General features: G+C 47.8%; 1 protein-coding gene and 1 non-coding gene across 4 annotated transcripts in view; one reads left to right on the top strand and one right to left on the bottom strand.

The window, feature by feature from the left end:
* Positions 1–5,278, top strand: part of PPP1R15B (protein phosphatase 1 regulatory subunit 15B) — an 8,238-nt gene extending 2,960 nt beyond the window's left edge. Inside the window, exon 2 of the mRNA XM_002693904.5 lies at positions 2,413–5,278. Coding sequence (XP_002693950.2) covers positions 2,413–2,634 — 222 coding nt within the window. The 3' untranslated portion in view covers positions 2,635–5,278. The remainder of the gene's footprint in view (positions 1–2,412) is intronic.
* Positions 5,279–14,984: 9,706 nt separating this feature from the next.
* Positions 14,985–29,741, bottom strand: LOC101907913 (uncharacterized). 3 transcript variants are annotated; one of them, XR_009490800.1, is made up of 4 exons: positions 28,958–29,741; positions 26,387–26,454; positions 26,116–26,280; positions 14,985–25,310 (listed from the first exon to the last, which is right to left on the bottom strand). It is a non-coding gene; the product is annotated as an uncharacterized protein (transcript). The 3 variants fall into 3 exon arrangements; XR_009490802.1 differs by lacking the exon at positions 28,958–29,741 and adding an exon at positions 28,142–28,360; XR_009490801.1 differs by lacking the exon at positions 28,958–29,741 and adding an exon at positions 28,170–28,359.
* Positions 29,742–56,084: the final 26,343 nt, after the last annotated feature.

Here is a 56,084-nt window from a genome sequence, read left to right as displayed (position 1 = left end):
GTTGTTTCCTATTTCCAGGCTAGTCTTAAAACTTCATGGAGCATTTATATTACTCTTTCAACACATTATAAAGGTAACTGTATTTGGGTAATCTTTTGAATTGCCTTTTTTTTTTTTTTCGGCTGACGTCATTAATTGAAGAGAAATCCCCACAAACAGACAGGGTATCTTTTATTATGGAGCAAAAGTGTCTTTAGTTACCTTTACTTTTATTTGGAAAGATAAAGTCATGGGTGAATTATTATTGACCTCAAATTCTGCTGCATCAGAGTTTCAAGTGGAAAGAACTATAATCCATTGGCTCCAAATGACCAGCTTAATCTTTGAAACTCTCCCTAGGGTAGAAAATGTCCCTAAATGGTGGTATTCTTATGTCTTAGCTGTAGAAGCAAAATAAGGCATATTAAAAATTAGGTTTTAGTTCACACTTTTGTTAATGCTGTCTTAAATGTTTTTCGCTATGTTTTTAAAAGGTCCCTGACAAAATGGCATGTTTAGTGAATAGATAAACAAAGTGAGGCAATGGAATGAGCACTTGGCATCTGGAGACTTGTGTTCCCTACTCCTAAGTGGTTAGGGCCAACAGATTTAGGAAGATAGCCAGAGCTGGGAAGTAACTTGACCTCTCATGGCTTTGACTGACTGACTTATAGTAATAATAATAATGGCTATTGTATGAATTATTGCACGATTTAAATGAGGTGAGTAAATAAAACTCATAGTTGCTTTGCCTTAAATGATAACTCTTGTTTAGGGATCTCAGCCCAGCCTCATGTCTCTTTTTAGCTTGCTCACTGAGTGAAAAGTGAGATGAGTCAAGTAGATGTTACTATTACTATGCACTAGAAGCAACATTTATAAAAGATTATGTCTGGAATATGGTAAAGTTATTTATAACCTTTGACTACATCCCATTCTTTAGGTATATGGGAATAATGGATAGTGCCCAATTCTTAGAGTGAGGCTTTCAGATCTGGGAATGCTTTTTTAAATGGCAAACATGGTGCAGATTGTAGAGCCGGGCTCAGAGTTGGAATCCTGATTGCACCCGTGGAAGCTGTGTGATTTAAATGAGTCAGTTTACCTTGGTTTCCTTATCTATACAATGAAGATGATGATGATACATACCTTATAGGGTATGTATTATTAAGTGAGATTAGTGAGATGAAAATTGTTAAGCACTTTGAAAAGAACCTGGCATATGGTAACCACTGTATAAATGTTATTTATCTTGGTGATAAAATGAATGAGTAATGCTAGAATGCAATATTTAGTAAGGTGTTACATGTCTACTAATTGTCCTCGGGGGTATTCCTTGGCCTGATGTAAAGGGAATGAAAGTAGCCAGCCACAGTGGAATTAGCTGATGTAAGTATTGAATGTACTTTAAAACAAGTTTTGACATTTGGTGTTTGATATCTTAAAAAGAAATTTCTATATTAGAAATTGAAAGATGGTAACGATAACCATGTATGCAAGACAACAAAAGAGACACAGATATATAGAACAGTCTTTTGGACTCCGTGGGAGAGGGAGAGGGTGGGATGATTTGGGAGAATGGCACTGAAACATGTATAATGTCATATATGATATGAATCACCAGTCCAGGTTTGATGCAGGATATAGGATGCTTGGGGCTGGTGCACTGGAATGACCCAGAGGGATTGGATGGGGAGGGAGGTGGGAGGGGGGTTCAGGATGGGGAACACATGTACACCCATGGCGGATTCATGTTGATGTATGGCAAAACCAATACAATATTGTAAAGTAAAAAAGGAAAAAAAAAAAAGAAATTGAGTAGGGATTAAAGGGAACTGTCACTCTTCCATGTGATCATATATATTGCAGTAGTCATAACTGCATGTATGTGTGGTGATAGCATAATGAATACAAAGAGGGTTTTTATCCTAACTACAAAGTCTCTTATAGTAACATAACCTTAAAGATATGTTTTGTTGCAGTTTGATTACTAAGTAACTTTTTCTTCTGTGTTCTGATTATAAAAGTAATTAATATAAGAATGCTGCTGCTGCTGCTAAGTCACTTCAGTTGTGTCTGACTCTGTGCGACCCCGTAGATGGCAGCCCACCAGGCTCCCCCGTCCCTGGGATAATCCAGGCAAGAATACCGGAGTGGGTTGCCATTTCCTTCTCCAATGCATGAAAGTGAAAAGTGAAAGTGAAGTCGCTCAGTCTACTACATGTTGATGATTTAAGAATTGAAAAACACTGAAAAGTTACTTTTTTTTTTGAAAAAGAAGTAGAAGTGAACTTTTGTGCTGTAATGAAAGCATTCAGGATTATATTTCTGAAATACTTAGGAAATATCTGTCATTTTGGAGGAGTGTACAAGTTTGTTTCTTTCTTTACTTCTGTTATATTTGAGATTAAAATTACTCTTTTATCTTTATAGGTAACCTTCCTTGAAGAAGTTACTGAGTATTACATAAGCGGTGATGAGGATCGAAAAGGACCATGGGAAGAATTTGCACGGGATGGATGCAGGTTCCAGAAACGAATTCAAGAAACAGAAGAAGCTATTGGATACTGCTTGACATTTGAGCACAGAGAAAAGATGTTTAATAGACTCCAGCAAACATGTTTCAAAGGACTTAATGTTTTCGAGCAATGTTAAGATGATTCGACAGCCTCTGGCCCTAGCATACACTACCTCTTACTTGAGAGGTTACTTTTAAAAACAAAAATTGGCAGCTGTCCTTCAACCTTGTCTTAGAGGATGTGCAGCTTGGATCCAGTGACCTAGTTTAATATTTTTTTGCAACATAGCCCACTCAGAAATGTCCAGGTTTGAAGCCAGGCCCTGAAAATGAAGGATGAGATGGTGTGATTTCTAATCCTCCCTTTTTTGTTTAGTTGGATCTGTTCTAGAATGTTGTTTGCTTGCTGAAGTGAAAAGGGGACCTTTTAAGGTGTAATTTTGCACTTTGGAAACTTGTTTCCTTGGGAAACTATTTATAGGGTTCAAAGCCCATTTCCCATTCTAATTTAAATTATGTGCACCTGTCTAAAAACTCTGGGCTCTCCCCTCCTTCCAACATTCTGAAATTACTGGGCTGTTAATGTTTTCTATACAGTAATTTGACCCTTCTACTTCAATGTTAAGAAAAATAATTTTGTATATACGACCAACTTAAAGTACATTATCGTGTGTCTTTTTTTTTCTTTTCCTAAAAATGACTGGTTGAAAATGTGTGGTTGGTTTTTATTTCCAGGTTAAGCTCTACCTAGGAAATGTTTCCAAGGACTGCCACAAAACCTATATGTGCAGTACTTTCTGCTGCTTTGGGAAAGCTGCATATTTCTGCCAAATTTTAACATCTGATATATTTAAGTTCTTTGTAAACTCTTTTTGGAGAGGATTCTGTATATGTTATTGTAGTTCCCACTTGAGTGGTTCTTTATGTCTTCAACAGGTAGAAATTGTTGTTAAAAGACTCCAGAAAGTAATAATTGTGTCATAGTTGCTTTTAAATTTAAAAGCTTAGAATTTTCCAGGAAGAAGAACAGGAGACATGTCAGAGCAATTTGGTTTTGTTGTATATGCTCTCAAAAGAAAACCAGTGTTAATAATATCATGCCTCAGCACCGTCACTTTTATAACTTGTCAGGGTGACACTGTAAACTTGGAAATGGGCAGTTCTGAATTTTCCAGTTTGAAATGTAAAATATAGACTTCAGTCAACATCCAAGTTTATTGTGTTCTTCTTTTTTAATAGAGAAGTAATGGCAAGGCCTATAATTTCAGGAAAGATCTATAGATTTGACAGATTGAAAGTTTTAATATCTTCATCCCAAAGCTTACATTTGAATTGAAGTTTCTGCAGTGACTGACTGTGTTTGGTTTAGTTAGCACTACATGATGTGCGTATGATAGGTTGAGGGAATATTAACCAACAACTTTCTGGTCTGTTTTTACTTCACACACCTCCTGTTACAAGTAATAGAAAGTACGAGCAGAATAGATGACCTCTTAGTTTTGAAATTTTTCATCAGAAGTGCTTGCAGGATTACTACCTCAGTTTATAATCTACCTGGTCGTTATTTTTTTTCCATTTGGTTTGCTCTGAGAGTACAACAGCATAAAAGTTGGTCAGACTTTTGCAGAGCTCTTTTTCAGTGTGTTTTGTGCCCCTCTATTTTAGGTAATCATAGGGAATGCATTTATAGAGTCTGGTGTAACACCATGGAAATGCTAAATTTCAAGCATCAGCTGTGTCAGTTGGAAAGAAAGTATTGCCTTGAAAAGAAAACTGAAAATGTATAGGCATTCTTTTAAAACCAGACTGAAGTATACTATTTTATTTCAGAGACTTAGGTTGTGTTTTGGGGTTTTAAGTCTTGCACCTCTGCATATATGAAAATAATGGGAAATCTTTACATTTACTAGGCTTCCCTGGTGGCTCAGATGGTAAAGAATCCACCTGCACTGCAGGAGACCTGGGTTTGATCCCTGGGTCAGGAAGATCTCCTGGAGCCAAGGGAATGGTAACCCACTCCAGTGTTCTTGCCTGGAGAATTCCATGGACAGAGGAGCCTGGCAGGCTACAGTCCCTGGGGTCACAAAGACTCAGACGTGACTGAACGACTGACACTTTACATTTACTGGATTTTGGAGAATTGTTCTCTTGAGATTCCAACCTCACTGCTAAATATGTAAAAGCTTGGTGAAGAATTCTTCCATTTACTACCCTCCTTTAAAAGAAGTGATCAGACAGTAATGAGAAGGACAAAAGGTGAAGAATTCTTCCATTTACTACCCTCCTTTAAAAGAAGTGATCAGACAGCGCTGAGAAGGACAAAAGGGACCATTTTAAAGTTGGACAAGGGAAAAACAATTCTTACCAGTTTTGTCCAGATCCTAATTGTTAGAACAAAGTTAAAACTTCAGTCTTAAAAAGAAAATCCTTGGAAGTTTTAATTGAACATTTTACACACTTAAAGTCTTGCAATGGTGCTTTATGTATCAATGTAGCATATGAAAGGCTTTGTGCAGAGAAGTAAACATTTCCTTTTTTAAGTGTTAAAATGTGATAACACCATCTCCTCATCTTTAACTTGAAATCAAAACTACCAGATTTTATTTTTTTATAATTTAGGGAAGGTGAAGTTAGGGGCCTAAAAGACTTATAAATTGGCTTCTTCAGATCCAATGACTTAAATGTAACCAGTTTTTGTTGGGACTTTATAAAATTATATTGTGTATATAACTTAACTAATCTGTAAATTATAATAAATATATTTGCAATTATTAAATGTTACTTGATGTTTTGGTCCAACTTTATATTGTGTTTTACATTGTTTTTGGAATTACTGAGCAGGAGTTTCAGAATTAAGTCAGGTGTTTTTGTAGAAGCATTATAAACGTAAAAGGTGCTGTACAGATTTATGTGGTTAAAAAGGTTATGTGACATGGTAATTGCTCTTCAGCTAACTGAAGAGGAGGAAATCGTTAAGGGGGTAAATATAATTGCAAACTACATTTCAGTATTAGATAAACGAGAAGTTGGTTCTTAGAGTATGAAGTGACCTTCTTAGAGACTGGGGATTTGATTGTAAAACTCACCCCAGCTCTGTACTAATGCTGCAAAGAAAATAGTAAAATAGTATTCACAGAAGCAGTAAATTAATATGCTGGGGTTAGCATAGTGTTTCTCCTAAGTAGCATGGAAGTCTGCTGCTTTATTTTGTGCATTATGATTAATGATAACTGGTATTGTCAATCAGCATGTTCTCCCATTTATAATATTGAATAAATGTGATGGTAACATCTGAAAAAACAAACTTCTTATCTTGAAGAAAAAAAAGACATTTGGACTATAGCAAGCTTATTAATGGAATTAATTATTAATTATAGCATTCTTAATTTAGGCATTTGAATCTTGCTAGGAGGTCGCACAGAGTCAGACACGACTGAAGCGGCTTAGCAGCAGCAGCAGCTAGTGAAAAATTATTAAAAGTGTATTTCTTAACTGGAAGGAAAGAAACAGTTGCAGATAAATCAGTGTTTAGTACAAACTGAATTGACAGCCTAGGTTATACTTTTATTACCATCTTAGGGTTAATTTAAGCATCTTTGGCTGTCTCCCCCCAGGAAGATGTATGAAAATAGTCATGTTCACATCAAGCCAGGTTTATTATGACTATCCTGGTATCCCTATAGAGGTGATGATGTTTGTTGTTTAACAGAAAGTTTAAAGCAAGTATTTAATTGCTGATCTCAGAAATTTTGAGTTATACACAGTTTTGGGAGTTTGTTAGTCTTATTTGGAGACTTCCTTTGGACCCTCCTTTATGTACCTTTTAAAAATGAAAATAATTATTTTTTTCCTCAGTTACAAAGGTATCTGACAGAGATGTACAAGGACATCCTGGTACATTCTAAAAAAGTACGTTGCCCACCATTTTTTTGGAGCTAAGAGACCTAATTTCTTTATGTGTATGAAGAAGTTTTGATACTCAACTGATTATGACACAAATATTGGCTATTTGGAATGTCCCTATATTGGGAATTATAATTCTTATGGACTTAGTTGAATGCTTTGGTCAATATGAAATACAAGTCTTTTTCTCCTTGGATTTACTCGAGACTAAGTTTTTACTGGTCAAAATGGCTCACTGGGTAAACAACCCACCTGCAACACAGGAGACAGGAGATGCAGGTTTGATCTCTGGGTTGGGAAGATCCCCTGGAGGGAGAAATGGCAGCCCACTCCAGTATTCTTGCATGGGAAATGCCACGGACAGAGGAGCCTGGCGGACTATAGTGCATGGGGTCAGGTCACAAAGAGCTGGACGTGGCTCAGCACGCAGCACGTGACTAAAACACAAAGGCAGCGTGACGCCGAGCTCTGCAAGCCTAGTGTAGTAAGTAGGGTGAGCGGATCTCACCCTGCTCGCTTTGAGGGTTCAGAAAAGACCTATAGTGCATTCAGTTAATACATGTTAGCTACAGGTTTGAGATCAGGGAAGTCAAAGAGAAATGATTTTATACGTGGAATTGAGAACGCATGGTGGAGTTTGGGATTATGTTATTACCGTATAACAATTTGAGCCACATCAGTGTTTTACTGTTGACAGACTCAAGCTCATTAGGGAAAGGTAGGGGAAATCAGACTTAAGGAAATTAGGTTACTTGACATAGAGAACGCATGGTGGAGTTTGGGGTTATGTTATTACCATATAACAATTTGAGCCACATCAGTGTTTTACCGTTGACAGACTCAAGCTCATTAGGGAAAGATAGGGGAAATCAGACTTATGGAAATTAGGTTACTTGACCCAGGAAGAGGGTACCCTAGAGATCTAATGGAAACAGGTCTAGAAAGCTGAACTATTAAGAGAAAACACTTCGGAATGCTTTTTCATGTTTTGTTCTTTTATTCCATTACCCCTCCCTTTGTCTCAGTATTATTCCTTTCTTCTAGGTTCCTTCTGCCCTTGTTTGCTGAACATTTTATTTTCACTGCTGTTTTCTAGATCCTACCTAGAAGAGGAATGAGGACCTTCACAGCAGCAGAACAGCACGATTGTCAGAGGTATGTTCATTAGCAATACTATCTATCAGGATGACACTGCAAATTTCCCCACCAAAATGTTAGGTTAATACATACACTGCATTAACTTTTAGAAATATCCCCCAAATGTTCAAGGTTAAAGACAGAGGTGGTAATAAAACTGGATTATACTGCTCTGAGGCAAGCTTTTTTTCTTAATGGGGTTCATGCATTGGCTTGGAAGGCAGAAACCAGAGAGGAGTCCCAAAAGAGTTTTTTAAAAAGTTGATCTGGATATATGTTGTGGAATGGTTTTTAAAAACAAATTTCATCATGCGAAGACTTGTTTCCTCTTTGGATCTCACATATCATCTCCAAGAGACCTCTGACAACCCTATCCTCCAATCCCTCCCTTCCCACTATCTTTAACCTTTTAAAATTGTATTCACTGCCCTAATCTTAACATTGTTACTTATTTCTTGTCTACGGTCACACCCTATAAACTCTGTAAGAGTCTTGCTCTGTGTCTTGTTCACTCTATGAGCACATCGCCTAGGACTGCACCTGCGTCATAGTCAACAGATGCTTGAATGAGTCGATAACTTTAAGTCAGTTCCCATACAGTCTTTATTGAGACTTCGTCACAGCCATGTCTGATTAGACTCCAGTGTGCCTCAGCCATAGATGATACAGAATCACAGAACTGAAAGGTCCTTAGGGAGAAGCTGTAGCACAGCTCTAAATTTTTTGAATGTAATTACAAATTTCAATTGTAATTGAAATTTGTGCTAGAGATACCTCATCAATTAATTTGAGTGTCATTAACAAGGTACATGTTAATTTAATTTACGAAGTTAATATGTGAGCAAATCAGCTGAGACCTTTCTTTTCCAGGATTAAAGAGTACTAAAGTATTGGGCGTGTGTGCTAAGTCACTTCAGTTGTATCTGACTGTAACGCTGTGGTCTATAGCCCACCAGGCTCCTCTGTCCATAGGATTCTCCAGGAAACAATACTGGAGTGGGTTGCTGCGCCCTGCTCCAGGGGATCTTCCCCACCCACCACGGATTGAATCTGCATGTCTTAAGTCTCCCTCATTGATAGGCAGGTTCTTTACCATTAGCACCACCTGTACTGAAGTATTAAAAGTATTTTCCCCACCACACCAGAGGTTTCATTTCTACTCCTCTTTTTTAGAAAACAGTTGGCTTTGAGTTTCTAGAGATGCTCAGTTGATTCCACCAGATGGCGTGACTTGCCATCTTAGAGTGCCTGACAGATTCCTATCACTGCTAATCTGATGGCTGTTGCTTGGAGGTCATTTCCTTAGTATATAAACAAGCTGGCAAACCGCACTGCCCTGCCCATGCTAGATCTGCCTGGCCAATGGTGACTTCACCTTTTTGTGGTAAGTACTCATCACTGATAGCTCCCTGATAGCTTCCCTGGTGGCTCAGCTGGTAAAGAATCCACCTGCAATGCAGGAGACCTGAGTTTGATCCCTGGGTTGGGAAGATCCCCTGGAGAAGGGAAAGGCTACCCACTCCGGTATTCTGGCCTGGAGAATTCCATGGACTGTAAAGTCTGTGGGGTCACAAAAAGTCGGACACGACTTTCACTTATCACTGGGGGCTGTTCCTTACAGGAGAACCAAAATTTATATTGAACACAAATGATTCTTCATGGTCTCCATGGAGGAATAATAAAATGAATATGGCAATTTAGGTGATTGTAAGTGAGATATAAGAGGCTGATGTACAGATATTTGCTGGGTTTTTGTGTTAGAGTTTTTCTCTTTAGGGTTTTATCTCACTTAACTGTTTGTTCAACATTCAGTTTTCTGTTGTATTCCTGTGCATCGGGGCAGTCACTGTCAATGAGAGGAGACAGCCACGGTGCTTGGGGCATGGGAACTCCCTGTGCCTGATTACAGAGCTGTATATGCAACTGGCGTGGAAGGAGGAAAAGAGCCTAGAGAACTGTTGGTCTGAGGCTTTGTGCTGGCGTTACCTGTTTCCCGCTCAGTAGCCAAGGCCAGGTGGGTATCCAGGACTGCTCTTTGGTGGGTTTGACATTGGCTCCAAGGGGCTGCTCCTATCTGCTTCTAGGTGTACGGAATGGAGGCCATTACACGTTTGCCTACAACTGGTAAAGCATCTGCCTACAATGCGGGAGACCCAGGTTCGATCCCTGGGTTGGGAAGATCCTCTGGAGAAGGAAATGGCAACCCACTCCGGTACTCTTGCCTGGAAAATCCCGTGGACGGAAGAGCGTTGTAGGCTACAGTCCATGGGGTCGCAAAGAGTTGGACACGACTGAGCAACTTCACTTTGACTTTCTCCTACGCCTGCAGTGACGGAGGCACTTTGAGCTTGCGGTGGTTTCCTTTCTTTTGGTTCTGCTTGGTTTGACTGTGTAGGGAGGCGAGGCATGTTTTTGTACCTTCAGGAATTTACATGGGAGTTCTTTGTTTTCTTTACTTCTGATTGCCACATTTTCTAGATATCCACCTCTGAACAGATCTCCCTTCCCCAGGACAATCTGCTGAAAGTCACAGCCTGATTGGCCTGGGGGATATAACCCAGTACTACCTGAGAGATGGCAATACTTTTAGAATAATATTGAATTACAGAAGAAAAGTCCTTCATTGGGATGAAAGTGAAAGTGTTAGTCACTCAGTGATGTCCGACTCTTTGTGACCTCATGGACTGTAGCCTGCTGGGCTCCTCTGTCCATGGAATTCTCCAGGCAAGAATACTGGAGTGGGTTGCCATTTTCTTCTCCAGGGAATCTTCCTGACCCAGGGATCAACCCCTGATCTCCTGCATTGCAGACAGATTCTTTACCATCTGAGCCACCAGGGAAGCCCCAATAGGGTGAAACAGGTGCATTTTCTTGCAATTAATTTCCCAGGTTCTTTCAGATAGGATGACAGTTACATTAGCCACTGTTCATTATTTTTCCTTTTTTCTCATGCAGTTGTTAAAAAAATTAAATTTAATTAAGCTTAAAAAAAAAATCAGTTCACCCATTTCTTCCACTCTCATGCTCTTCTCTGGCAATCACCAATCTGTTATCTGTATCTTTGAACTTGTTTTTATTTGTTCAGCTTTTGTTGTTGTTAGGATTTCACATATAAGAGACAGCATGCGATATTTGTCTTTACTTATTTCATTTAGCTCAATGCCCCCTAGGTCCCAGGTTGTCTCAAATGGCAAGATTTCATTCTCTCCAGGGTCTCTTCTTATCATTTAGCACAGAGCCCCTCAGGGTCCCTTGGGAATGTTTGCCTCTTGTGATCAGGTTTCATCTGCCCTCTACAGGCTTCCCCGATGACTCCATCTCTATATCCTCAGAGCTCATTGTCATGTTTTCACTGTTACAGTGCCCTGGACACCTTCTGATCACTGTTCATCACATTGAATTGTAATTATGTTTGAAATTCCATTTCTTCCTGTAGATTGTCACCTCTTTGGTGGAGGGGTCCCTCAGCACAGGGACCAGAACGTCTTGGGTGCACAATATACTTTTAACTCAAGTTACAGTTTCCAGTCTCCTTCTCCCAAAGGATAGGCTCCCTACCCCACACAAGAATTGAGTAATTTACTAATTCATGTATTTCAAAGAAGCAATTAAATATGTGAAAAAGTCTGTCTTCAGTATAAATGTAATTTTTATTTCTAGTAGTTGAGATATTTTGAGAAGCTAGGCGATGGCACCCCACTCCAGTACTCTTGCCTGGAAAATCCCATGGATGGAGGAGCCTGGTAGGCTGCAGTCCATGGGGTCTCGAAGAGTCCGACACGACAGAGCGACTTCACTTTCACTTTTCACCTTCACGCATTGGAGAAGGAAATGGCAACCCACTCCAGTGTTCTTGCCTGGAGAATCCCAGGGACGGGGAGCCTGGTGGGCTGCCGTCTATGGGTCACACAGAGTTGGACACGACTGAAGCAACTTAGCAGCAGCAGCAGCAGTATTACTAGTGATGACTTTACACCTAAGGTTTTAGATCAGTTGATATTCTGTCTTCATTACTGATCTTTCAAGTGATACCATGAGGTTTATTGAAATTTGATCAGTATTATGAAAGGCACTTCTTCATTAGGCAGGGTATAATTCATATCCAATTTTCCTAGTTAAGGACTTTTTTTCAATCAGCTTATTGAGGTATACTTTACATATAAATAAAAATGTCCAATTTTCAGTATAAAATTCAATGAGTTTTAAGATTTGTGTACAGTCATGTAAACAGTACCACAATAAAAATATAGAGCATTTCCATCACTCCAAAAAGTTGCCTTATACTCTTTTCTGTTCAGCCGCCTCTCCAACCTCCAGCTTTCGGCAGTCATTGCTGTGCTTTTTATCATTGTTTCACCTTTTCTAGAATTTTTAAGAATGGTGTCATATATACAGTATGTACCCTTTTGTGTTTGGCTTCTTTTACCAGTGCGATGCTTTGAGATTCATCTGTGCTGTTTAGTATGTCAGCAGTCCGTTCTTTTTTGTTGCTGAGCAGTATTCCCTTGTATGAGTATATCACCATTTACTTATTCATTCACTATTTGACAGATGGTTGGTTTGTTTAGTTTATGGCTATTGTGATTAAAGTTGCTATGAACATTTTCATATAAGTGTTTCTGTAGATGTACATTTTCATTCCTTTTGGATAGATTTAAGAATGATATGCTGGATAAAATGATAACTATATATATATATATATATATAAAATTTTATAAGAAAACTCCCAGTTTTCCAAAGTAGCTGTTCCACTTGGCAGCCAGTATGAGAGATCCAGTTGTTTCACACCCTTGCCAACACTTTACATTATAAATCTTTTTAAGTTTAGCTACTCTAGTGGGTTTGTAGTGACATCTTATTTTAGTGTAAATTTTTTTTCCTTGATGTTTAATGATATGGCAAAGCATATGTTCAAATCTTTTGTCCATTTTTTAAACCAAGTTGTGTGTGTGTATATAGAAAATATTTTCTCCTAGTCAGTAGCTTGCTTTTTCATTTTCTTAATGTTATTTGAAGAGCAAAATTTTTAATGTTGCTGAAGTCCAATTTATCGATTTTTATTCTATGGTCTGTGCTTTTTTTATTGCCCTACCTCATAACTCTTTCTCTAATGCAAAGTCATAAATATTTTTTCCTATTTCTTTTTCTGGACATTTTATGGTTTTAATTTTGACATTTAAGTCAGTGATCCATTTTTAGTTAACTTTTTGTGTGTTTGTTTGTTTTCAAATGGGCTTAATTAATTTGTTATTTGGCTGTTCCAGGTTTGCACTGTGGCACAGGCTCTTCACTGCGTGCTTCTCTAGCTGCGGCACAGGGGTTGGTTGCCCTGTGGCATGTGGGATCTTAGTTCCATGACCAGGGATTGAACCCAGGCCCCCGGCATTGGGAGCTCAGAGTCTCAGGGACTGGACCACTTCGGGAAGTCCCTGAGTTAATTTTTGTATATGATATGAAGTAAGGTCGTGAGATTGATATTTTTACACACAGATAATAAATTGTTGAAAAGTAACATTGGCATCTTTGTTAAAAATCAATTGACTATATTAGGATTTCCCTTGCAGTCCAGTGGTTAAGATGCCATGCTTCCAATGCAAGGGGCAAGGGTTCCATCCCTGGTCAGGGAACTAAGATTCCTCCCCAGCTCCCCATATGCTGTATGTATGGGCAAAAAAAAAAAAAAATCAACTGATTATATACTATTTCAATTTCTGTTTCAGTGGTTTGTATCTCTGTCCTTACATAAATGCTATACTGTCTTGATTACTGTTAACTTTACTGTTAACTTTATAATAAGTCTTGAAATCACTTTGTTCTTTTTCAACATAGTTTTGGCTCTTGTAGGTCCTTTGCATTTCTCTTTTATCTTATAAGCAGCTTATTCTTACCAAAAAAAAAACTTAACTAAGGTATTAAATGGGATTGCATTGACCTTATAGATTGACTTTAGAACATTGACACCTTAGCAATATTGTCTTCTGATCCAAAAACAGAGTACATTTCTCCATTTATTGGGGCTTTAAAGTTTTTCTATCACCAACGTTTCATATGTTTAATGGTTAGTAGGCTAGGTGATGTCCTCTCTGTCATTCCCAGTGTTGGTGATTTATATCTTTCCTCTTCTCTTTCTTTTTAATCTGTCAAGAGGTTTGTCAATTTTATCAATCTTTCAAAAGAAGCAGCATTTGGTTTCGTTGATTTTTTCCATTGTACTTTGCTCTGTTTTGTGTTCTAGTCCACTGATTTCTGATTTGTAATCTACTTCCTTCTTTCACATTCTTTGGGTTTAATTGTCTTTTTCAAATTTCTTAAGGTGGAACTTGAAGCACTGTTTCAAAACCTTTCTTTTCTTCTAATGTAACTACCCAATGCTATAAATTTCCCTATAAGCACTGCTCTAGCCGCTTCTCAAATGTGCTCACATGTTGTAATTTCATTTTCATACAGTTCTAGATATTTTCTTTTTTTTAATTAACTTTTTATTGAAGGATAATTGCTTTACAGACTTTTTGTTTTCTATCAAACCTCAACATGAATCAGCCATAGGTATACATATACCCCCTCCCTTTTGTGAATACTCAAGACTCTTAATGATCATGTTTTTAATAAAAATATAACATGTGAAAACTAATTTGAATAAACAATCAGGGTACTTATTACTCATTAGTATTTCAATTTTTAAAAAATTTTATTTTATTTTTAAACTTTACAAATTGTATTAGTTTCGCCAAATATCAAAATGAATCCTCCCTCACAACAAGGATTTATCCAGTCCCAAATGTCATGTTCTGAGGTTGAGAAACCCACTTTCTTTATTACTTTATACCCAAAGCTCTAGCAGTTATTCAAGAATAAATACTCCTTATATTGGGGGAGGCACCTTTGGTTCATTTCCAGAGCCCTGAGATATTTCTTTTTGATGGTTTGTCCAGTTTGGTGTTTGCTTTTGGTGGAGAGGATTGACAGTCTTGTCACACTGCCATAGCTGTAAGTTTGACCATAGTTTTATTTCCAACCCCACCTGTCCTTGTATTTGGGCTTCCCTAGTGGCTCAGCTGGTAAAGAACCCACATGAGCTGCGGGAGACCTGGGTTTGACCCATGGGTTGGGAAGATTTCCTGGAGAAGGCAACAGCTTCTCAGCATTCCAGTGTTCTGGCCTGGAGAATTCCATGGACTGTGTAGTCCTCATATTTAAAGCAGGTTTCCTGTAGACAACATACAGCGGCTTTTTGTTGTTTAGTTGCTCAGTTGTGTCCAACTCTTTGTGACCTCTAGGGACTGCAGCCCGCCAGGCTCCATTGCGCACGGGATTTCCTAGGCAAGAATACAGGAGTGGGTTGCCATTTCCTTCTCCAGGGGATCTTCCCAACCCAGGAATTGAAACCACTTCTCCTGCATGTCAGATGGATTTTTTACTGCTGAGCCACTGGGGAAGCCTGTTATAGTTGCTTTCTTTAAAAAAAAAAAAAAAAATTGGGGGGTACTTGTTGCTGTGTGGAGGTTTTCTCTAGCTATGGTGAGCGAGGGGCTACTCTTCATTTTGGAGCTCAGGCCTCTCACTGCAGTGGCTTCTCTTGCCGTGGAGCGCAGGCTCTGGGGGTGTGGGCTTCATCGTTGCAGCACACAGCTTCAGTAGTTGTGGTGCCTGGGCTTAGTTGTTCCACGGAATGTGGAATCTTCCTACACCAGGAATTGAACACATGTGCCCTGCATTAACAGGTGGATTCCTATCCACTGCACCACCAGGAAAGTCCGTACAGTTGTATTTTTAAAACCAATATGATGATGTCTGCCTTTTAATTGGGAGTATTTAGACCACTTATATTTAATGTAATTGTCAATAGAGTTGAATTTAAATTTACTGTCTTGCTCTTTGTTTTCTTTATGTTCCATCTGATTTCATTTTTTTCTCTCTTTTCTTACCTTCTTTTGGATTGAGTATTTTTTTGTGTGTGATTTTATCTACACTATTGACGTATCAGCTATACCTCTTTATCTGATTTCATTTTTGTGGCTATTGTAATGTTTAAATATATAGGTTAACTCATCACAGTAGATCTTTAAATAATATTATACCATTTCATGTGTGTACACACAGAGACTTTATTGACTACGCTAAAGCCTTTGTGTGGATCACAAGAAACTGGAAAATTCTTAAAAGAGATAGGCATACCAAACTGCCATACCTGCCTCCTGAGAAATCTGTATGCAGGTCAAGAAGCAACAGTTAGAACTGGACATGAAACAGCAGACTGGTTCCAAATTGGGAAAGGAGTATGTCAAGGCTGTATATTGTCACCCTGCTTATTTAACTTATATGCAGAGTGCCTTATGTGAAATGCTGGGCTGGATGAAGCACAAACTGAAATCAAGACTGCTGGGAGAAATATCAATAACCTCACATATGCAGATGACACCATCCTTATGGCAGAAAGCGAAGAGGAACTAAAGAGCTCTTGATGAAGTGAAAGAGGAGAGTGAAAGAGTTGCCTTAAAGCTCAACATTCAGAAAATGAAGATCATGGCATCCAGTCCCATCACTTCCTGGCACATAGATGGGGAAACAATGGAAACAGTAACAGACTTTGTTTTCTTGGGCTCCAAAATCACTGTGGATGGTGACTGCAGCCACGAAATTAAAAGATGCTTGCTCCTTGGAAGAAAAACTATGACAAACCTAGACAGTGTATTAAAAACAGAGACATTACTTTGCCAACAAAGGTCCGTCTAGTCAAGGCTATGGTTTTTCCAGTGGTCATGTATGGATGTGAGAGTTGGACTGACTATAAAGAAGTCTGAGTGTCAAAGAATTGATGCTTTTGAACTGTGGTGTTTTAGAAGATTCTTGTGAGTCCCTTGGATTGCAAGGAGATCCAACCAGTCCATCCTAAAGGAAATCAGTCTGAATATTCATTGGAAAGACTGATACTGAAGCTCCAATACTTTGGCCACCAGATGTGACAAGCTGACTCCTTGGAAAAGACTCTAATGCTGGAAAAGACTGAAGACAGGAGGAGCAGGGGATGACAGAGGATGAGATGGTTGGATGGCATCACGGACTCAATGGACATGAGTTTGAGCAAGCTCTGGGAGTTGGTGCAGGACAGGGAAGCCTGGCGTGCTGCAGTTCATGGGGTCGCAAAGAGTCGGACATGACTGAGCGACTGGACAACAACAACAGCAAGGTCCGCATCGCTGTGTGTGGGCTTGCTCTAGCTGCAGGGCTTAGGCTCCTCATTGTGGTTGCTTCTCGTTCTAGAGCGCAGGCTCTAGAGAGCGCTCAGGCTCCAGTAGATGTGGCTTGCAGCCTCAGTAGTTCTGGCTCGCGGGCTCCAGAGTGCGGGCTAACCCTTTATTTTTGAATGATATTTTCACTAGCCAAAGAATTCTAGGTTAATTTTTTTTTCTTTCAGTACTTTGAAGATGTCACTCCATTGTCTTGTCCAGCTCCTAAACTCTGAGTCTCTGATTTTGTGCTAGGTTCCTTGGGGTTAAAATGTTACACACAGCACTTGTCTCCTCAAGTTAACAGTTTCAGTTTGCCTTTTCCCAGCAACAATCCTGACATTGCTTTTGGGAATGTAGCCTGATGTTGCTATTAAGATCATAACCTGATATTGCTATTAAGATCATTACACATAACTGTGTAACGTACAGTTCTTTCTTTTCACCTGAGGGGTTATATACTGGCTCATCACCTCCCTTTGACTCTGATCCTGATGTTACTTCCTCCTGATTCTGTGTTTCTCTGTCCTCCTTCCAGAGCACACAGTCTTCGCTGCCTGTTCCATCTAAGCGGCAGTTTAAAGGATCAGACCTCTCTGCTTTCCTTCCCTGGGCTCTTTCTAGTGCTGTGAAGGAAACCTAGGCATTGATCCAGACAGACTTGGGCTTGAATTCCAGTTTTCCATTTCCACCAGCTGTGTGCCCTTGAATATTAAGGGGTCATACCTAAAATCTGAATAATAATAATACCTCTCAGAGAAGTTGGGAAGACTAAATTAGATAATGTATGAAAAGTTCTTAGTACCATATTTGACACATAATAATACCAACTAGTGTATATTATGTGATATGTGTATATATCTCCTGGTTTACGGATGAGGGACCTGACACATAGTAACCTACCCAAGGTTACACAGCTAGGGAATGGCAGAGAACTGAGAGTTAAGCCCTGATTGGTTCTAGCATCCATACTTTTAACTGTGATGCTTCACTCATTCTCTCAGTAAATGGGTTGGAGTTTGAAAAATAAGTGATCAGGTGAATGTTGGAGGAAGAGGGAAGTTAAAGGATAGGGAGGTAAAAGACACTTCAAGTAGAAAAAAATGGGTTTAGAGAAAAGGTAGAAATGGAAGAATATAGAGAGCATGTTGGAGAAATTTCGAATAAGCTGGTCAAACTGGGTTAGGTTCTATGGGATGGAGGACAGGTTTGTTACGTAGGGTCTGAATGATAGAGTACTTTGAAAGCCATGCTAAGCAGTTTGGTCTGTTTCCTTCTACATAAAGTATCAAGCCAGCCAGGGAGTGACATGGTCAGACTGATTCTTTTGGAATGGCTCTTGGATCATTTGGTGGTTGGACTGAACTGAGCAGAAGCCAGAAGAGAGATCAAGTAGGATGTTCTTGTACAAGTATAGGTATGAAGCAGTGAGCTCAACCAGAGAGATGGCTAGACTGGAGAGGGGAGCTGGGGAGCAATGAAGGTATTACGGTTGACAGGACTCAGTGACTGATCAGATGAAGGAGGAGGAGAAATTACAATGGGCCAGCTCTACTATGCTTGGCGACAAGGATGAAGATGATGTTTAATAAGCATCTCAAACTTAATACATCTTTCAATTAGTTTTCCCTGAGTCCTCATTATCTCAGAATATGGTCCAATTAACAATCACCCCATTTCTTGGCCCCTCAAACCTAGGAGTAGTATGACCAACTGTCCTGATTTGCCTGGGACCCTGGGTTGGGAAAGATCTCTTGGTGAAGGGAACGGTTACCCACTCCAGTACTCTTGCCTGGAGAATCCCATGGACAGAGGAGCCTGGCGGGCCACAGTCCCTGGGGTCATAAAGAGTTGGACACGACTGAGCGACTGACACTTTCACTTTTGTCCTGGTTTTAGCTCTGATAACTCCACGCCCCAGGAAACCCCTCCGCCTCCGGCAAAACAGAGATTGTTGGTCATCCTAACCCAAAAGTCACCCTAGATTTCCATTTCTCACAATCAATTGGATCTCCCTGCCTCCAGATATACCCCCTTTCCACCTACACTGCCGCCTGGTCCATGCCTCCACTGTGTCCTACCCACAAGGAGTAGGCAGTTGGATCTGTGCATCTGAAGCCCAGGGGAGACGTCAGACTCAAACAGAAACTTGGGAACCAGCAGCATGTGGATGAGATTTAAAACAATGGAGGACGGACTTGCCTGGTGCTCCAGGGGTTAAGAATCTGTCTGGGAATGCAGGGGACACGGGTGTGATACCTAGTTGGGAGGTCGGGGAACTAAGATCATACACGCTGCAGGCAGCTAAGCCTACACACCACAACGAAAGACCCCACGTGCGGCAACTAAACCCAGTTGCGGTGCCAGTAAGTAACTAAACATTAAAACAAAAAAATGGTAGAGGAGATTGCCTAGAGAGAGTAGGTAGAGAGTATGCAGACTGCAGAAACAGGCCAGGGTGGAGTTTGGTGGAGTTGGAATACTCCAACATTTTGAGGTTAAACAGAGAAGTTGTAATCCAAGAGTTTAAGAAGCAATAGCCAGTGAAGTGGGAGATAAACCAGGGAAATGTGGTGTCATGAAGGCCTGGGGGAAAAAAAAGCTCCAGGCAGGTTGTGGTGGCCAACTGTGTCAAATCCTGGACAAACAAGTAGGTTTAAAAGAGAGTTCCTGTTCCCAAGGAGTTTCAGTCCAGGGAAATAGGAAAGTGAGCTCTCACACACGATGAGTACTGTAACAGCGGCAAACGTGGGGCACATGGCCAGTGCAGAGGGCGTCTTCCTGGGCTGTGATTTCAAGGAGAATTGAAGAAGAAAAGAGAGAAGGATTCCTCCGGCCAAGGGGGCCACAGGCACGAAGGATAATCAGCTGTAGGGGTTTCAGGATGGCTGGGCTGTAGAGGGTGAAACAGACGGGGCACCCATTGCAGGAAGGAGAGAAGGAAGAACTGTCACCAGGAGGGTCACCTAAGGTGAGACAGAAGATGATCTGCTGGATTTGGCAACCTGGAAATGAATGCTTATTTTTGTCAGAAGAATTCTAACCATTTTCAAGGAGACAAGGGAACAGAAACCAGATTGTGAGTAACCGGAAATAAGAGATTAGACACGCCAAGGACATAGGGCATTCCTTTAAGAAACTTGAAGTCAAAGGAAGGAGAAAGTGGTGATAAGGTAATTGGGGTGGGGGGTTGGCATGGGGCTTTTTTTTTTTTTTTTAAGGCAGAATTCTTGAACTTCAGGGAAAAGCTTGAAACTGTAGGGAAGAAGAGATAGTTGATTTGAGTAAGATTTCTGAAGGGCTTCCCCGGGGGCACTAGTGGTAAAGAACCCGCCTGGTAATGCAGGAGACATAAGGGACAAGGGTTCAGTTGCTGGGTCAGGAAGATCCCCCGGGAGGAGAAAATGGCAACCTGCTCCAGTACTCTTGGCTGGAGAATCCCGGGGACAGAGGAGTCTGGTGAGGAACCGGGAAGAATGAGAACATGAAAATGTAGCTGCGGATAGGAAGCAAGAGAGACAGATGGGTAGAAATATAGACTGTTGTAACAATAGGCATGGGGAGACTGCAGTGAACGTGTATAGACAATGTTGTAACAATAGGCATGGGGAGGCTGCAGTGAAGGTGTATAGACTGTTGTAACAATAGGCATGGGGAGGCTGTAGTGAAGGTGTATAGGCAATGTAACAATAGGCATGGGGAGGCTGTAGTGAAGGTGTATAGACAATGTAACAATAGGCATGGGGAGACTGCAGTGAACGTGTATAGACAATGTTGTAACAATAGGCATGGGGAGGCTGCAGTGAAGGTGTTCTAGGTTAAAGTGGTGCTTTCCTTATGGCCTTTATTTTCTCTTGGAATGATGATGGTCTGCTGCTGAGAGTGACTACAGACACAGAAGGAGGCCTGTGGGAGACTGGAGAGTGTGAATGACAGGGGTATCGATTTATTTAATCCCTACAATGGCTTGGTAGGATATTTTTCTAGGCATTGGAGCAGAAAAAGCAGATAAATTCCAAGTGGAGTTTTCAGTAGGGTAACAGCTGAGAACACATGGACTAGAATCTTGGTTAGTGAGCGGATAAAGTCACAGGCCAAGCGTTTGAGTAGAGCGCTGCAGGAAGTGAAATAAGCGATAGATTAGGAGGAAAGTCAAGAGGCTAAAGGTACTGACCATGGGGTTGCAAAGAGTCGGACACGACTGAAGCGACTGAGCACACAGGTACTGTAGGAAGGCAAGGAACATGTGTAAAGGGAAGAAAGTAAAGAGGACATTAAAAGAACCGAAACTGTGGTCAGAACATGGGATATTAGACATTTTGTCTTCCAGATAGGAGTATATCTGAGTCGTGAGAAAGTCCAAGGAATGGCCTTGGGTGTGAGTAACTTACTGGAGTGGAGGTGAATGTCCCTGGAACTGCAGAGATTAAGGTGTTGCGAGGTTAGGACATTGAATAGTTTCTTCACATCAGCACTGAAATTCCCCAAAGTGAAAGGGAGACAGGAATGGGGAGGATGATGGTGAGCCAGAAGCCAGCGTAGAAGCCTGACCAGCAGGTTGGTGAGTGACAGAGACAGGAGAAGGAACTGGTTGGTTGAAGGCTGGAATGGTTTCAGAGATACAGGCATAATGGTGCCTTGTAAGTTTATTGAACTAAACTGAACCAAAGTGCTGTGATAGTTCCAGGAAACGCCAAAGTCAGCACTAGCTGCCATTTTCTAGAAAAACCCCAGGTCAGACTTTAAAGTCAGTGCTTAAAGATTCAAGAAGAAACCCAGAGAGGAAATGCAAGCAGTGGCTCCAGGCCCCGCCTGCCCGTATCTGCCTGTGATGATAGACTGTTCTCTCAGCCCTGCCCCACCCGCCCTCCATGCTGTGGCTCTGGGGAGCTGCCAGCGCCTGGTCTCTGCGCCAGGACACAGTCCTGGAGGAGAAGTCAGACAGCCATCTCGGGCTGGCCTCCTTCCCAGGAGAAGCCAGCACAGGGACAGAGACGCGGCCTGAAGGAAGCACGTTTCAGGCGCTCCTCTCCGTGCTGAGCAAGGGCTCATTAGCGAAAACGATCATCTTCCAGGGCTCTTCTCAGACCAACCACAAAATAACCTGAGCGGTCTCTCCACGCTCTCACCCAGGAGTACAAGTCTCTTCCTGCTCAGACAGAACCCAGCCTAACCTCAGCCCTTCTGGAACACACGCAACGTTTGCACACTCCTCCTCCTCAAGAGTGACGTGAACGCACTCAAGGCTCACTTTCAGGACGGTTCTCTCTTGTTTGCCTCCTGCTTCATTAGCCACTTGTGACTGAGTCTTTTGTTCAGGTTCCCTCTCATTAACACGACCTCTAAAAAGTAGTGTGTCCTGGTTCTCAGCCCTTGATCTCTGCCTCCTCCCTACTCACACACATTTTCTTTGTGATCTCAACTTGCTTCATGGTATTAATACCATCTAACCACTGAAAAATACCAAATCTCCCTACTCCTGGCCCAGACGCTAATCTCATACGTGCCGACATCTCCTTGGCATCTCTGCCGGGGTATCTCAGGCATCTCCAGCATGGCATGCTCAGAGCTGAAGTGGTTTCCCCCTCTCCCTGACATGCCTGCTCTTTCTGCAGCCAACTCCCATCTCAGTCAGTGGCAACTCTGTCCTTTCTGGTGCTCAGGCCAAATCCCTCGTAGTCAGGTAGGAGGAAACCTTGGAAGTGAGCCTTGAGAGCATTCTCATCATTCACAAAGAAAAGGAGAGGGCAGATCGTGCGTGCATTCTCTTTCTCTCACAGTCCAGTTACAATCTGTAAGCAATTTCTAGCAATTCTACCTTTAAAAGATACTCGGAATCTGACGGTTTCTCACTGCTTCTATCCACCAACACAACGAACCAAACCAGCATGGTGTCTTGCTTGGATTATTGCAGTAGCCTCATAACTGGAATCTGTTACTGCTCTATTTCGAATACCCGCTAGAATGATCCTCTAAGAGAGTCAGTAAATCATAATGATGATGTCTCCTACACTCAAACCTCCAGTAGTTCCCCATCTCATTTAGAATAATAGCTGATCTTCTTCCCGTATCCTGGAATGATCTAGCTTCTCGCACTGGCCCCCAGCCCACTGGTCCTCATCTCCTTTGCCTCGTTTATTCCGCTTCAGCCATGCTGGCCTCATTATTTCACAGACATTCCAAGGATATTCGTGCCTCAGGGCCTGTGCACTTGTTGTTTCCTCTACTTGGAAAATGTTTCCCCAGGGTCACATGGTTTGCTCTCTCTTCCTTCAAGTCTTTGTCCAAATGTCCTTCTGCTTAATGAGGCCTTTGCTGCCAACCCTATATGAAATCTATGGAATATAAGATAGCAGCATCCACTACCCTCCTCTCCTTTACTCTTTCCACTTTTCTCCATAGACTCATTGTCCTCCAAGACTGTGTATTTATTAAATGTAAATTCTATGTGAGCAAGGACTTTTCTGTTTTATTCACTCTTGGATCCTCTGTACCTAGAAGAATATTGGGGTCACAGAAGGTACTCGGCAAATATCTGTGGAACAAATGTAATTCAGGTCAACTGGCTTTAGAGAAATTTCAGGATTCCACAATCCTCTGGTTACCAGCATCAGTTCAACAGTTTTTTTTATAACAAAACATGCCACTCTCAAGATTTCCCTGGTGGTCCAGAAGTTAAGGATCTGCTTCACAATGCCGGGGACAAGGGTATAATCCCTGGGTGGGGAACACGGATTCCACATGCCAGGAGCGGCGGGGCCCACAGGCCTACATGCTGCAGCTACTGGCCTGCACACCACAGCCGCTGAGAGCCACACGATCCGAGATCAGGCAAAGGAACGGACAATATAAACACTAAAAACCCCACCTCTCTAAAACCTTTATCGAATCACCACTTCTATCAAGCAACTGGTTTGGGCTCTTGCATGTTTACACAATCGTATATCTATTAATCATCCCAGCAGAGAGGGCCTTGATTTCTTTTCCTTTGCTTCCTAGTTCCTGTAAAATAATTAACAGTGGCTAGTGACCTAGCCTGCGGCAGAGCTATCAAACACCAGCACTCAACAAAAACTACTGTTGTGGGTCTTCTTTAGCAGAGCAGAGGAATCAGTTATAATTATAACTGTGAGTCTCTTGGCCAGATACGTTTAAATGATAAAGCAAATGCCTTTAAATATAGCTTTCTACTGATCGGGTTCTCAGGAGACCTGAGTTGTGGTCCCAACTCTCCCGAGGAATTGCCACAACTCTGGGTACTTCTCCTGAGTTCTCTAGTACCCTTAAGAGGGAAATTATAGACTTTGACCAGATGGTCACAAAAGACCTTTCCTTGATCTAAAATTGCAGTTTTATTGGAAGAGTTCACATTCTCAAGTCACTAGAAGTGCAGGTGGTTATCTCATTGACTTTCTCAAAGAAACATTGGTTACAACAAAGCAGAAGGGCCACAGGACACTTTGACCTTTGTCCTGGCTAGGACTTTTTCAGTTGTCAGGGGCAGAAACTGGCTGGAGCAAATAAGGGTGTTTCTGGGCACCTACAAGTAGAAATCCCAGTGATAGGGCCTCTCCTGGCAGGCTGGTCCTGGGGCTCTGGGATACAAGGACGCAGCGTGTCTGTATCTTCTGACTCCACTTTCTCCTGGACTGGACTCGGTCTCAGCCAGCTTCCCCTCAGAAAGACCCCAGCAGCACCAGAGTGACACCTGCCCGCTTGGAATCCAAGAGAGAAAGGGCTTCTTCCCAAGAGCTCTGTTGCTGCTGCTGCTAAGTCACTTCAGTCGTGTCCGACTCTGTGCGACCCCATAGACGGCAGCCCACCAGGCTCCCCCGTCTCTGGGATTCTCCAGGCAAGAGTACTGGAGTGGGGTGCCATTGCCTTCTCCAATGCATGAAACTGAGAAGTGAAAGTGAAGTCACTCAGTCATGTCCGACTCTAGTGACTCCATCCATGGGATTTTCCAGGCAAGAGTACTGGAGTGGGGTGCCATTGCCTTCTCTGCCCAGGAGCTCTAGGATCTTCTTAAAACTGAGTCTCACTGGTCTGGTCTGAGCCATGTGTCCTTCCTGAACCGATGGAGCTGGGGTGAGTGTGGGGGCAGCCCACTCAACCCACATGGACTGACAGCGGCAAAAAGCTAGACGTCAAAGGAAAGCTCCAAGGGCTATTAACAGGAGACAGGAGGTTGGATATTGGACAAGTAAAAATAACAGACATTTATGTCGGTCCTCAATAACTTATTATTTTCTTATAGGTACTGTGTGAATTTACCAAGATGCTATAGCAAATTACCTCAAATTGGCTGGCTTAAAACAAAAAAAAAATTTACTTTCTCACAGTTCTGGATTCCAGAAGACTGAAATTTGAAGTGTTAGGGCCACACTCCCTCTGCAGGCTCGGGGGAAGAATTCCTTCTTCGTCTCTTCCAGGTTCTGGTGACTGTCACCATCCCTTGCTTTGTGGTGGCTTCCCTCCAGCCTCTGCCTCTGTGGTCACATTGCTTCCTGCTCTCCGTCTGTCTCAAGTCTCCTCCTGCTCTTCTCCTATAAGGACATGTGTCATTGAATTTAGGGCCCACCCTGAATAATCCGGGATAATCTCCTCATCTCCAGATCCTTATCCTAATTCCATCCAAGTAAGGTCACATTCATGCGCTCCAGGGATTTGACACGGACAGTTTCTGGGGATCTGTTTTTCAGCCTACCGCTGGAACCATGCCAGAAGCATGATAACATTCAAGTGACGGACTTAAGCTCTCAAAATATATGAGAGAATCAGAATCATTTCTAAATATCACTGATATATTTTATCCACATGATTTGTTGCTTTTAAAGAGATAAAATTTGCTGTAAGGAAAAAACAAACAGCTAAATTTCTGACTTAATTGCAAAGCAGGTAAGGTTTTCATTTCAGCATATCCCTCTCCTGCCTTCTTCCAGGTAATTGTTGAGCCAATACCTATTTTTATTTGAGTTTTCTACTCTTTCTGAATTGTCTTTAGTTTCTTTGCTAAAGAAAGTTTCTTTGCTTAGCAGTATCAATCCTGATCATAATTAATAAACAAGAACTAGAATGTAAAGAGTCACTGGCAAGAATACACCACAGTGAGAAAGTATTTTCAAACCTGATTTCTTATTCCAAAAGAGTAAAAAACATTCAAAATCTCAACCACTTGCTCTTTTTTGTTTTTGGTCTAGATAAATGTCCCAAGGAACCCCAGGCTAGATTAGAGATAAACAAGACAAAAATCTTTTGAAGAAACCCTCAGGAGCCCCTGCTCCTCCGAGAAGACAGTGGTGTGATACATGTTTTCAAAAGCATGTCATACTGTTCCCTATTTCCACCCACCTTCAGCCCAAGAAGCCGCACTTAACCGGTTGCTCAGGTTGGACAGGGAGTGCTCTGGTTGCTGGTATTTTCCCTGGAGGCATCTTGGCAGCAGTCCTGGTGGTTCGGATCATCTGATATCATAGGGGTGGGCAGGTGGCTCTGGGCTTTACCAGCGGGATGGGCCTTAACAGGTGTTTCACAGGTTGGGGATGGGGGACCGGTGAAGTCTGACCCCTTGACACTCCCAGACATGTCAATTCAGGAGCTACAGAGGGGCATGCCTCCTCACCTGTGATTCTCAGATGCAGCTCTCCTTTACTGTCAAATGCAGCTTTCTTTACTAAAAACATGTAGGATCTGAAAAGGCAGAAAAGAGTTGGGTATTATAGGTTTTTGCTCCTTTTTGCTTCTGGAGAATGGACCCAAACTGGCACCAAGAATCAGCCTGTTTGTTGGCAGAGTGAATTTCCAGTGTTGGAGGTAGAATCATGCAATGGAAAGAGTTCTGGCCTGGACATTGGGCAGAGCCTTGCTCAGTGACATGAACTTTCTCTTCACTTCTTTGCTCTTCTGCTTCCTATATTTAAGTCAAGAGGCTAGGATGAGATATTCTTTGAGGCATATTGTGGCTTCAGTGGAGAAGGCAATGGCACCCCACTCCAGTACTCCTGCCTGGAAAATCCCATGGACGGAGGAGCCTGGTAGGCTGCAGTCCATGGGGTCGCTGAGGGTTGGACACGACTGAGCGACTTCACTTTCACTTTTCACTTTCATGCATTGGAGAAGGAAATGGCAACCCACTCCAGTGTTCTTGCCTGGAGAATCCCAGGGACGGGGGAGCCTGGTGGGCTGCCGTCTATGGGGTCACACAGAGTCAGACACAGCAGCAGCAGCAGTGGCTTCAGTATCTATGTACACACATTACACCTAGGTTGAGCCTTTAGGATTCCTGAGAAGGCTCACTGGTTGTTGTTTTTTCCAGAAAGCTCTCCCCACATACACCCGGATGTTGCAGGTGGTTATATTTATCTGGCCCCTAAATAGGGCCCAAAAGTGCAGGATTGTGGTTAGAGTTAAGAGCCATTTCTAGTTAGGATAGTACCAGTCATTCATCAAATATAAATTGTGTGTCCCAGGTAGGTGCTGGGGCTATAAAGATGAACCAAATGGAGCCCCTGCTCTGAAGGAGACAGATCAGTAAACCAAGGATTGCATTATAGTGTGCTAAGCTCCACTGTATGTATGCTCAGTCATGTCCGACTCTTTGTGACCCAATGGACTGTAGTGGGTTGCCATTTCCTTCTCCAGATAAGCTCCACTACAGGGTTATTAATAAAGTTACATGACACATGGAGGATACACATATAAATCTGCCTAGAGTGGAATCAAGAATGGCTTTCTGGAGTAGGCAACACACGGGTTGATACCAAAGGGATGAGTAGGAATCACCTGGGTAGAACAGGCATCATGTCCCTTAGAATGCTTACAATAAACTTGCTCATTCAACAGATACTTGCCAACTGCCAAGCGACACATTGCTTCCTCTAAAGACAGGTATCTATTCCCTTTGGTCTGACACATGGATTAGGACAGTGTTTACCTAGTGGAAGCCTCAAGGGCAGGTCCTGAGTAAGCTGGGAAAGCTGACTGGAGTCCAACTTTGATGCAAACCAGAGACAGCAGAACTGTCAGTTCAGTCGCTCAGTCACCATAGGGCTCTTTGCAACCCCTTGGACCACAGAACTGTGGGCTCCAGCAATACCATTTTGATATACTAGTACTGAATGCTTGCAATCTATGTTCCGTACATGGAACACATTCCCTCCTTTCTTTCTTTCTTTTTTTTTTTTTCTTTCCTTCCCTTTTCTGCACAAATTAGGTATACAAAAGCTGTTGCTTTCTGAGTGCATCTGAAGGTCTCACTCTGATTCTTCCTTATTCATGGCAGGCTTCTTAGAGGAAGTACTCAGAAAGACAGGTAAGTAAGGACTAGCTTGACTCATGAGGTTGACATTCTAGCGAGAAGGGGCGCCTTGCTACTCACAGCCGTGCCAGCCTTCCCTGCATCTGACCTTTGTTCCTCTGCTAACCTCCCGCCGAGCAGAACCAGATCACTTCCCCCTTTCGGGTCAGAGGCTGGACGTGTCCCTGCGGTTCGGGATTCCCATCTCTGTCTGCCAAACGGGTGCCCCCCGCGCCGGGAGTCAGGACTCGGGGGCCCGCGGGCCGCGGCGGACCCCGCCGGCCGGGAGCGGCCCTCGGGGCGGCGCGGGGCCCCGCCCTCCGCTCGCCGGGCGGGCGGCCGCGTGCGGGCCGGGAGCCGGGCGGCAGCGCCCTCGCTCGCGCTCGGCGCCCGGCGCCCTCCGGGGAGCGTCCTCCGGCTCGCGCGCTCGCCCGCTCGGCCCCGCCGGCTGCCCGGCCGCGGCGAGCAGACGGGCCCGAGCCCTGGGCGCTGCCCGCGGGCCGCCCGCGCGAGCGGGGCGGCGGAGCCCCTCCGCGCTAATTGCCCGTCATTAAGTTAAGGAGACGGCGGGAGCGGAGCGCAGACTCCGGGGGCGGCGCGCGTCTGCGGCCGGGCTCGCCCGGCCCCGCCGGGGTTAAGTCTTCCGCTCCTTGCCGCCGGCTGGCGGCCAGCTGCCTCCAGCGAGAGGCCGGAGCCCCGGGCCAGGGAACCCGGAGGACCGCCTGGACCCCCGCGCCCGTCGCCGCCTCGAGGAGGAGCAGGAGTGGGGGGCTCGCCGTAGGCCCCCCGCCCGCCTCCCACCCCGACGCCCCGGTGCTCAGAGAGCCGGAGGGGCTGCGGGACTCCGAGATGGCCGATGAGATTGACTGGCTGGACTTGCCCGGCCGGTGGACCTACGGAGTTGACCGCGGTGGGAGAGTCTTCTTCATCAAGTATGTGAGCCTCTGTCATTTTGTCTCCCCCTCTCTCTTTCCTTTCCAAGTTGTCCAACTTGAAAGGCAGCAGGGCTGGGGACCAGCCGGAGAGGCCGGGTGGTGGGAGGGGTGGCTGGAACAACCCGCATGACTAATAAGTTTATCACTGTGCCTGTTTGAATGTGGCTCCCGCCTTTCCCCAGTGGGTCAAGGTCCAGCAGAGGCTCCGTCCCCGCCCTGGAGAGGCGGGCCAGGTGCCGGCTTTGCCCTCTCCCCTGGCCGCCGGCAGAACGGGGTCCCCGAGGAGAACGGCTGGAGCTGGTGCCCAGCGCGCAGGTCTTCCCTTCCAGCTCTGGTGACTGACAGAGCCCGCGGAGGGTCCCTTCTTCCTTGTGCCCACCCCCACCTTTCCTACAGGAAGACGTGGGCTAGGTGCCAACCACCCAGGAGACCCTCTCCTACCGTCCCTGCAGTCCCCCGACCGGCACTCAGGGCTCCTCAGATGGCAGCCCCTCTCTGGCACTTTTACAGGGCTGTGGTCAAGGGGAAGAAGGTGCCCACAATACACCTGGCGTTCTTTAGAGAGGGAGGCTCTGCTGCTCTCAGTAATATATTAGCACTGTTACATTAATTTCATCAACCAAAATGGCTCTGGCTTAATCTCATTATAACAGAGTGACTCTGCTGACGCTGTTTTGGCCTGCTTCTACGACAGGTATCTTTTGCCAGGATAGAAATCTCCTGATAATATAGCAAGCCTAGAAGCACAGCATGTGAACTGTTACCCACCCATGATGGGTTTTCCCTTTCTCAAGATAGCCGCTCACAGAACATTAGAGCTGAAAGGAAGCTTGAATGCAACCCGCTCCTGTTTCAGATGGGAGGCAAGCTCTGCAGAGATGGAGAGTACTTGGCTGAGATGAGACCACTTGTTAATCAGGGCTCCCACCGAGCCCAGAGTGCAGTGCCTTCCTTGTGTTACAAAGTGCCTTTGCAGGAGTGCAGGCAGCCAGTGGTTTTCTTGTTGGTGTTACTGTTTCCACGTTTGCTATAGGCTTTTCTTCTGTAGTTATTACTGCGATCAAAGTTGATGTTATAATTATACTATCTTAGACATTAACTCCACTAAAGTTCTTGACCCTGGGTCAGATTCTGAAATAACAGAACTTCTCCAGTATTAGAACAAGAGTCTCTTTGGTCAGTGGTTTGAGACTTTAGAATCTGTAAGAATCACCCAAGGAAATTAGTTTAAAAGGCCAGTTCCCAAGCCCTGCCTCCAAGGATTCTGTCTGAGTCAGAGGATCTGGGGTGGCCTCGGAATCTGCATTTCCACAGCTCCTCAGGGATTCTGATAAAGTGGTTAATTTGGCTTTTCCTATCTTTCTTCTCAGTTTCTTACTTGCCTTCCAACTTCTTTTTGTTGTTCATTCCATAGACATTTGTTGAATATCCACTATTTGTCTGCTGCAGTGTTAGGGATTGAGATAGAAAAAACAATAAGACACACAGGTTTTTCTTTAAAGGTGGTATAAAATGCAAACAAATACTTATGAAATAATAAGATACATTCCAGAGGTAATTGCATGATGTTATAGGAACACAAGGAAGAAAGAGCTAATGGTCTGAAGAGTTGAGGGAGGGCTTCCTGGAGGAGGAGACATTTCACATCATTCTGGAGGAGAGAGACCAGAGTGAAAGGGGCCCTAGGCAGAGGCCTGCGAGTTGGAGGGCACCTATGGCTGTTGGAGCCCAGGTTGTCATAAACACTCTGAGGGGCTCAGGAGAGATGGGATGGGCCAGCTGGGGTGCCGCAGAAGCTGAGGCAAAACAGGCAGGAGAGGGCCGCTCCAGAGGGGCTTGTGTGTTAGGCTAAGGGGTTTGAACATGATCCTGTAGGTGATAGGAAACCAAACGCGATTTCGAACAGAGAAGTGACGTAGTTAGACGTGTGCTGTAGAAGGATCTCTCTGGCACTTGCAGAAATGATGATTTGGGGGCTGAGTGGGGCGGCATGGGAGACACTGGAGGCGTGGAGGGCAGGTAGGAGGCAGTCACCAAAGTCTGTGCTCTGCTCAGTCGTGTCAGACTCTGTGCGACCCCATGGACTGGAGCCCGCCAGGCTCCTCTGTCCATGGGATTTTCTAAGCAAGAGTACTGGAGACGGTTGCCATTTCCTCCTCCAGGGGATCTGCCTGACCTGGGATCGAGCCCACGTCTCTCTGTCTCCTGCATTGGCAGGCGGGCTCTTTACCACTGAGCCACCTGGGAAGCCCCATCAAAGTCCAGGAGAGTCCAAGAGACTTGAATTAAAGATTTTTCTCCCTAAAGGGTGGGGAGAATCTTTAGGCGTAGAATTGAGAGTTTTCATTTACTTCTTGAATTGAGGAATGAGGGGAGAGAGGGGGAAGAGCCCCAGATAATTCTGAGCTAAAAAAGAATGTATTTATTTATTTTTGGCTGCAGTGGGTGTTCACTGCTGTGTGCTGGCTTTCCCCAGTTGCGGTGAGGGGGCTACTCTCTGCTGCATTGCACGGGCTTCTCACTGGTGGCTTCTCTTGTTGGGGAGCACAGTTCTAGAGCTCGGACTTCAGTAACTGTGGGGCTTGGGCTTAGCTGCCCCTCGGCGTGTGGGATCTTCCTGGATGAGGGATCAGGCTTGTGTCCCTTACACTGGCAGGCTGATTCTTAACCACTGAACCACCAGGGAAATGCTAAATCTTAGAATTTTTAACTTGAATTTGATAGAAATCAGGAGTATGGGAAGAGGAACAGATTTTAGGGAAGGTACAAGTTGAGCTAGGAAATCCCGAATTTGAGGTTCCCATGGGACAGTCAGGAAGTGCTGTCCTAGAGGCAGCTAGGTGTACAGGCTAGAGGTTGAAGAGAGAGGCCCTGGACTGGAGAGTCATCACGCACAGCTGGGACCACCCAGGAGTGTGTCAGGGGGAAGATGGGAGGGTCTCTGGGCAAAACCACATTTGAGGAGAGGCCAGAAGAGGAGAGGCCAGATGGAGGAGACCTGGCATGGAGGTGGGTAGCCCCAGGGTCAGAGTGGCATGGCCCCAGATGGCGAGGAAGAGGGATGATCAGCTGTGCAAAAGCCACATGAGGTTAAGACTGGAGAGCGTTTACTGGATTGAGGAACTGGGGCATCTGTAATGACCTCTAGGAAAGTGGCTTCAGGGGAGGGCTGGGGACAGGAACCAGACTGCAGAGGTTGGTGAATGGCAGGCCAGAAAATGGGGACTGTTAGAAGGAACTCGTTTCTAACAGGGTTGTCTGATCAGGAAGAAGAGGAGCTTGGGAAGGGAGCTGGAAGGGAAAGCAGCTTTGAGAGAGAGAGAGACGGAGGGTTCAGTGGAAGACACAGACAGGAATGGGGCTAAAGTGACGGATGTGAGAGGGAGGGTGAAGTTGAATGTAAAGCCTGCCATGCTCAATAGAGTAAGGGTCTAGAAAAGATGGGAGATGATGTGGATTGTGACCCACGTGGACCCTTCTTCAATGGGAGAGGGCCACCTTTTGTCCAATGTAGAGACAAGTACTATAGTTCAGTTCAGTCACTCAGTTGTGTCTGACTCCTTGTGACCCCATGAACCGCAGCACGCCAGGCCTCCCTGTCCATCACCAACTCCCGGAGTCCACCCAAACCCATGTCCATCAAGTCGGTGATGCCATCCAGCTATCTCATCCTCTGTCATCCCCTCCTCCTCCTGCCCTCAATCTTTCCCAGCATCAGGGTCTTTTCAAATGAGTCAGCTCTTTGCATCAGGTGGCCAAAGTATTGGAGTTTCAGCTTCAACATCAGTCCTTTCAATGAATATTCAGGACTGATTTCCTTTAGGATGGACTGGTTGGATGTCTTTGCTGTCCAAGGGACTCTCAAGAGCCTTCTCCAACACCACAGTTCAAAAGCATCAATTCTTCGGTGCTCAGCTTTCTTTATAGTCCAACTCTCACATCCATACATGACCACTGGAAAAACCATAGCCTTGACCAGATGGACCTTTGTTGACAAAGTAATCTCTCTGCTTTTTATTATGCTGTCTAGGTTGGTCATAACCTTCCTTCCAAGGAGTAAGCATCTTTTCATTTCATGGCTGCAATCACCATCTGCAGTGATTTTGAAGCCCAGAAAAATAAAGTCTGTCACTGTTTCCACTGTATCCCCATCTATTTGCCATGAAGTGATGGGACCAGATGCCATGATCTTAGTTTTCTGAATGTTGAGCTTTAAGCCAACTTTTTCACTTTCCTCTTTCACTTTCATCAAGAGGCTCTTTAATTCCTCTTCACTTTCTGCCATAAGGGTGGTATCATCTGCATATCTAAGGTTATTGATATTTCTCCCGGCAATCTTGATTCCAGCTTGTGCTTCCTCCAGCCCAGCGTTTCTCACGATGTACTCTGCATGTAAGTTAAATAAGCAGGGTGACGATATACAGCCTTGATGTGCTCCTTATAAGACAGGAGGAGATACGTATAAGTGTTGGGGGGAGGTTGCTTCTGCTTCGTGGTTTCTATTTCTGTTGAGTTGAGGGATGAGATTATCCACTGAGAGTGAGGGAGAGGGATGGGAGGAAGGCGGGCCTGGGACTTGCCAGCATCCTGGGACCTGAGGTTGGTGGGAAAGCCTTGGAAACACTCAGCAAGGGTCAGCGGATTGGGGTCCCTGAAGAAGATTCTAGCTGGTGGGTTTGCAATGAGCGCGGTCCTTCTGGTTCCACAGTTTCCCCACTAGCCCAGGGGCAGGGTGGGAACAACCTGTGGCTGCACTGTTCAGGGAGCTGACAGGGTGGGGGAGGATGTGGGAGAGGATGTGGGGAGTGCTGGGTGTGCCCCCTCCGTGACCCTGCGACTGTCTGAGGGGTAGAGACACTTGTGGTCAGGGGAGCGAGGGCCGGAGGTCTCGCAGGCCACAGGGGAGGGGAAGGGCTGAGTGTCCCTGGCTCTGCTCCCTCGCCCCCTGTCTCAGGACCACAGCCCAGGCCACAGGCCGTCTGCCATGGTGCGCATGGCTCCAGGTCCTGTGACTTGGTTTCCTAGGCACCTGGGAATGCTCTTCCTGAAGCTGGTGTTAAAGAAACTCAGAGGAAATGTAGTGGAGTCGAGGGAGAGGAAGCAGGAGTCCACGCGAAGACCTGGACACGAGTGTTCCAAGTAGCTTTATTTGTAATGGCCCGACCTGGAAACACCCCCGGTGTTCATCAGTGGGGAGGCGGGACACACCTGCATGTCCTGCAGTGGGAGGAGCTACTGGCACGGGCCACACGTGGGAGAGAGACAAGAAGGAGAGAAGGCAGACAGAGAAGGCTTATCTGTGTGATTCCACGCGTGTGACACCCTGGGAACTCTAGAAAGCGCCAGTGAATCTATGGTAACAGGAAATGTACCAGTGGCTGCTGGGGACGGCGGGGGCGGGGGGGAGGGGGGGCGCGGACAGTGAGAACCAGTGGGTAGGAGATGGGAATTACAAAGGGGTGCAGAGAGGATCTGGAGGCTCACATCTTGATTTCGGGGTAGTTTCACAGGTGTGTACACATGTGTCAAAACATTACACTGTACACTTTATGTGCAGTTCATTGTATCTTACTCTAGTAGAAATTTAGTGGCACTTCCTTAGTGCATTCCATTATACTATATAATTATATTATATATTAAGGTATTAATTACTGAGTGGATCCTGTTCTGGGCTCTGAGACCCCTAGTCTAAAGCCTGGGAGATAGGGTGGTCCGGGGGTCCTGCCCTGCGCATACCTCGGGTTCAGGAAGTATCAGTGTCCTTGGTTGGCAGGGAGCTGAGAAAGGTGGGTGGACCCCCCCTGCCGTGGCATCTGGAGACCAGAGGATCTACACGGGGAGCTACCTTGCTGGGAGTGAGGTGCTCGAAAGAGCTTGGGTAACAAGGGGGCACGTCTGGGCCTGGATCCTGGCTTCATCACTTACTGATTCTGACTTTGGGGGACTTACTTAGCCTCGCGGAACCGCAGGTGTGTAATCTGCAGAGCTCCTGCTGTGAGGGAGCGTTGTGGATGGTGGTGCGCAGCCCGGCAGACACTTGAGGACTGCCGACCCTCGCAGCCTCCTCTTCTCTTGTCCGTTGCGAAGCTGCAGTGAAGAGCCTTCTGTGTGCTTCTCGTGTGGCTTCACTGGTCACCTCGAATGTCGCCTCTTTCATGATGCCGCCATGCTGCTCCCCTTCCCTAACCCCGTGCAGGGAGTGCTCCCCCCTCTGACTTGTAGTGCTCTCTCTGTGTGGCTCCTATCACCTCATATTCCAGATATCTTTTTACACGTCTGTCTCCCAGGTGGGTTATACAAAAGCAGTGCATCCTCTGAGGTCAGGGATCTGGGATTCTTCATCTCTGCACCCTGAGTCTGCTCAGTAAATGTTCTGCGTGTGTGCGTGAGCAAAGGCAGCCTGGTGTCTGGGGTTGGACAGTCAGTACTGATGTGACGGTGGTGATGGGTGTCCTGCGCAGGGAAGCCTCTGTGACCTCTGACATGTTCGCTTTGGTCTTCTAGTGATGAGGAGAAGTCAACCTGCTGGGTGCATCCTGGAACAGCATCGCCCATCCAGAGCGGACACTCCTCCTGTCCAGGTAAGGAGCTCGTCCCTCCCTGCCTTTGCAAGCCGTGAGGCGGGGATGCCCTGTGGTGGCTGTGGGAACCCGCTACCCTGACTTTGCTTCTGGAATTTTCCTTTCTCTTCGAATGGACTCAGCTAAGCATTGACCTACCACTGGGCAGATGAGGGCAGGAGGCTTGATGCTCACCTTGAGGTCTTTTCGAGCTTCCAGTCCTGTGCTCAGTGACTGGGACTGACCTCTGAGGATGAAGAGTTTGCTTATCCCTCTTATCCCTCTGCCCAGTTGGAAAACCCCCTCCACCCTGAGAGCGCCCTCCCAGGCTAGCAGGAAAGATGGGCCCCATCCGAGCCAAGATGGTTTCATTCTAAATTGAAGAGGTGGAGACACCAAGAACCATAAGGCCTGGGGTGTTTGAAGTGAACAGCCCACCACCTTCTTCAGGATGCTGCCGTGGACCATAGGGGAGGGGCGGGATCGACAATGTTGGACCCCCTCACCCCACCCCCGCCCCTCGCTGGCCTCCCAGCCCTTCACCCAGCCACACAGATGGCCTCCCAGCCCTTCACCCAGCCACACAGAGTCCCGGTCGTTCTTGGGGCACAGGAGCACTGCCGGATGTTCGGGTCAGGTGCTGACTTGCCCAGAGCCTGCTTTCTTTTCATTTCGGAACTGGACTTATTTTGGTTCTAGAGCCAAAAAGGACTTCAGGGATCATGGAGTCTGACTCCTTCACTTTAAAGCAGAGAGAAAGGGCCTGGCTCAAGGCCACTTAGCTAATAAGCAAAGAAGCATCGGAGTCAAATGCGCAAGTTCTAGAGACAGACCTGAGCTCAAATCTTGGCTTGAGTTTTTACTAGTGTGGCTTTGAGCAAGTGGTTAGTTCTTCTGGGACTTAGCTTCTTTGCAACATGGGGATAGGATTATGAACCTCAAAAGGTTGTAGCACCGATTATGCAAGAGAGTCACCATCAACAGAGGTGACTTTTATGGTTTTTGTCATCATTGTACTTTCAACTTGAAGCAAAGCCTCACGACCCCAAGGCTGCGGCTGTCTTCCTCTGGGTTGGTGGTGCCACCTTCCACGTTTTGGCTGTTTTCAGCTGGAGTCCGTCCATCTTACCATGGCCCTAGGTAAGGCCAGAGGATGAATACAAGCCTGTGAGCCAATCCTGTCGTTTTTGGCTGCAGCCAACTGGTTGTCCAAGGTTGGGAAAGGGTTAAGATGCCCCTGAAGCTTGCTGGAAGGGCAGCTGCCTTAGTGGGCACTCCGCCTGGACAGGAATATAAGCACTCTTGGTGTTGCCTGGGCAGAGAGGGCAGTGTGCAGGGAAGTTGCTGGAAAAGGCAGGGGACATAATCCACGCTGGCCTCTTTCCCAGGCACATCACAGTGGCAGGATTATTTATGATTCTGACCCAATGGGGATCCTTCTACACGGGGAGGCTGCCAACCCACGCCCTTCTGAATGGGAGCATCCTCGCGCAGGGACAGAGGGGAACAAGCAGCATTTATGGGGCAACACAGAGGAAAGAATGTGAGCTTTGCACGTAGGCGACCAGACTCCTGTCCTGGCCCAGACACTTCCTGTGTGACCTCTGGCAAGTCGATTGAGCTCTCTGGGCCTCAGTTTCCTCATCTGTACAAATGCTTGGGCTGATGCCTGTTGTGTAATGTTGCTGTGCAGACTGAATATGCTCGCAGGGGTAGACCGTGTGCCTTAGAGGAGAGAGGCTCTCACTAAGCAGTGGCCGGTGGTGTGATTTCTGTGGACCGTGTCCTAGAGGGAGGTGGGCTGCCCCGCTGCACTGAAGCATCGGCATCTCCAGCAGCAGCAGCTGTGGCAATGCAGAGCCTTGATACCCGGCAGTGAGTGAAGAGAACAGTGAGTAGCTGAGGCCAGCACTCTGTCCAGCCCAGGCCCCACTGTCCAGCAGCTTGTGTCTGAGGGCAGCTGGGAACAGGGCAGGAGAGGTGCAGACCAGCACTGAGTAGCCATAGTTTATAAAACCTCTTACACAGGCAGGTTGAGAAAATCTGTGCCCGTTTCCTAATGTGTCAGCCACAGGGCTCTTGCAGCGGTGCCCTGCCTGCCTCCACCTCATGCTGGATTCCCTCAGACTCCCGGAAAGCTTGTCCTCCTCTGCCGCAGTTGGAGGCGGCCTGTTTGAGAGGCAGGACTCGGCCAGGGTGACTGTTTTGGGGGGGGGGGGGGCGGCAGAGCCAGAGGCTCCCGGAGCGCCCTGTGGAGAAGGAGACGCGGAGTCTCTGGAGCTGTGCAGCAGGGGCTGTGCCTGCCTGGAGGACTGCCTAGATGCCTCAGAGCCAAGATCAGCTTCCTTGGCTACTCAGTCCTCTTTCATTTTGCAAGTCAGTGATTCTCCATTCTAAGCATTTTCATGGATAAATTGTTTTCAGAGGTGCTGTTAAAATTAAAAAAAAAAAAAAGCCTCATTTTTTTCTGGGACTGATTTCCCAGGTCTGTGGTGTCTTATTCAGAAGCAGAGCTAATGACAGTGGCCTGGGATCTGAAGACTTGTGCGTGCGTACTAAGTCGCTTCTGTTGTGTCCAGCTCCTTGCGACCACATAGACTGTAGCCTGCCACCCGCCAGGCTCCTCTGTCCATGGGACTTCCCAGGCAAGAATACTGGAGTGGGTTGCCATTTCTCCTCCAGGGGATCTTCCCGACCCAGGGATTGAACCTGCATCTCTTGCATCAGCAGGCGGGTTCTTTACCACTAGCACCATCTGGGAAAGCCCTTGGAGACTTGAGTCGTGGTCTTATCTTAAGTGCTAATTATCCATGAGATCTGGGGCCAGTGACTCGCCGTGGCTCCAGCTTCTGCTCCTGTGATATAAGCAGGGATGATCCTGAGGACCTTCTAGGGCGGTCATCTGTGCATTCACTGCTACATCCCTGGGGGCTGGCACAGGGCCTGGCCAGAACAGATGCGCAGTAACTGTTTGTTGAATGAATGAGCGAAGGCTGCAAAGGAGTGATCTGTTTTGTTGCTTCACTGCTCTCTGATGGGGGGCATCTCCTCCACTGCTACCTCTCTTACTGTTTGCTGGAGCACAGACTGATAAGGACAGAAAAGGGTGAGATTGTTGGTTTGACCACTGCTGGCGTATCTGTGAATTGCCCTGCTTCTCCGAGTCTCCATCCCTCCTGAGTGCAGATTGGGCTTGCGGAAGAGAGGGTGATTTTGTGATTTTGCTTCCTCACAGGTTTGCCCAAGGGCTGGGAGATGGATTCTACCCAGGAAGGAGCTGTGTATTTCATCAAGTGAGTAAGATGGAGTTTCTTTCCAGTCTTGGGGTTCTACTTTTGTCCTTGTGCCTGATACCTCCTTGGGCGGAGAGACGGTTAAAGGGTCTTCCTGGAGGCCTTGCTGGGGTCTGTGAATGGCCAGGAGGTGTCACGGGTTCCAAGTTAAAGATAAAGCCCAGGGCATGTGTGTGTGAAGCTTTGCAGATAAAGCCCAGGGTGTGCGCATGTGCATGTGCATGTGTGTGTGTGTGTGTGCCCAGGAGAGCTCGTGTCAATCACAGGAAGTTCTCTGGGGTGGCGGGGTGGGGCTGGGTGATGAATGGAACGCTGGGCTGGGCTGTGTGGGTGGGAGGGACATGGCCCAACAGAGCAGAGGAGAGAAACTCTTCTAGACACTTGGATCAAAGGGTTAGAGGAAGGAGCACGGTTGTCAGGAGAGGCGGGAAGCAGAGGTGAGTGGGAGGGAAGGGGTGAGCTGGGTGCGTGCACAGCCTGCTTCACGCCCGCCCTCCTGAGGGGGCCTCTGTCATCCTGGGGGTGGCAGGCATGTGTCTGGTACTCTGTGTCCCCTCAGGGGTGGTCAGGGCCCTCTGTCGGATGGGTGGCTCGTGTTCTTGGGCGCAGCAGGCAGCCCTGGGGGCCGGGGTGCCCGCGTCTGCCCCGCTGGACGCCTCCCCCTCTGCCCTGACCTGGGTCCCTCCGCTTCCCCGCTGGTCTGTCTCCGGCTTTGCTCTCAGGGTGAAGCGGGTGGGCTCCAGCCGGCGGGGCTGGGCGGTGGCTGCAAACAGCTGGGGCTCAGGCACCAGCAGAGGGAGCCGCTGCCCAGCCTGCAAGGAGAGCGTTTTTCTCATCTCCTTTCCTCTCTCCCTACTTTCTCACCTTCCTTGTCTGTGCTGTGAGAGGTCCTCTTTCCATCTCCTGCCTCCAGACCAGCCAGCACTTGCATCGGTTTGCCTGTTAACCGTATTCTTACCTAGCTGATCGGTCATGTCTGACTCCTTCTGGTCCCCTCGACTGTAGCCCTCCAGGCTCGTCTGTCCATGAGACGACGGGCAAGAATATCGGAGTGGGTAGCCATTCTCAAACAAAAGCAGTAGGAAAAAAATGGACAACTGATCTGTTTTGGAAATTGTTCTGATATGACATGGCTCTCATAGCCTGAGCTTTTCCTGAAATTGAACTCCTTGCTTCAGTTAAGACTTGCTCCTTTTTTTTCTCCTTAATGGCAGCACCTTAGCATTCCCTTATGCATACCTGGTTCTTGAGGTCATTTACGAAACACTGTCACATGTATTAAAAAAATGTTTTTGACTGCATGTCATGCGGGCTATTAGTTCCCTGACCAGGAATGGAACTCATGCCCCCTGCAGTGAATGTGCAAAGTGGTAACCCCTGAACGGCCAGGGAAGCCTGGCACTTCTGCATGTATTACCTTGTCGGCCTTTGAAAGCGCTCCCCCTTCCTGTGGTCCCGGCCGGCCCCTCCCCGCCCTCAGCTCCCGCAGCTGGGCAGCTGCACTGATTCTCGTTTTCCCTCCATCAGGCCAAACTGATTTCTGCCTCAGGACCCTGGCACTTGCTGTTCACTCTGGCTGGGCACGCTTTCCTCCTATTTTTGCACATCTGGCTTCTACTCAACATTTCTTAGCAGGGCTTTCCTGGCGACCTTGTCTGAAGCTCCCTCCTGCTCCTGCTGAGCCCCGCCGCACTTTCTTTACCCACACGACCGGAAGGGTTTTGTTTACATGTTTGTTTTCCTGTTTTCTCGTTGGTGTCCCCCACTGCCGTGTCAGCCCTGAGAGCAGATTCTGGCTGTTTTGTGTTCCACTCTGTCCTGGATCCTTTCTGGCACTTGATAGGAACCCAATATTTGGTGAAAGGAATGAACGGGTGAATGAAAACTGTCAGGAGATAGAGGCATAACTAACTCCTGCTTTGGCTGCCAGCGCAGAGCCTCTCCTGAGCGCCTCCTTCAGCGTGTTCCGTCCTGAGCTCGTTGCCTTCCCACCACCAGCCTGTTTCATCTTTGTCGGAAGTGCCAGCAGCGCAGAACCCTTGGGCCCCTCCTCCAGAGGTCCTGTCAGTTTTCCTTTTAAATATCCCTCAGCACCACCACTTCTCATCATCGCTGTGGCCACCACCGTCTGTGAACACAGACACTGAACACCACAGTTCAGTTCTTCGGCGCTCAGCTTTCTTCACAGTCCAACTCTCACATCCATACATGACCACTGGAAAAACCATACCCTTGACCAGATAGACCTTTGTTGGCAAAGTAATGTCTCTGCTTTTTAATATGTTATCTAGGTTGGTCATAACTTTCCTTCCAAGGAGTAAGCGTCTTTTAATTTCATGGCTGCAGTCACCATCTGCAGTGATTTTGCAGCCCCAAAAATAAAGTGTGACACTGCTTCCACTGTTTCCCCATCTATTTCCCATGAAGTGATGAGACCAGATGGCATGATCTTCGTTTTCTGAATGTTGAGCTTTAAGCCAACTTTTTTACTCTCCTCTTTCACTTTCCTCAAGAGGCTTTTTAGTTCCTCTTCACTTTTGGCCATAAGGGTGGTGTCATCTGCATATCTGAGGTTATTGATATTTCTCCCAGCAATCTTGATTCCAGCTTGGGCTTTTTCCAGCCCAGCGTTTCTCATGATGTACTCTGCATATAAGTTAAATAAGCAGGGTGACAATATACAGCCTTGACGTACTCCTTTTCCTATTTGGAACCAGTCTGTTGTTCCATGTCCAGTTCTAACTATTGCTTCCTGACCTGCATACAGATTTCTCAAGAGGCAGGTCAGGTGGTCTGGTATTCCCATCTCTTTCAGAATTTTCCACAGTTTATTGTGATCCACACAGTCAAAGGCTTTGGCATAGTCAATAAAGCAGAAATAGATGTTTTTCTGGAACTCTCTTGCTTTTTCAATGATTCAGCGGATGTTGGCAATTTGATCTCTGGTTCCTCTGCCTTTCCAAGAGGTAATAATAAAAGTCAGATATACACATAACTTTGGAATCTGGGCTTCATTTTTTCTTCTTCTTTTAGTGTGGTTGAGTCAAATTTCAATGAGCAAATACTGATATTTGGCCAGCATCAGATAAATCTGATAATTGTGTCCAATAGACCCTTTCCTACATGGTGCTTGGGAGATCATTCTTTTGTATTACACAACTGATGGCATTGCTGAAGTGTGTGTGCAGTTTTAAAGTGTCATTGAACAGAAAGGGTGTGCAGGGAGAAGAGAAAAAGCACAGGGTTAAAATGTGGGTAAAACCCATTGCCAGCCTGTACGCATGTACACATAAATCCACTGGAGGGCGCCAAAGCACACATGACCGGCCCACCGAGGCCTTGAAAGGGCTGGCTCCCTGCAGAGGGTGGGTCCTCTCGGAGCTGACAGGGGCGTCCTGACCCTCCTCTGCCACCCCTCAACCACTGTGGGCCTGGTGGACTCCTCTGATGCTTGGAGATCTGGCCGGGTAACACTCATCCCTGATTTTCTCTGTCCCCTGACTCCTTCCTGCTAAGGCACCCATCTGTGGAGCTTGTTAGTTCAGTCTCCAAGAGTGTGTCTCTCTTCGGTTGGCAAAGAGGGCAGTAGGACCAGGGGTCCTTTCTGCGCAGACACGCCCCCGTTACCCTCGCTCCCAGCCTGGGCCCTGCTGCCCCTCCCCCACTGGGACGCTGCCCTGTGGCCATGCCAGCCTGCACGGGCACCTCCACCCCTCAGGGAGCCCCACCCAGCTGCTGTCACCTCCTTGTTCTGGCCTGGATACTTCCTCCAAGACGGGGCCAGGATGGGCTCTCTGCACCTGTGCCTCTGGTTCTGTCAGGGTGGGCTCAGCGCTGTGCCAGGGGCTGTGGGGGGTGGGGGGGCAGGCACACAGGAGCCCAGGTCTGGCTCACAGGAATCATCAGTAGAGAGCCCAACCTGGGGGACCCCAGAGGAGGTGGTGTCCCAGGAAGTACGATGGAGCCTCACAGGGCAAAGGAGAGAAGTCCCAGAGCAGCGAATCTGCGAGTTCGTCACCTGACTAGCTCTGCCCTCCGAAAGGCAAGTAACACCCTGGAACAGTAAAGCATGAGACAGATGAGGAGAAGCGAGGCGTGGTGTGGGGCCCGGAACAGACAAGCCCCATTTGCAGATGAGGGAAACAGGCTCAGCAGCCAGGTCACGCCTTCAGAGTCCCTTAGCTGGTAGGGAACAGAGCCGGGGCTCAATCTCAGGTCCTGAAAGAGAGTGTATCACCCAGGCTCCGTTATCCACTCCCCGCTTATTACCTTCTGGCAGGAGACACCCATCCAGGCGTGGCTGGGTAAGGAAGGGGCAGACACATTTGAGGGCCAGTGGATCGCCCTCAGTTTAGTGGTCCCCGGTACTGTGGTGGGGGCGGTGCTGACCCTCCAAAGGCCAGGAGGGTGCGAGTGTTCAGACTGTGAATCCGTGACTGAGTTTTGGACGTTTGTTTTTAAGCGCTGGGGGCCGTGGATTCCAAAGTGGGGCACAGATGGAGTCACAGGCGCGCTCTTGGGATACCCTCCACTCCCTCCCAACCTAGGCCTCTCAGATGGGTCTTGTTCCCCCTCTGCTGCGTTAACAGAGAGGGAATTCAGATTCGGTGCGGGTGGACTATTTCCCCGGCTCTGCCTCACCGGTCCTCGTTGGACCTTGGAGACGCCTCGCCCCTTGTGCCCCGAAGCGCAGGCGGTGTTCCCGCAGCCGCCCTCGCATGCCTCTCCAGCCCGCAGCCCCACAGATCCCCGGGAGCACCGAGGCTCTAGCTCAGGCCGCTCAGAGGACTTGGCTGCTGCCCTCGCCCTCCGTCTGCCAGAGAGAAAACTCTCAGCAGGCCCGTCTGCCTCCTGCCCATTCCAGGTGTCTGAGGAGTTCGTGGAATGGAGGCTGGGGTCCTTGTCCCCTTTCCCACTCTGTCTGTCCCTTCCAGATGCTGTAGTCTCTGGTTCTGGCCTTACTTTGCTCCACTGGCTCCTCGAGGCCCGAGACCCCCCAGAGCCCCGCATCTCGGGCTGCCTGGGCCGGGTTCTCCCCAAGCCTGTCCTGGGCAGTCTCGCCAAGTCCTGCAGAGCAGGGACAGGTGGGCTGGACCGAGCCGGTGCTGCCTGCACGGGGCCTGTGTCCAGCATTTCTCTGTCCCTCCGCCGAGTGGCTCCCCGACGGCCAGTGAACTCAGCGTTTCAGCCTTTGGGGGGGTGAAGGGTGACCTCAGGACCCCCTTCTCCACCACAGCTGCAGGCAGGTACATGCTATTCAAACTCGGGATCCCTGGCTCCAGCCTGGTCTGCTCTGGGGTGGGAAGGATGGTCTTTCCAGTGGCTTCCTCTGGGGATGTGGGAGTGGGTTGTGGATCAGGTCCCCTTAACACTCCCCTCCTGCTGCTCCTTCTGGACTCTGGGAGGAAGTCTGTGCGTTTGCACTTTTCATAGTAGGTTCTTTTTAACGATAAAGGCTTCAGTTGTAAAAGTGATGCTTATACTCATATTACATTAAAAGAGACCCATGGAGAAGGGAAATCGTTGTATTTAAGTGAAGAGAGGCTTAAATTTTAAAAATTAAGGTGATTCAAACAAACATTTGGAGGAGATGTAATAATCGTGTGGGTGGATGCTTGCAGCTGCCCTCTGTCTGTGCCACGCTCAGTCGCTTCAGTCGCACCTGACTCTTTGCAACCCTGTGGACTATGGGCCGCCAGGCTCCTCTGTCCATGGGATTCTCCAGGCACGAATACTGGGGTGGGCTGCCATTTCCTCCTCCAGGGGACCTTCCTGACCCAGGGGTTGAACCTGTGTCTCTTACATCTCTTGCACTGGCAGGTGGGCTCTTTACCCCTAGTGCCCCCTGGGAAGTGCCCTTTTCTAGCCCTTGCTTATTGCAATATTTCTTTACTCAGAAGTGACCCCAGGAACTCATCTGGGGTCTCCGACTTCTGGGTCTCAGAGGCAGATGGGACTAGGATCTGGTAAGCCTACCTGGAAGTTCAGGTGGGAATACTCCATTTTCTTTCCATCTTCCTGATCATGGCTAGGAAACTCAGTGTCTATCCTGCACTCGGTTATTGTCACAGAGAATCTTTTCCTAGCATCCACAGAAAGGCGAAGAGAAGGAAACTGAGGCTGTTGGGGGTAGGGAGAGAGAGAGAACTCTGAATGGTATCGGCTTTTCTACAGAAGAAACAGGGCTGAAATCCTATTGACTGAAGCCTTCCTTTCTGCCTCTGACCCTCAATAATGCAAAACACAGGTACCCCCAGCTCAGCTAGCATCCTTGCCCAAGGTCACTGGAGACCAATTGGACTGGGGGGCCTAGAAGGTCCTGGCATCTTGTAATGAACTCCAGTCTGCTCCGAACATGATTTCTTTAAATTCACTGGGTGGACTCCGGGGAAGGGAAGGCACTAGGGCTCTGACCACAGCCTCTCGACACCCAGAGGCATGCCGGGCTCTCGGGTGGACAGCCATGGAGACGCAGGCAACCACAGGCAGGCCCGGGGAGGCCCTAGATGCCAGACCCTGGCCAGCTCTGGCTCCCTGCACTCTGGTGGGAGGACTGCAGAATGCAGCTTACACGGATGGCGGCCCAGTTGCCCTTTGGGGGGCAGCCTCGGCCCTGCGGTGGATGGCCAGGAAGCCTGTGCTGAGGAGCTCTGTTCTCACCCAGACTAGCAGCATGGGTGCTTAACAGCGCGTCACTGGGGTGGATGGAGTTAAACCTTTCCAGGGCCTATTTACTCCTGATCCTAAGTGACAGCTTGGGGAGGGAGCATCACGTGGCCCTGAAATCCCCTGGGAGCCGATGGAGCATGCCCAGCTGCTTCTGCCTGGGAAAGATGCTGGATCCTGCAGTCCCCGCAGCAGCATCCTCTCCCCGCGCCAGGGACCTGTCAGCCGGAGAGATGACTGATTAGACCAGACCAGACCCGAGCCCTGCGCCTCGGAAGGGGGCCCCGGGGGCGGGGAGGAGGACCCCAGCTGGCCTGAGCTGGGGGGAGGGCTGCCTGGGGGCTCGGAGAGGTATAGCTTTTCGGCGTGGGGCTTGCACCTCAGCAGCCGGTGAGTCTTTTGACGCATCATGTGGGCTGGCGGGGAGCGGGGAGCTTGGGCTCTGGTCGGGGCTGGCAGCCGCCTGCCCACCGTGTGAGTCTGGGCTGCTGGCAATGCGGTGCCACTGCCTTCCCTGTCCCTCATTCTTGGCAGCGATGCTTCAGGATCGTGGATGCTGAGAATGCTAATTTTATCCCTGTCTGTGCCCCCACCGCCACCTCCAAAACCCCCGGTGAAGGCTCATGTTGTCTGAATTTATTACATTTGAACCAGATCGCCTGTGTGAGGCCAGCCTTGGGGCTGCCAGCTTCCTGGGGTCCAGCCGGGGCCCCAGTCTGGCTCGAGCAGAGAGGCCAGCCCCACCCTGCCTCTAATCTTGCCAGAGGAGTGGGTTGAAGACCAGCAGGAAGGAGAGGTGGGGTTTGGGGGCTCAGGCTCAGGTCAGCCCCAGGGACCCACCTCCCTCAGCGTGGGGGGGTCGGGTATATATTTTATGGGTTAGAGGTTGGGGCTTACAGCCGCTGAGCTCTTTAATTCCTCGGGGGCATCTGACCTCTGGGTTCTCAGATTCAGTGGGGAGCCCCTGAGAGAGCTGGAGCCTGCTGCGTGGGCATCGGGGGATGGGTTTATCATGGAGAGGGCCAGGCTGCAGCCCCCAGAGTCTTGGGTATATTGTGTGGGGTTCTGAGCACAGGTTGGCGAAATGGCAGAGTAGGGTGATGAGCGGGGGGCCAGGGGAGAGTTGGACAGGAAAGGAGGAGAGGCTCTGGGAGATTCTCCTTCTTTAACGCAGGCACAGAGGAAGGAGTGGGGGCTGCAGCCTGGACCCTTGGAAGGCCAGAGGTGGGACAGCCAGGAGGGAGCCAGCCCCGGGGCGCAGGGCCGGGTCAGTGCTGAGCTGGGGGGAAGGTGGTGGGAGCAGGACGGGCACAGAGTCAGAGAGGGTCCCTGCCTTCAGAGCCTGGCTGTTCCTCCCGGGTCCCTGTAGGGCCTTTGCCCTCGGTCTGGCTCCCCTGAGGGTTTCCTGCAGGTAGGGCCGCGAGCCCTGGTGGAACAGCTCTGCCTGAGCCTGCTGTCCAGACAGCCTTGGGTGCATGGCAGGCACCTGTCTAGGACTCTCCCAGATCTGGATTCCAGGCCCCCCCGGGGGGGCCCGGGAGCTGGGGGCTCCCGTGGGCTCCCACCAGGAAGGCCCGCCCCTCTACCCACTGGCTCTGCCTCCCTGGCAGAGCAGACTGTGGTGGGGGACTGGAGCCATCGCCAGGTGGGGCGGCTGGGGGGCGAGCCTGGCACTGCCCCGGGGCTTGCCTGGCAGAAAACAAGGGCTCCCTGTGTCCTCAGCAGGGCGCAGAGTGCTGGGCTGCAGATATGAATTATTAAGAGTCCTTGGCTTTCCAGTCAGAGGCGAGGTGCTAAACGTGTTAGCGGCTGTGTAATTAATCCTGGGGGCGCTGCACAGGCTCAAGACAATGGGGGCCTTTTTTTCCCCTGGTTCGTCTTCTTTTCCTTCTTCACAGGAAGGTGATGGTGCAGGACGCATTACACAGATAATTACTTTTAACGTGTCTGCCTGGATTATTCAGTTGGGTTCTTCCTGCATGGTGTAAATGACTTAATTACCGAGGAAGTCAGTGAGCAGGCAGCCCCGAGAACGGGCTGACACCTCGCCTGATGGCCTGAGCCCGGGTCCTGCCTCTTCCTTCCGGGCCTGCCGTGGGTCCCCTGAGGCTGCCACACTGAGCCTGGACCCCCAGGGGGGCCTCAGGAGGGGGAGGCTTGCAGTGGGGGGAGAGGTCGCTGAGAGGCACCTCAGCTGCGGCAGAGAGTCCTGCTTGGGGAGGAGGCGGCATGGACATCAGCCCGTCAGTGAGATGACTGGGAGGCCAGTCTCCAACAGTTTAAAAAAAAAACCCACGTGTTTAGAGAGGAAAGAGCACATTTGGGAAACATTCAGAATAAATGGTGAGCAGAGAGGAAGCACGTTGAGGGCAGGCTGAGTGGGACCCACTTCTTGGCAGTCACAGTCCAGGTGGGCTCCTGCTCAGCACCCACGGCTCCAGACGCCTTCCAAACGCAGACGAACCCTCTGCAGCCTCCTTGAGGGGCGCATCTGGGTCCTACCCTCGCCTGGATAGTCCCAGTGACCGGGGCTCATTGACTCTCCAGGCAGCCTGCTCCACGGTCAGAACATTCTTCTGTCCTGAATCAAAACGTGCCCACTTCTCAGTTCCACCCTTTGGTTTTGATTCTTCGAAGCAGCACAGAACAAATCAGCTCTCTTTCCAAGAATGATAAAGATGGTTTTCTTCATATTAAAATAGTGCATAATAGCCTTTGGACATGATGTAGTTTATGTAATCGTATTTGTGTTGGACACTTAGGTGGTTACCCTTATTTTCTTTTTACAACTAACACAGCATGATCATTTTTTTGCATAGGGATTTTTCTGTATTTTGGATTATTTTCTTAGGATGAATGCTAAGACATAGAATTAATGTGATAGAGGCTATACATTAAGAAAAAATTACTATTCTGTGAGTATAAAACTAACACATAGTCATTAAGAATGTAGGGTAACCCATAAAGAAAACATTAAAATTAAGTGTAATTCTCTCAGAGATTTAATATATAATTTGAATATTTTGGCATATATATATTTTTGTGAATTCAGGCACAGACATATGACTATTTTTATTACCAAAATACACATATATACTGTTAAAAATTGACCAAGTATATATTTTTGTCACTTAAATAAAAAGCATTTCTCCATGTCATTAAGTATTCTTTTACAATATCAATTTTAGTGACTGGTATTTCCTTATAGACCTACTCCATTTATTTGTTTAACTGGCCCCAATGTTAAACTATGTGTTTCCAGCTTTTCACTTTTATAAATAATGCTACAGTGAACATATAAATATCTGAATCTTTGTACATATCAATAGCTTTTTTCCTTAGGTTACATTTCTAGAAGTGGAATTCCTATGTTTTAAAATAGGTTGACATATTTTGCCAATTAATTGTTAGAAACTACTAATTTACATTCCCAGCAGCTGTGTATAAGAATGTATTTTGTGGCATGAGCATCAGCATTGACTATTCTGACTTTTTAAGTTTCAATTCATTGTTTCTTGAGGTGGATGAACGTTTGTCTATTAGTTTTAAAATTTTAAATTCTAAAAATTTAAAGTGTGAAGGGTCGTCTGTTATCATTTGTTTGTTCAAGTCTTTGGCTTTTCTTAAAAGATAATTTAGTGCAGTTGTCAAGATTGCAGTTACGGGGCCAAACGAAGGCCGACTCTGGGTCCTGCCACTTAGCGGGGACGTGAGCTTGACCGCAACTTAGTCTCTCTGTACCCCAGTTTCTCCATCTGTAAACTGAAGATAATAATGTACCTTATCTCACAGACGTTTTGTGAAGATAAATGAGGTCACATATGTAAAGCGCATAGAATCATGCTAAGCAGAGTAAGTGACAGTATGTTTTTATTATCTTACAAGTGTCGATTTGCATGAGAAACACAGAAGCCAGTGTCATGCTTTCCCTCCCCGCCCCGAGTCCCCCAAGTCCCCCAGGCACTTGGGAGCAGACGCCTCCGGTGACACCGCCCACCCCCTCAGGCTCTGCTGCCTCCCCCCAGGCTTGGTCTCCCCAGCACAGAGCTCGGGGAGGCAGCCGCCCCCCACTCCCAGGGCCACCCCGGGAGTGTCACGCTTCTGTGACTCCTTCTGGCAGGCGCTTGGACAAGAGAAATCGGCTCCGCTAGTGTCTTCTGCTAGCAGGACATTCCGCTGGAGTCCCTGCTGCAGCTGCCCAGCCCCTCACACGCTGCAAGGCAGATGGTATCCAGGGTGACATCAGATCCTTCCAGGTCACTTAATCTCTGTAAAGGCTTGGTCCTTATTGTATGAACACAGGATTCAGGGATGGGCAAGTCAATACTGATCTGACAAATATGGATGGATGCTGAGATGTCCCTCCTGCAGGGCCTGGGACCACCCCCTCTTCCACAGGGAAGGCAAGGCCCCTCCCTAACTGACATCACCATGTCCGCTCAGTCTGGCTCATCATTACCTGAGAACTTGAGTCTATAATTGCAGGTGCCAATTTGCTTTTAATTAGCCTAATGCTTGCAATTAGCTTGTTAAATTCAACCTAACCTCTAGTGGTGAGGTCATTTTTCCTGATTTTACTTGGTTCCTAGATCCTCATTAGTATCAATGGGCTCTCCACAGATTGCAGGCCAGTCTGCTTGTCTCTCCTAAAACTGCAGCTGCTAGCTGGGGAATTGAAGGGGTCACAGCAGGGAAGGAAAATCTGCTTTAGGTGAGGTGGGATGGTGGGTTGGGAGTGTTCTGATGGAAACATAGATTTGTTGGACTCACAAGTGGGGTCTAGAATCCAGGTTCCTTCCGTCAATGTTCTTCCCCTTCTGAACCTCAGTTTCCCCATCTCTAAAATGGGAATAATAATTATTTGCCCTGCTTGCATCACTGAGGTTCAAATGAGTTAACATAGGAGGTGGGTGTGAATGGGAAGCAATATGAAATTACTTTATCACGTCAAATGTGAAAGTTCTTTAGAATTAAACAAATGATCCCAGCGTCCCTGGACACTAGTTCCTGGACCCATCTGTCTCTTCTCTTGCTGTTTTCTTGATTCTTGATTCCATTGTCTTTGTATCTTGTTCACTCCCCCCAAACCACGGGTGATTTGAAGGCATTGACATATAACAAATGCTCCATACATATTTTTGTTGCTCAGTCGTGTCTGACTCTTTGCGACCCCATGGACTGCAGCACGCCAGGCTTCCCTGTCCTTCACCATCTTCAGGAGCTTGCTCAAACTCTGTCCATTGAGTCGGTGATGCCATTCAACCCTCTGGTCCTCTGTCATCCCCTTCTCCTCCTGCCTTCAATCTTTCCCAGCATCAGGGTCTTTTCTAATGAGTTGGCTCTTTGCATCAGGTGGCCAGAGCATTGTAACTTCAGCTTCAGCACCAGTCCTTCCAGTGAATATTCAGGACTGATTTCCTTTAGGATGGACTGGTTGGATCTCCTTGCAGTCCCAGGGGCTCTCAGAGTCTTCTCCAACACCACAGTTCAAAAGCATCAATTCGTTGGTGCTCAGCCTTCCTTATGGTCCAACTCTTGGTTGGATATATAAAGATTTGGATGGGAAGAAGTGTGGCCCAAGGGATAGCGTAGGGAAACAGTTATGAGAAAGCCTTCGATGGCAGTTGGCAGGGGGCGTTTACTTCCTGTCCTCCTCAGCCATGCCGCCTACTCCACTCCACTGGGCTGCTTCACGGCTGGAGCTGGTCTTGCTTGTTTTTGTGAAGTTCTGCACAGAGTCAGGCACATAGCAGTTGTTTGACACCTGCTTCATGACCGGATGAGTGAGACAGGGTAATGTGGTAGAGGGAGCGTGGAATTGGGTCAATGAACGCGATTGGAATCTTGGCCCCCCTGCTTTCTTTCAGCAAATATTTATTGTGTGCTTATTATGGGCCAGATACTAGGTTGTGAAAATGAATTTTAAAATTCGTGGTCTAGGAAGGGAGCAGACGTGTGCAATGATATATGATATGAGACATATGCGTTAGAGATACATGTGTATGATATGACACCTGTGTATGAGAGAGACATGTATTGCGTTTGTTTGTGGCCAAGAAAGACTCTCTCCCTGGGGGGTCAGGAAAGGACTCCTGAGGAGGGGCCTGAACCTGGTCTCCTCAGTTTGGGGAAGTCGCTTAACGTCCTTGGGGCTCGGTTTCCCAAGCTATTGTGTGGGGGAGACTAAAACATCCTTCATGGAGGTGAGGATGAAATGAAGTAAAATAACATGAGTAAAACGTCTGGCTCCAAATAATCTTTTAATAAATGTTAAAAATGTTTTCTTAAAGCCAGGCCACATACTTAGTTGGTGGAGGAGAAGCACTAGCCAGGGTCTCAAGGAATTTCAGAAACTGATTTTACAGCTTCATTTTAGCTCTGCTAGTTAATACCTGTGTGACCTTGAACAGGTTCCTTCTCCAAATCTCAGTTGCTGTGTCTACAAAGTACGGATAACTAATTTGTTATCTGGATCAACAGAGAGACTTCAGGCAAGGTACCTAGAACATGCTTGGTCCAAAGTAAGTCGGGGAAAATAGTAGCTCTTCCTTGTTATTATTAGCAACAGATTTCATGGAGAGACTACATCTGCATGCTGACACCACTGCATGCATGCTGACTCCCAGATTTGCTCAGAAAGGAAGGGGGGTTGAGGGGGTCCGGGGCAAGACTGGGCAATAGCCAGCACATTCTGAGAAACGTTCCTCAAGGTGCGGTGATCAGAATTCTGTTGAAAAGTGTGGAGGCTACCAGGCTTGAGTGAATTGCTGAGGTTTGCTACAGCTCCTGTCCCAAGCTGGGAGAGCCTGCTTCATGGGAAACCGAGAGGCAACCCTCTGACAGCAGGAACTTAATTCCCTCAGGCACGTAGGGGCCGTTCCTGCAGGCAACATCCCAGTGGCTCTGTCGCCCGGCTGGTCCCCTGACCTTCCTAAGCAAAGCAGCCTGGCGGCCATGCTGGGTTGCCGTGGTAACTGGCGGCCTCCCAGCTGGGTTGCCCTGGTAACCAGTTAGCTGGTATTGGGGGAGGGGGATGGTGAGCTGGGGGAAATCAGCCTCAAAAGAGGCAGAGAAGGACAAGGGTGGGACCAAGAGGAAGACACATCTCAGATGCCCCCAGCATAGCCCACGTCTCTCCCTCGTGGGATGGGGAAATCCAGAGAAAGGCAGGTAGGAAAGGATGCTGTGTTGTCTCCTGCCCTGTGTGTGTGTGTTCTGGCGCGAGTCATCTTGAGCAACGCAGGATCCTCGAAGGTTTGATTGGGCAGCGCAGGAGCTATCTCAGGCCATGACAAAGCAGGGAGGTCCAGAGAGGGGTCCATGTCCCCATCCCGGTCGCACCACCCCAACGGTGCTATCCTCTCTGAACCCCAGTTTCCTCATCCATGAAATGTTAGCGCAGACCTTCAGGGCCACTGGAATGGTGCCCGGTCTGCCGGTGATGGTTCCCTCATCTTTCTCGCTGATTTTCTGTTTGGTGGACGCTTTCCAGCCCGTGAGCAGCCTGTATTGGAGGCCCACCCGGCTCTGCGCCCAGCACAATGGGGGAAGGAGATGGGAGGTTTGGAATTCTTGGGAACTTAAGACCTGTCTCTCAGCCTCAGGGAGTTTACCGTCCCAGTCTCCTGAGGGCAGGAAGCAAAGGTATACAGTCGGGAACATCTGCAAGAAAGTTTTCAAAGTAGAATCTAACTGAAATTTTTGCCGCCAGCAGAAATACATTTTCCATCACAACCCAGCAAAGGTGTGTGATACCCTGTGTCATGCATACTTCATGTCGCTTTTGAGTCTAGTCTGGTCTATTTTATTAAAAAAAAAAAAAAAAGATATTTTGACCCTTCAGCTTGATTTCACACCCACCTGTGGTTTGAGAAACATTGAGAGAGACCCTGAGCTAAAGCTCCTTCCACCTTCCATGTGTGGGGTTGTCTGGTTGGCTCTTCATGATTGAAGTGTGTGAGGTAACAGAGGCTCTGAGGTCACATGACTTGCCCAGGGTCACAGATTAAAAGGCATATGGTTGGCGCAGGGTCACAGAGCCAAGGCTTAAAAGGGGGTCTGTATGGCTCAGGTTTATAGTACCCCTGTGTGTGCTGAATTTGTTGCCTATTTTCATTCTTGCTACAAGAGGATTCCTCTTCTAAACAGAGGTGAGGCTCCAAAGATCCCAAATGAGGGCCTGGGGCTGAACCCAGGCCTCAGTCCCTGACGTCTGCTGGGGGCCGAGGGGGCTATGAAAGCTGAGGCTGAGCCTGAAGCAGTCTGGGTGCTCCCTCTGTGTCTATGAGGCTGAGCCTGAAGTGGTCTGGGTGCTCCCTCTGCATCTGTGAGGCTGAACCTGAAGTGGTCTGGGTGCTCCCTCTTTGTCTGTGAGGCTGAGCCTGAAATGGTCTGAGTGCTGCCTCTGCGTCTGTGAGGCTGAGCCTGCAGCGGTCTGGGTGCTCCCTCTGCATCTGTGAGGCTGAGCCTGCAGCGGTCTGGGTGCTCCCTCTATGTCTATGAGGCTGAGCCTGCAGCGGTCTGGGTGCTCCCTCTGTGTGAGGCTGAGGCTGAAGCAGTCTGGGTGCTCCCTCTGCGTCTGTGAGGCTGAGCCTGAAGCGGTCTGGGTGCTCCCTCTATGTCTATGAGGCTGAGCCTGTAGCGGTCTGGGTGCTCCTTCTGCATCTGTGAGGCTGAGCCTGCAGCGGTCTGGGTGCTCCCTCTATGTCTATGAGGCTGAGCCTGCAGCGGTCTGGGTGCTCCCTCTGTGTGAGGCTGAGGCTGAAGCAGTCTGGGTGCTCCCTCTGCGTCTGTGAGGCTGAGCCTGAAGTGGTCTGGGTGCTCCCTCTATGTCTATGAGGCTGAGCCTGTAGCGGTCTGGGTGCTCCCTCTGCATCTGTGAGGCTGAGCCTGCAGCGGTCTGGGTGCTCCCTCTGTGTCTGTGAGGCTGAGCCTGAAATGGTCTGGGTGCTCCCTCTGTGTGAGGCTGAGGCTGAAGCAGTCTGGGTGCTCCCTCTGCGTCTGTGAGGCTGAGCCTGAAGTGGTCTGGGTGCTCCCTCTGCGTCTGTGAGGCTGAGCCTGTAGCGGTCTGGGTGCTCCCTCTGCATCTGTGAGGCTGAGCCTGCAGTGGTCTGGGTGCTCCCTCTGTGTCTGTGAGGCTGAGCCTGCAGCGGTCTGGGTGCTCCCTTGCTCTGTGAAGCTGAGTCTGAAGCCGTCTGGTGCTCCCTTGCGTCTGTGAGGAGAAGGGGAAGGAGAGATGAGGGCTGGGCCCGGCTGCACTGAAGCTGCCCCGCAGTGAGCTCTCCTGGGTCTGAGCCTGTCAGGGTCCTGGGGCTCCCTCCCAGCACAGGCTCCTGGGAGATTTTCTGACAGGAAAGCCTTAATCCAGGCCTGGGAAAGCCAGTTTTTAACCATCCATTTCCAGCGTGATGAAGGACATGAAAGTCAGCCCAGGGCGGCCAGGTGCAGAGTAACCGCAGAGTAGGCCCTGCTGGGCCCCCGGGGGAGAGGAGCGACGGCCCCCAGAGGACGGACCCCTGGGAGTGCCTGTGACAGGTCCGAGGTCAGGAGCAGAGTAGGAACCCGAGCCCGTGGAGGAGCGTCCGTTTGCAACCTGTCTCCTCTCAGGGCCTGCGTTTCCGCCCGGGGCTCACCGGGGCGCAGGCCGTCCTCCAGTGGACCTTGCCCTTTGCAAACAGCAGAGCGAGGCGCTGCCCGCCAGGCCTTTGGGTGCATTCCCTCCTCAGTGTGGAGGGGAGGCCGGGGGGCTGCAGCTGTGAGAGGGCGCACCAGCCTCGGGCCCCTGCCCTGGTCCTCAGGCGTCTGGCCTGCGACTCCGCAGCCAATGTGAGGAGTGTCCTGTCCCAGCTGCTCGCAGCCAGGACCTTGGGCTCAGGGCTTGGGGCCAGCGCAGTGGGCAGTGCCTAGGAATTCTGCTGGGGCTCGGGTTGGGTGTGTGTCCGAGGCTGAGAGAGGGTGGGGTTCCGGTAAGGAGAATCAGTGCTTTGGGGTCAAATGAGGAGACTGTTCAGTGCTCGCAGAGGAACCGATTCACACGGGAGCTGGATGGATGTCTGTCTTGTAGGTACCCTTTCTCTCTGCATCTGTGTGTTCTGCCTGTGCCCAATTTGCTCTGTACTGTCTTCCCTTCCTCTTGTCCAGGTGACGTGATCACCCCTCTAGTGGCTCAGACGGTAAAGCGTCTGTCTGCAATGCAGGACACCTGGGTTCAATCCCTGGGCTGGGAAGATCCCTGGAGAAGGAAATGTCAGCCCACTCCAGTATTCTTACCTGGAAAATCCCGTGGACTGCGGAGCCTGGTAGGCTACCATTCATGGGGTCACAAAGAGTCAGACTTCTTTCACTTTACTTATGAAGAATCTAGCATTTCTGAGATGATGGGCCACTCATCCTGGACCGCGTTGACAAGTGGGCGAGATTGATGGTTTTCTGCCCCTCATGTGACCCAAGTTTGAATGCGTGCTTATTAGCCACAGAAGAGATGATGGAGGTGGGAGTGAGGAGGGGAGACATAACTGTCTGCTTCCCCTTTGCTATGACACCCCCGATAGTCACAGCTCAGGTCAGCCTC

This window comes from Bos taurus, chromosome 16 (assembly GCF_002263795.3).
Source record: "Bos taurus isolate L1 Dominette 01449 registration number 42190680 breed Hereford chromosome 16, ARS-UCD2.0, whole genome shotgun sequence".
Classification (NCBI taxonomy): domain Eukaryota; kingdom Metazoa; phylum Chordata; class Mammalia; order Artiodactyla; family Bovidae; genus Bos; species Bos taurus.
Note: the sequence above shows the minus strand (reverse complement) of the source record. Positions and strands in the feature narration are given on the sequence as shown.